The 72089-nt window shown below is 37.4% G+C and overlaps 1 protein-coding gene and 1 non-coding gene across 2 annotated transcripts; one reads left to right on the top strand and one right to left on the bottom strand.

Moving 5' to 3' along the window:
* Positions 1 to 23980: 23980 nt before the first annotated feature.
* LOC125371401 lies at positions 23981 to 28256 on the bottom strand. Its single transcript, XM_048380387.1, has 4 exons — positions 27790 to 28256; positions 27373 to 27619; positions 25064 to 25155; positions 23981 to 23996 (listed from the first exon to the last, which is right to left on the bottom strand). The coding sequence occupies exons 1-4, from the start codon at positions 28254 to 28256 to the stop codon at positions 23981 to 23983; spliced, it is 822 nt and encodes a 273-aa protein (XP_048236344.1).
* A 2601-nt stretch (positions 28257 to 30857) lies between these two features.
* LOC112535392 lies at positions 30858 to 30963 on the top strand. The gene has a single exon (XR_003079544.1). It is a non-coding gene; the product is annotated as a small nucleolar RNA R71 (small nucleolar RNA).
* Positions 30964 to 72089: the final 41126 nt, after the last annotated feature.

The raw sequence follows: 72089 nt of genomic DNA, 5'->3' as shown, positions 1-72089 counted from the left end.
GATAATAGGACTCATCGCCTACTAGAGCCTCATTCCCAATTGTAGTCCTCTTTCCTAAGTACTAGGCTTGACAGGTAGGTCCAATCAGCAGGATCCTTCTTTACTCAAGTTCAGCGGCATACAGCATGTAGGGCTCCCATTGGTTGCATTCTTTCAGCCAATCACCTCGAATCTACAAACCAGAAAAGGTAAGTGAAAATATAAATAAAGCATGAATATAATTAATGAATTGTATTTACCCTATCCTAGATTAAGCTGTTAATCCACATGCGATGTACGTGAACTTAAGACCATTCCAGAGTAACGGTCCTACTCGAGCCCTAGGGACTCAAGCGAGGAAAAGCCCATGACGTGCAAATAGGCTGTGAATCCACCAGAAGGCTAATCTCCAGAGCCTAAACTTGTAGAACTAAAAAGTCAACATGCACCATATCTAAAAAATACTAAGAAAAAAGAAGTCAGTGCCCAACTTATGTGGATCGCATGCCATAAACCGTAGATCCTCTTACTGCCTCGGATGGTAACGTCCATCTGATGGTACAAATATGCGAGAGCCATAGATCCCCAATTATAAGAAAAGACCTGGTCCAAATCCTACAGTTGTGCTAGATAGTGGAAGTTCAGAGTTCTTTGAGTCACTAAATAATGTTGTACTTAAAAGGTACACCAAAAAAGCTCAGGCCATATGGTCAACGAGTTCTTGAATGTCGGTAAGAACCCAAGCAAGTCGGTAATGAAGTACTCCCGAACGTTGGAAAACCGATGGTGGATCACATCATCAAATGGTACAGGCATGCCTGAGAAGTCGATGCCGGTGATAGCAAAAAAGAAAGGGGAGAAGGAGTTAGCTCACCAAACGGAGTGTGGAAGGTACGAGTCGTGTCCATCCACCTCTCGAGCAGGGCGTAGACAGAAGTATGATTAACCTTCCCGGTGATTGATGGATTGTGTGATAGGAAATCATCATCTTATCAACCACACACCCCAATAACTAATGAGTTATGATACATATGGAATGCAAGAAAACACCCTCCAATCAAGATGATTCCAAAACCCAAGGATCTCCTCAAGTGAAGTTAGGAAAAAAACTAGTTCCAACAATGAAACTAGCACTTGAATTCAACTCCAAACGCCACAAACCAAGTATGATTTGATAAGTTAAGAATCAAACACAAGATTTTGGTTAGAGAACGCCACAAACTAAAAATAGTTTGATAAGTTCAAAGTTCATGCAAGAACTTAAGCAAAAACACTCACAAAGAGCAAACAAAGATTATCATTCAAAATTCTATATTTACAAATGGATTTGGCTTTGATATTTATAGCCAAAACAAGACAAAGAAACCTAAATGGATGTCTTTTGAGCTTCCCCACGTTTTTCCCTTTAATTCCCCTTAAAACTTATTAAAAGTGGCTGTTTTTACATTGATGTCACTCATTTTTGTAACTCCCAAATGACAACTAATTATGTGCATCCATTTTGTAACTCCAAATTATGACTAATTATGTGCATCTATTTTATAACTCTAAAAGACAACTAATCACACCATAACTTAAGAAAAACCTAATAAAATGAAAATAAAAAAAAAGGCTTCAAATGAATCTTATTGGACCTATGAGTTCAGCCCAAACTTATTGCACTAAATTGATAATTTTGGATCCTTTTTGCAATCCTAAATCTTGGACTGAGCCTTGTTGTGTTTGAACACTCCAAATGTCTTTAATTAAGCCCAACAAAGCTTCTTGCATACTTTTGGACTTGGATCTTGTCATTGGACCTCCTTGAAAGCTTAAAGGATCATTTGTAATTCTTGTCTTTATTGCATCATTCCCTCTCTCCTCGTAAGGATTTGTCCTCGAATCAGCCTCATTGTCAACTTCATCACCTACATCAAATAAAGAAAGATCAGCAACATTAAAAGAAGCACTCACATTGCCATACTCACTTGGCAAATCTATCTTATAGGCATTGTCATTAATTCTTTCAAGAACTTGGAATGGCCCATCCCCTCTTGGCATTAATTTAGACTTCCTTTGGCTTGGAAATCTTTCCTTTCTCAAATGTACCCAAACCCAGTCACCCGGTTCAAATACAACTTTCTTTCTCCCCTTGTTGTGTTGCTTTTGATATTGTTGATTTCTTTTCTCTATTTGAGTACGCACATTCTCATGTAAGCTTTTAACAAATTCAGCTTTTTGCTTGCTTTCAAAATTAACCTTATCAATGGGTAATGGCAATAAATCCATTGGAGTTAATGGATTGAACCCATATACAATCTCAAAAGGTGAACAATTTGTTGTACCATGAATACTCCTATTGTATGCAAACTCAACATGTGGCAAACATTCTTCCCAATTCTTCAAATTTCTTTGAATTATTGCCCTCAATAGTTGTGAGAGAGTCCTATTAACCACCTCCGTTTGTCCATCCGTTTGTGGATGACAAGTTGTTGAGAATAGAAGCTTTGTTCCCATCTTGCTCCAAAGTGTCTTCCAAAAGTGGCTAAGGAACTTGACATCTCTATCACTGACAATTGTCCTTGGAACCCCATGCAATCTTATAATTTCTTTGAAGAACAACCCCGCAATATGAGTTGCATCATCTGTCTTGTGGCATGGAATGAAATGTGCCATTTTGCTAAACCTGTCAACAACAACAAAAATAGAATCTTTCCCTCCCCTTGACCTAGGTAATCCTAGAACAAAGTCCATAGAAATGTCTACCCAAGGTTCATTAGGTATGGGAAGTGGAGTATACAACCCATGAGGCATCACTTTAGATTTAGCTTGTTTACAAGTGATGCATCTCTCATATATTTTTTGAACATCTCTTTTCATTTGTGGCCAAAAGAAATGATTCTCTAAAACATCTAAAGTTTTTCTCACACCAAAGTGCCCCATCAAACCCCCACCATGTGCCTCCCTCACAAGCAACTCTCTTAAAGAAGATTGAGGCACGCATAACTTATTTTCTTTAAAAAGAAAACCATCATGTCTATAGAACTTGTCAAACCCCCCTCTCTCACATGCCCCATATACATTAGCAAAATCATGGTCTGAATTATATAATTCCTTAATGAACTCAAAACCCAATAATTTTGCATCAAGTGTAGAAATTAGAGCATACCTTCTAGATAGAGCATCGGCAACAACATTCTCTTTACCTTGTTTGTACTTGATGATGTATGGAAAGGATTCAATAAATTCCACCCATTTAGCATGCCTACGGCTTAGCTTCCCTTGTCCTTTGAGATATTTCAAAGACTCATGGTCGGTGTGTATAATGAATTCCTTATACCAAAGATAGTGCTGCCATGTCTCTAAAACTCTTACCAAAGCATAAAACTCTTTGTCATAAGTTGGGTAGTTTAGACTTGCTCCACTTAGTTTCTCACTAAAGAACGCAATTGGTCTTCCTTCTTGCATCAAGACTCCACCAATACCTATTCCACTTGCATCACACTCAACCTCAAAGGTTTTAGCAAAGTCAGGCAAAGCAAGTAAAGGTGTTGAACTAAGTTTTTCTTTTAGCAAGTTAAAAGCATCATCTTGTTCTTTTCCCCACTTGAAACCCACATTCTTTTTAATGCATTCAGTTAAAGGTGCAGTAATTGTAGAGAAATCCTTAATGAATCTCTTATAAAAGCTAGCAAGACCATGAAAACTCCTAACATCATGCACACTAGTAGGTTTTGTCCACTCTCTAATTACTTTTACTTTTTCTTGATCAACATGAATTCCCTTGTCATTAACAATATATCCAAGAAAAGTAATTTCATTAGTGCAAAAAGTGCATTTCTTAAGATTAGCATATAATGTCTCTTGCCTTAACACATCAAAAACCAGCTTTAAGTGTATTACATGCTCATCTAAAGATTTGCTATACACAAGAATATCATCAAAATAAACCACTACAAACTTTCCAATGAAAGCACGCAAAACATGATTCATCAATCGCATAAAAGTACTTGGAGCATTAGTTAAACCAAACGGCATGACTAACCACTCATATAATCCATGTTTTGTTTTGAAAGCAGTTTTCCATTCATCACCCTCACGCATTCTTATTTAATGATATCCAGATTTTAAATCCACTTTAGAAAACACACAAGCACCGTGCAATTCATCCAACATGTCATCTAGCCTAGGTATAGGATGGCGATACTTTACCGTTATTTTGTTGACGGCACGACAATCAACACACATCCTCCATGAACCATCTTTCTTAGGCACTAAAATTACAGGAACCGCACAAGGACTCATGCTTTCTCTTACGTACACTCTTATCCATAAGCTCACTCACTTGCCTTTGGATTTCTTTTGTCTCCTCGGGGTTGCATCTATATGCTGGCCTATTAGGTATGCTTGCACCCGGAATGAAATCAATTTGATGTTCAATTCCTCGAATTGGTGGTAATCCTTTAGGCACATCTTCGGAAATAGCTCTTCATATTCCTGCAAAGCTCAAGAACAACACAAGGCAAATCCTTATTAAGATTATTAGAAATCATCAAAACTTCCTTGTACATGAGTACAAGTAAGGGCTGCCTCAAGGTTAGTGTTCTCCTCACATCACTTGGCTTTGCATACACATTCATCTTTCTTTCACTCTCATCTCCCTTGTTTTCTCTCACCTTGTGTTTCCCATTACACTCACTTTTACCACTTACCTCACCTTTTTCTTTTTCACTATTTCTTGCTCCCTCCCCTGATATTCCCCATATGAAGATTCAAGCTCTTCATATTGTTGTTTAATTCTCACTTGATCATCAAAAATGGCCTTGGGAGGTAATGGTCCAAGATTGAACTTTTGTCCATCAATAGTCAAGGAATATCGATTCTTGAACCCATCATAAATCACACGCCTATCATATTGCCAAGGTCTTCCCAATAAAACATGTCCGGCATACATGGGAACCACATCACAAAGCACCTCATCCTTATATCTCCCAATGGAAAAAGAAATTAGCACTTGCTTATTTACCTTCACAACACCACTATCATTCAACCATTGCAACTTGTAAGGCCTTGGGTGTTTGGTAGTTGGTAATTTCAATTTCTCCACAAGCAAAGTACTAGCAACATTAGTACAACTTCCACTATCAACAATCATGTTACACAACTTATTAGCAATTAAACAATGAGTATGAAATAAATTCTCACGCTGCTCTCCACGTTCATCGTGTTTACATTACAAACTAAGTGTGCGTTGTACTACTAACACATCCCCTTTAGCATACTCAACATCACTAACATCCTCTAAAGTTGGCATGTCATCATTCTCATCATCATTTTCATTTTCACTTTCAGATTCAACAATTCCATCTCTAACAATCATGGTCCTCTTATTAGGGCAATCACGTGCATAATGACCATGTCCAAGACACTTAAAACACTTCAAGCTTCTAGATTGATTAGCTTGATTCTCAACTTTGTTTTTGCTGCCTATTTCATTTTTATTCTTATTCTCATCCACTTTAGGCTTAGCAAATTTATCATCCTTTTTACTCCAATTCGATTTCCAATTAGAAGAACTAGAACTCGAATTAAGTTTAGAATCAAACTTACTTACACCTTTTCGCTTGAGTTGCCTTTCAATTTTCATGGCCACATTCACCATGTCCTCAAGCTCCACATAATGTTGCAACTCCACAAGATCAGCAATATTCTTGTTTAGACCATTCAAGAATCTTGCCATGGTAGCCTCTCTATCCTCCTCCATATTTGCTTTAATCATAGCCATTTCCATTTCTTTGTGGTACTCCTCCACACTCATGGTTCCTTGCCTTAGAGTTTGCAATCGTTGATGCAAATCTCTATAGTAATAGTTAGGAATGAACCTCTTCCTCATGATGCGTTTCATCTCCATCCATGACCCTACGGGTCTTTCTCCATTTCGTCTCCTTTCCCTACACAATTGATGCCACCAAACACTAGCGTAATCACAAAACTCAACGGCAGCAAGTTTTACCTTTTTCTCCTCCGAATAGTTATGGCATTCGAAGATCATCTCCACCTTTTGCTCCCATTCCAAGTAGACATCAGGATCATTCTTTCCTTGAAAGGAAGGAATTTTCATTTTGATGCTGCCTAGGTTGCAATCTTGATGAGCATAGTTTTATACATATTTGCTTGCATATTATTGCGTATGTTCTTAGCAATTATTGTGCTTTTATTCCCAGATCACCCGTGTTTTGTGTTCTTTTGCATTTCAGGAACATTTATAGGACCATCATCGTTGTTTAAGCAATTATAGATCAATACGTGCGGAAACGGACGAGAATTCATCAAGATCGGACAAGAGCCCGCAATGCATACATTGAGCACGGCCTGGACTCTGGCCGTGCTCAACCATTGGCTTTGATTCTTGAAATTGGCACTTTGGGCACGGTTTCCGTAGCCACCACGGCCTCCAGCACGGCCCGTGGTGGCCAACACGGGGAGAAACACGGCCCGTGGTGGTTAACACGGGGAGGAACACGGCCGTGGTGAAACCCTACTTGGTGAGATCCACAGTTTCAGCACGGCCTGGACTTCGGCCGTGCTGACCAGCACGGCCTTGAACACGGCCGTGCTGAGTTAAATATATAAGAAAAAATGAGTTTTTCTTAAGAAGAAGAGAGGGAAAGAAGTGACATTGAGCCCTAGTGGCTGGTTCGGTTTCTGCACAATACTGAGTGCGAGAGAGAGTTGCAGTGAGTAAGAATCCCGGAATCGTAAGATTCCGAGTGCAAAACAGTAGTGGAGCAATTCAAGAGGCAGTTTGGGAGATTAATCAAAGTGTAGATCCAGATTTGGAGCTGTTCATCCAATTCGAGAGAAAAGGGTGTACATGTTTTATTTTCATTATTCTTTCATTGTAATTGATTTCCTAGATTGTTTTAAACATGAACATGTTTAGCTAGACTGATTTAATCCATTGGGATTTCTTTACTATGTTGGCTTGATATTACATTGTTGGATTGTTTGAGTTGGTTTTGTATTCTTCTTGTTTTCAGTATGAATAAGATTATGCATTATTCATGAGACGTTGTGAATTGTGATGTTTAGATTGCTTTATGAGATTGAGAAATCCGTTTGGCAATTGGAACTTTGAATAACAAGAACTGGTTAATAATCGCTTAGAGATAAGGATAATTAACTAGCCGGATTAAGAATTAACAAAGCTTAATAGAGGCGGATTAAAGCTTAATGCTAATTTAAGAATCAATCGTTAGGAAGAGATTCCAACTTTAGGTTATTAGGTTTAGGAATTCGGTTATCTCGAGAGAGAAACCGAATTCGGTTAAGAATTCGTCCACGGGTAGCATAATTAGACTCACTGATCCTTTATCTTTTGTTCGGATTTTAATAGAGGCGGATTAAAGCTTAATGCTAATTTAAGAATCAATCGTTAGGAAGAGATTCCAACTTTAGGTTATTAGGTTTAGGAATTCAGTTATCTCGAGAGAGAAACCGAATTCGGTTAAGAATTCGTCCACGGGTAGCATAATTAGACTCACTGATCCTTTATCTTTTGTTCGGATGCCAACTAGTTTGGATTCCCTTTGGGTTTGTCTTCTTGTCTTGATTATTTCACTTATCAATTACTCCTGCATCTCCCTTAGAACTTAGCTCGTAGTTAATAGTTAGTTTAGAATTTATTCATCATCCATTTTAGGTTAATATAATAAAGAACAAAGGAGTAACTCTGGGCTTTCGCTTTCCCGAGGAATACGACCTTGATACTCGCCATTAGTGCTAGACTGCATCGATAGGTACACTGCCTTAGATTGTAGCTAACACGAGTAGCACACACCAAGTTTTTGGCGCCGTTGCCGGGGAATTGTTTGAAAACTAGAGTGAAATTTGCTATTTGTTAATTTAGCCATTTTTTTTTCTTTCTTATTATTTTATGATTTTTATTTTTATTTGTTTATTTATTTTATTTTATTTGTACATATTTATTTAGCTTAAGTTTATGATTCATATAGTGAATGATAAGGAGGTTCAATGCTAAATTTAAAGTCTTTGTATGATACATTGGAAAATGGGATCAGGAACCAAGAGAGTGCTAAAAATTGGGATGCCCGTGCATATTTAGATGCTCGAGTGGAATCGTTTTGCAGGGCTACCGATCAACTCTCTTCTCCTATCCTTTCATCTCAAGTCTTTTGTGAATTTTGTTGTGGTTTACATGTGTGTAATGATTGTCCATTGTATAGTGATGTTGCTCATTGTTCTTATAACTGTGAACAGGTGAATTATACGGGAAGTTGGCCAAATGACTCGTATGGAAGCACCTACAATCAAGAGTGGAGCACTCATTCACCCTTTGGATGGAGCTTAGATGGCCAAGAACCACTAGGAATTCAGCAACTACATCAGCAGCCTAATGTTGCACCTTCAACTCAAGATGAAGAGTTAGTGTCGGAGGAGCTGATGATGAGGTTCATTACAAGTCTTGATGACAGATTCCAACAAACAGAGAGGATACTTGAAGATCAACAAGCCTCGATTAAGAACATAGAGCATCAAGTAGGCTTGATCTTTCAGTTACTAGCGGCAGAGCAATTGGAAACTCCATCAAACGCTACTGAATCCGAGGAGCATTTGAGCGCCATCACTTTGCGTTCAGGTGAGAATTTTTCTGGTTTATCTACTATGTTTGATGATGATGCTTCTGTGCAGGACGATCTCTTGAACATGGAGATGGAACCAGAAAAGGAAGAGGCGAACATAATTCCTCTGAAAGACTATCAACAGGAATGTACAGTTGATGATGCTGAGTTGCAGTTAGAGGAATTGTTGGTAGATTTTCCACAAGTCCCTTCGATGATGGAAGATGAGCATGAGTTATCCAATAAAGAAGTCTTGGAGGAGCTCGAGTTTCTTCTAGCAAGAGAACCAAGCCAGGGACTGAAGAAAACCATTAACACTCCTGAAGAAATTGCCCAACCGTCGATCCTTCCAATTGTTGAAACTTTAGCTTTCAAATTGGAAGAGCCCCTAGAGCATCATGACTACGTGCAATTATACGAGGAGCGAGTTTTGCCCATCATACTGGCAGCTTGCTTGACTGTCGGGAAGAGGAAGTTGACGATTATCCCTCTAAGCGGATATTTGAAGCCATTTGCTTGGAAGAAGGATGGATGGTCGTCGATCACGCCCATTTGCTTTTCACCATGAGTCCAGCTAAGAAGACTCATCACATCAAAAAGAAGCGCTTTTGGGAGGCACCCCAATTTTTATCTTTAATTTCTAATTTTTTTTTAACCTTTTTATTTTGAAACATTTTATTAGTTTTAGTTTTCATATTTTCAGTTTTGATTTTATTTCTTTATTTTATTATTTTCAGATTCTACCGAGGAGGCACTGAATTTCCACAACATCAGCCTCGATGGATGATCAGGGCAGTCCCCTAGATCTTTTTATTTTTCTGCATTTATTTACTTTATTTTTCATACATGTCATGCACTTGGATTGTATTGCCTTTGTTCTCTTAGTTGAGCATTCCATGCGGGGTATCCATAACATTTTACACTGAGGACAGTGTGTTCTTCAAGTGTGGGGTGCTTATGGGTAAACCCTAATCTCTCATATGGATTTTTAATTGCTATGGCTAGGTGTTGTGTATTTTTAGGAGATGTTAGGACATTGTGTTTTTATGCACTTGAGTATGCTAATTTTGAGCTGATTGATGACTTGATTTATAGAATTGTAGTTACTTTTCTTTGTTGTTCATTGTCCTTGGAAAACCATTTATGGTGTTTTACACATCAACCCTGCCGGGTTAAACCGGTGTTATTTAATTGTTTTTCGAATTGTCGAATTTTAACTTAGAACGTTGATAATATCATATGCATGTGTTTCTTAAATAATGATTCAATTAATGATGTTGCGAACCAACTGCACCTAATACCACACCTGAAAGTGAGATTTTGAGCCAGTTGAGCATTCATTTTGCTTATGCTCTTTATATTTCTTGTTTGAGTGTGCATTGTACTTAACTTTGCTTCTAGAACTTGCTTTGTAATGCGTGTTGAAGTTACATGAATATTGTGAATACCATGAGATGATTTGGGCGATTTAGGATTCCCCACATTTGACCAAAAGCCTACCACCTTATGTTTCCATTAGTTAGCCAATTTTTGAGCCTTCTTAACCTTTTCTTCATAATCTACACCTATACACTTTAATTATACCATTCTTTACATTTATCTTTCCTTTACCCTTATGCTGGAATTTCTTTCTGTGATATGTTCGACTTTATGTGGGATTAAAATGCTAGTTGCTATGTTGGTAAATTCACTAAATCTTTTTGATATTTTAAATGCTCCCCTTGATCCAATTTGTATTTGTTATTCTTTATGTTTATTCGAGTTGTATGCGGCGGTCGCTAATAAGCTGCTAGTTCATTTCTTTAAAAAAAAAAAAAAAAAAGAAGAAGAAGAAAAAATATAATAAACAAATTTCTTTAATTATTTATCTTTTTATTGGATTTAGAGCATTTGCGAGCGTTATTCTATGAAGTAGGGATTTTAGTGAATGATTCTTTTCGTGATCTTAGGCATTTAATCCTTTGAGCATATAATATTGTTTATCGCACGAATTCCAGCATTTTCAAACTTCTGTCCAAATCTCCGTACCTTTACCCTAGCCCCATTACAACCTTGGTAAAGACCCTTTGATTTTGGTATTTACTTATTCACAGTAGCGAAGATATGATTTATAAGCAAGCTTATGGTGAGCGGGTCTTGTGCATTTGCTTTGAGGGATTTGTTATTTACCTAATATACACTTTGAGCGACTTGAGTGATCCCTGTGAGGCATTGGTTCATGATGTTGGTGTTGAGTTGTCATTTAAGTTACTCATGCATTAATATTATTTCCATTCTTTGTTAATGATTTGTAATTTGATTTATGATTGAGTATCCTTTGAGATGTGTTGAATACTCTCTGTTGTGGACTAGGGGCATAAACTGAAAGGAATTGCTAACTGTAGTTTTATGAGGTGAGTTGTTAATTGCTTGAGGACAAGCAATAGCTTAAGTGTGGGGTAATTTGATGAGCATAGTTTTATACATATTTGCTTGCATATTATTGCGTATGTTCTTAGCAATTATTGTGCTTTTATTCCCAGATCACCCGTGTTTTGTGTTCTTTTGCATTTCAGGAACATTTATAGGACCATCATCGTTGTTTAAGCAATTATAGATCAATACGTGCGGAAACGGACGAGAATTCATCAAGATCGGACAAGAGCCCGCAATGCATACATTGAGCACAGCCTGGACTCAGGCCGTGCTCAACCATTGGCTTTGATTCTTGAAATTGGCACTTTGGGCACGGTTTCTGTAGCCACCACGGCCTCCAGCACGGCCCGTGGTGGCCAACACGGGGAGAAACACGGCCCGTGGTGGCCAACACGGGGAGGAACACGGCCGTGGTGAAACCCTACTTGGTGAGATCCACAGTTTCAGCACGGCCTGGACTTCGGCCGTGCTGACCAGCACGGCCTTGAACACGGCCGTGCTGAGTTAAATATATAAGAAAAATGAATTTTTCTTAAGAAGAAGAGAGGGAAAGAAGTGACATTGAGCCCTAGTGGCTGGTTCGGTTTCTGCACAATACTGAGTGCGAGAGAGAGTTGCAGTGAGTAAGAATCCCGGAATCGTAAGATTCCGAGTGCAAAACAGTAGTGGAGCAATTCAAGAGGCAGTTTGGGAGATTAATCAAAGTGTAGATCCAGATTTGGAGCTGTTCATCCAATTCGAGAGAAAAGGGTGTACATGTTTTATTTTCATTATTCTTTCATTGTAATTGATTTCCTAGATTGTTTTAAACATGAACATGTTTAGCTAGACTGATTTAATCCATTGGGATTTCTTTACTATGTTGGCTTGATATTATATTGTTGGATTGTTTGAGTTGGTTTTGTATTCTTCTTGTTTTCAGTATGAATAAGATTATGCATTATTCATGAGACGTTGTGAATTGTGATGTTTAGATTGCTTTATGAGATTGAGAAATCCGTTTGACAATTGGAACTTTGAATAACAAGAACTGGTTAATAATCGCTTAGAGATAAGGATAATTAACTAGCCGGATTAAGAATTAACAAAGCTTAATAGAGGCGGATTAAAGCTTAATGCTAATTTAAGAATCAATCGTTAGGAAGAGATTCCAACTTTAGGTTATTAGGTTTAGGAATTCGGTTATCTCGAGAGAGAAACCGAATTCGGTTAAGAATTCGTCCACGGGTAGCATAATTAGACTCACTGATCCTTTATCTTTTGTTCGGATGCCAACTAGTTTGGATTCCCTTTGGGTTTGTCTTCTTGTCTTGATTATTTCACTTATCAATTACTCTTGCATCTCCCTTAGAACTTAGCTCGTAGTTAATAGTTAGTTTAGAATTTATTCATCATCCATTTTAGGTTAATATAACAAAGAACAAAGGAGTAACTCTGGGCTTTCGCTTTCCCGAGGAATACGACCTTGATACTCGCCATTAGTGCTAGACTGCATCGATAGGTACACTGCCTTAGATTGTAGCTAACACGAGTAGCACACATCAGATCTACACCATCTTGCCTTGATCTCCTATTGTGTCTCCTAGGATGGTCATCTCCACCAAAAGTGGTTGCTTGGTCATCCTCCAAATCATCTTCGGCATCATAATCCTCTTGTTCAAAGGCTAGTTGCCTTTCTCTTCTAGGCTCGTTTTGAATTCTTGTAATAGTTTCACCTTGCCTTCTCACACTTTCAACAACATCATCCATTCGCCTATACATTCTTTCAAACTCTTTTTGCATTGCTTGCAAAGTTTGCTCAATGGATGCTCCAACACTACTTGAAACTTGTTCTTTTGACATTGTGTGAAAAACCTGAAAAATAAGTTAGTATAGCCTCACAAAAACACTCGCTCGCGTGTGTCTCTCAATTAAAATGTCACACCGCTCGTGTTTCACTCAAAGTTTTGGCTTTTCTCGATGCTAGTCTCACCACTATTGCCTTTTACCTCTCTTGCTTTTGCTTTAGGTTCTTAGATGAACTAATCACCTAAACAAACCAAATCAGATTATGGCAATTCAATGGAGTGAAAAGAAGAAAAAAAAGGTTGGTCTAGATTAAGTTGTTAGGTCAGGCCAAATTTAAAGTAGCTAGACATAAGAAAGCAATAAAATAAAATAAAATAATAGAATATGATTTCTATGCCGCCCAAACTTTCTCTTTTTTTTTTTTGATCTTGTGATTCTTTTTTTTTAATGATAATAACACAACTGACAAGAAATTATGAACAACATAATTTTTTTTTAGCAAGGGACAACGAAGTTTTACTTTATGCGCACAAAGGTGTAAACTTTGAAAAGAATGAGTACTTAGAAGAAAAATATTGAAACAAGAAGAATTTGGCACAAAAAAACTAAAGAAGATGAGAAACTTTAATAACACACAAAACACAAAGATAAGCAAACCTCAACTTGAAGCAAGCTCTGATACCAAATGATAGGAAATCATCATCTTAGCAACCACACACCCCAATAACTAATGAGTTATGATACATATGGAATGCAAGAAAACACCCTCCAATCAAGATGATTCCAAAACCCAAGGATCTCCTCAAGTGAAGTTAGGAAAAACTAGTTCCAACAATGAAACTAGCACTTGAATTCAACTCCAAACGCCACAAACCAAGTATGATTTGATAAGTTAAGAATCAAACACAAGATTTTGGTTAGAGAACGCCACAAACTAAAAAAATAGTTTGATAAGTTCAAAGTTCATGCAAGAACTTAAACAAAAACACTCTCAAAGAGCAAATAAATATTATCATTCATCAATTCTATATTTACAAATGAATTTGGCTTTGATATTTATAGCCAAAACAAGACAAAGAAACCTAAATGGATGTCTTTTGAGCTTCCCCACGTTTTTCCCTTTAATTCCCCTTAAAACTTATTAAAAGTGGTTGTTTTTACATTAATGTCACTCATTTTGTAACTCCCAAATGACAACTAATTATGTGCATCCATTTTGTAACTCCAAATTATGACTAATTATGTGCATCCATTTTTTTAACTCTAAATGACAACTAATCACACTATAACTTAAGAAAAAACCTAATAAAAATGAAATTAAAAAGGCTTCAAATGAATCTTATTGGACCTATGAGTTCAGCCCAAACTTATTGCACTAAATTGATGATTTTGGATCCTTTTTGCAATCCTAAATCTTGGACTGAGCCTTGTTGTGTTTGAACACTCCAAATGTCTTTAATTAAGCCCAACAAAGCTTCTTGCATACTTTTGGACTTGGATCTTGTCATTGGACCTCCTTGAAAGCTTAAAGGATCATTTGTAATTCTTGTCTTTATTGCATCATTGTGGCCATGAACCAATGGAAGTCGGTGTCTCCAATCCTGGCCTGAACTATGCTAGGAAGCTCATCGAACCACTTGCGAGCACTATAAGAATTTACGACGAATTGGATCGACACTACATCACCATAGAAGGTCAATTGTGCAGGTATTTAGACATCATGTGCATACAAAAGACCCCAAAGAGGTAAGTATATGTCTATCTATTGTTATTTTTTACAAAAAGCCCCGAAAAATATTCGTTCAGCCTCTGCATGACCTATTTGCATTGTGCAGAGCCAATTGGCTCTACAAAGAGCCAAACGGCTGTGTTCACAACCGATTGACTTTTCATACAGTTGATCGACTCTACAGGTTAGGGCGCCAAACTCTTGTTGAGTTTTTGCAAATTTTCACATATTTCAGACAAATAACGAGTATATCAAGTCTCTAAGTTGCAGAAAATAAAGTCTAAGCCAAGAAACTACCTCTCTAACGACTAAAAATGTGTGGTGGATGTTTAATTTTGCTAGAAGAGGAACCTCCTCTCCCTTCACAAGCCCAAGAGCATTGTAGCAAAAATTAGAGCATAAAACTCCCAATTCGGTGCAATCGGGGTGCGTCCAGCAAATCTAAAAGATGAGCTTTTCATTTTGGGACTGATTTTCCAAAATTTGTCAAGAATTGAGTGAGAAATCAAAGAAAAAGTGAAAAAGGGTTTTGAGAGAAAAGTAAGGAAAATGGGTAAAGTAGAAAAAGAGTGGACATTTAGGAAGGAAAAAATGTCATTTAGGTCCTCGGCCTATCAAAATCATGTTTTAATCTAAAAAGTTGATACAAGTCTGCAGAAGACACGTACAAGCCCAATTGGCACCCGAGAAAGAATTTTCTGAGAAAATTACAAGTTTGGTCCTTGACCAATTAAAATTACATTTTAGTCCCTAGATGGACCAAACACAAGTACAACTTCCAGAAAGCATCAAAATGAATCAGACTGTGCCCCGAGGTGGGAAATTTTAAACTAAGTACTTAGAAGTGAAAAATTACCAAATTGCCCTAAAGCGGCAAATTATTTTCTAGAATGGAAAATAGCCAAAGGGAAGTCTCTACAATCATCAAATCAATGGACATAGCTCCCAGTTTAATGCGTGTGGATCCCAATTCAACAAGCATAGTTCCCAAACAACAGGTAAAGTCCTCAATCTAAGCAGGTGAAGTTTTAAATCTAAATAGGCGAAGTCCTTGACTTAAACAGTCAAAGTTCTCAACCCAAGCGGGCATAGCCCCCGCATCGAATCAGCGATCGAAGTTTAAGCTTATGAGGCATGGCTTCTACAACTCACAATATCCTTTTGTTATATTATTAATGTCTATGATTTATCTCAATTTTTAACGCATTGCATGCACATAAATTACGAAAAATCGGGAATGGCTATCAACACCCCTTTTTTGGATCTAACTATTGAGGAAAATACGGAAAATCTTGTGATGAAAGTTACTACCTTTTTTGGTCTCGAGAGATGAAGGACAGGTGAATTCGAGGCTAAGGTTAAGGTTAACCAATTGGAATTACCTTTTTAAAATCAATTTGGACTCAATTATCAAGAAAAATAAAATTTGAGGGTCAAAAGGACAATTTTCACAAATTCGGAGACCAAATAATAAGGTTTTTAAACTTTCCTTGTGTAGAGCTGATCGGCTCTACATAAAGCCAATTTGGATTTTTCTAATTTGACGTTATTTTTCTCAATGATTTTATGTCCAAATATAGATTCTAAGAGGTTTTGACGATAATCATAGGTTTTTATTGATAATTATTTAAATTTAAAGAATTAAATTTGGATATTTATCAATATTATTTTTTAAAATAACTGAGATTATTGTTTCTCTTAGGGTTTTCTTTGAAATCCTACCTCTATAAATAGAAAGAGGTGATTAGGGTTAGGGTTAGCTAGCAATTGGTAACAAAAAAGAAAGAAAGACTCAACAAGAGAAAAGAAATAGTACAGACAGAGAGAAAAAGCCAAAGAAAAGAAAATTATTGTCATTCCTGAGAGAACTCAAGTCACTAAGAAAGAAGCGACTGAAGAAAGAACTGTTTTTGGAAACTTGTTTTTAAATTGATAGAAGTTTTCTCAACACCAGATCCAGCATTAGAATCCCACCCAGTCTTTAACTCAACTACTTCCTCCTCACCTGAGACTCGCAGAACTATCGATTATAGTGACAACCTGAGGGTTCCTCCAAACATGCATTAATGAGGGCTATCAGCACACGGCAAAGTGCATCGGTCGTATCAAGTAATACAATGATGAATAAGAGTATCGTTGCACTGGGGACCTAATTGTGAGTACTACCTTTAATCATATAATAATATTTAGCAATCAAAATAATGTTTGAGTGTAATAATATTTAAAAGTAAAACAATCTTGAAAAAAAGATTAAAATAATTAGTGAACTTATCAAGGAGAAAGCCTATTTAGGTAGTGAATCCCCCTAATAAGTTAAATATTTCATGAAACAAAGAGCAATTAATTCTAATCAATAGTTGAGTTGGCATTCTACCAAATTAGGTTTAAACCTTTCTCAAGTGATGATGTGCGTAAAATACACACATCTAAATGGGGTTTTTAAGATTGATTTTATGAACATTTGGATGTGAATTGGTCCCAACACTCACCCTATGTGTCTGTTTGTGTGCATTAGGTCCAAAAGAAGTCAAAGGATGATAAAGGGAAGAATTGGAGCATAATTGGACGCCGAAGCTGCCGAAACAAGCTAAGTACGAGCAAGAGGAAGCTGAACATGGCCGTGCTGGTTTCAACACTGGCCGTGTTCCCAACACGGGAATCAACACGGCCGTGTTGGTGCATCAAACATCAAAGTTTTAGGGAGCACGGCCATAGAGAGTAACACGGGCATCAACACCATCCCATGTTGGTAACACGGCCACCAACACGGTCGTGTTGGCAGCGACATGGGGAATTAGTTAAAGAAAAGAAGAGAGGAAAAAAGAAAAGAGAGCGGGGGAGAACGTCCCAAACCCTAATTTTTCTCTCCCTAAGGGTTTTCTGAGCTGAAACCAAGGGAAAAGGAGACTTGGATCAAGGTTTCAATCGGATTCCCTTGAAGGATCGAAGATTGGGCGAGGTTCGTTGATTGATTTTCAAATTGAGCAAGAGGAACAAGAATTGATTCAATTCGAGCAAAAGGATTTGGGGCTATTTACTCTCATCCAAGGGTGTAATCGGGTTTTCTCTACCTTTGCTTATTGTTGTAATTGAATTCTTGTGTATTTTGAGAATGAACATGATTAGCTAGATTGATTAAATCCATTGGGATTTCTTTACTATGTTGGCTTGATATTATATTATTGGATTGTTTGGGTTAGTTTTGTATTCTTCTTGCTTTAAGTATTAATAAGATAATCATTATTCATGAGACGTTGTGAATTGTGTGGTTAGATTGCTTTGTGTGATTGAGAAGTCCATTTGGTAATTGGAATTTTGAATAGCAAGAACTGGTTAATAATCGCTTAGAGATAAGGATAATTAACTAGCCGGATTAAGAATTAACATAGCTTAATAGAGACGGATTAAAGCTTAATGCTAATTTAAGAATCAATCGTTAGGAAGAGATTCCAACATTAGGTTATTAGGTTTAGGAATTTAGTTATCTCGAGAGAGAAATCGAATTCGGTTAAGAATTCGTCCACGGGTAGCATAATTAGATTCAACAATCCTTTATCTTTTGTTTGATTGCCAACTAGTTTAGGTTCCCTTTGGGTTTGCTCTCTTGCCTTAATTATTTTAGTTATCAATTACTCCTGCATCTCCCTTAGAATTTAGCTTGTAGCTATTAGTTAGTTTAGAAATTATTCATCACTCATTTTAGGTTAATATAACAAAGAATAGAGTAACTCTAGGCTTTCACTTTCCTGAGGAATACGACCTTGATACTCGCCATTAGTACTAGACTGCATCGATAGGTACACTGCCTTAGATTATAGCTAACACGATTTAGCCTATCAAGTGATTAAACTCCTAATGCCTAAGAGGAGGGAGAGGAACCTCTTCTCAAACCACTTAGGTCATGCAATAAGATTAAGAAACTTTTAAACCAAAGGATCTTGTAGATCTATCTTTAGTATCCTAATCAATCGTTAATCCCTAAGATATGATCAACTCATAAAAAATTATCTCTATAAGTTTATGAAAACAAATTCTAATCAATACATCGGCTTATCAATTGAAATAGATAATTAAGAAATCAGAGGAACAAAACAACTCATAGAAAATATTAGTTACATTAATTTTGAATCAGTTTATACAAAACAAATTAGGGTTCATCAAAATCCAAATAACAAGAAAATTAGGTCCTGAATATTACAATAAAGAAATAAAGATTATGAAAAGAAGATCTCAAACTATTCATGGAAGAGTAGAAATGAAACTCTTCAATCTTCAATCTTTAATCTTGGGAAATAATGAAGTAAATAATGTTCTTCCTTGAGAAATAACCAATCAAAACCCTAAATGAAAGAAAAATGAAGCTTTTCAGTATTTCTCTCTCTAGAAATGAAAATATCGCTGAACTCTCTTAAACAACCTAAAAGTTCCTCTAAATAGTGTTCTTTTACGTTCCACACAGGCGTGTGACGTCCTTAGCTTTTCGTAGCTTGAATATGTGTGTCTTTCCATTCTTTTACTTTGCGGGATATTTTAGGGCATTGTAAAAATTGTATTAGGCTTACATTCTTTATTAAAGTTGTAGATCTTGAAGAGTAGTTCATCTTAGGATTGAATTAACTCATTCAAACCTTTATAGCTCTAGATAAGGCCTAGACATTGAGACTAACCCAAATAGAAATGGACTACACAATATTTGAATTCGATCCAAGTTTTCTCATCCTTAGCAACCTAATATGGAGCTGAGCTATTCATAAGAATTATAGCTTAGGAAGTCATGTACAAAGTTGATGAAGGACACTTTTCAATTATGAACCTATAAAGATCACAAAAACTGCACTGACACTAATGTGATCAAGTTTGTGTAATGTTAAAATTCGCCTATTTCTTCCACATGGGGAGCGCATGGCCATGTGGACCCTTCATGCAATATGCCATTTTTTCCAACTCACACGGGAAGGCCACACGGCTATGTGGCTTCCCGTGTTAGACTGAACTTTGGATAAATATGCGTTTCTTTTGCCCGATTGTCATGCTTTTCAATTCCATTTGAGTCATTGACATGTATTATCCTCAAAGTGCCTAAAAGAACTGAAAATCAAGCTTGAATAAACAAAATCAAATTCAATTGAAGGTAAAATTAACATAAAATAAAGCTCAAAATTAAGTGCCTTTAGCACTTATCATGTATCCATCATCATCTTAAAATCGATTTCTTTTTTATTTTCTTTTTTATTATTTATTTTTAGAAACATGATTAGGTTTATTGTTATTATTTATAATTAGTACGATTAGATTATGGTTTTTTATGAATCTGCATATTAATTGGATTTTGAATATGATAATAAGAACTCTAGGATTTTGAATTTGATAATTTTGCCAATTAGGGTTTTGAACCCAATTAGATACATGCAATAAGATTAATGATTAGATTTATATTTCTATTGAGATTAATTAGTTAAATATATTTAATACGATTGCATGATTGATTTGCTATCTTTTTTATTACTGTACTTTTTAGTTTCTTAGGGTTTTGATTGTTCAATTGATTTCTGTTATTTTTATTTTTATTTTTCATTTTATTTTCTTTCATATCTGATTAATTTTACTCTTTGTGCATGTGAAATTCAGCTCTAGGGATGCAAAATACACTGACTAATAAATGGAAAACCTACTTAGAACCCTAGAGCTGATCGGCTCAATGCAGAGCCCATTGGCTCTGCGTTGAGCTAATCGGCTCTGTGCTTAGAGCCGATTATGCATTCTTAAATCCCAAATTTTTGGCTTTTGATTAATTTTGATGTATTTCTAATGTACTGTATTAGATTTTAGGTCTTTTTCCTTCACAATTTAGTTGTAGGCCGAATTGTAATAATTAGGTTTATTTTTTTCTGTTATTTTTTTTCTTTTGCTTACTGTATGATTATCAAATATGTGTTTATGTGACTAACTAATTAAAATGGGCCACATGGACTTAGGGTTAAAACTAGATCCAACATGAATATTGTAATCTAGTAGGCTAATTAACATTAACTAGGCCTAAAACCTAAAATTGAAGTAAACTTAGTGGGCCTTGGCATGTTTTAGTTAGGCTTGTGCTTAATTAGAATTAGGATCACAATGAACAGGCCTTACCATAATAAGTAGTCCATTAGGTCTGAAGGTTGAAAATAAAAAAAATATAATATATAATTGGGCTAGACTAGGTGGGCTACATACATAATTAACTAGTAAACTATATTAATAACTCTAATATGGGGTGGGCTTGAATAAAATAGGCTAGACTTAGGTAAATTATGTGTGTTATTTGGTATGCCTATGTATAAATTGCTTGCATTTATAGGGAATAATTTCTTAAATAATAAATTAAAGACTAATATACACAAATAAAAAAGTTAGCTTCCGGATCTATCTCTGTATTTTATGGCATAAGCTTCCCTATGGAATTTGAGAAACGCCACTCATTAGTAAAAGTGTCCCAATGATTACTCGGGTGGCGACTCCCATCTCCGCACGAGTCTCAATAACTATTTAGCGTGTTCCTAATTAGGTTGAAAAGCTTTACAATGCCATGGTTGCTAAAGACACTTGGGTGCACGCCCGAAACCGTCGGCCACATAATTCGAGGCAGCAAGAGGATCTGCAGTTTCTGACATGCGATCTAAGTAAGTTATGCACCAACTTCTTCTCCTTACTTTATTTTATAAATACAGTGAATGCTCATTATTGTTCTACAGGCTTGGGCCATTGATATTGGCCTTTTGGTGGGCTCACAGCCCATCTACACTTCGGGGGCTTTCGCTCGCTTGAGTCGATAGGGCTTGATGAGGACTGTCACCTTGGAGTGGGCTCAAGTTAACGTGCACCGCATGTGAATCAACAGCTTGACCTGGGATAGGGTAAATACGATTCATTAGTCATATTCATGCTTCATTTATATCATTATTTACCTTTTCTGGCTTGCAGATTCGACAAGATTGGCTAGAAGAGCGCAACCAGTGGGAGCCCTACATGTTATCTGAGGCTGACCTCGAGCAAAGGAGGATTCTGCTAACCGGACCCGCCTATCGAGTGTGATATTTAGGAGAGAGGATCTACGGTTGGGAGTGAAGCCCCAACAAGCATCAAGTTCTCTTATCCTCTCATCTTTCTATGTTTTGGATGACAAACCTTACCGGGGAGAAGTTAGCAAGTGTTTGAAGGGGTATGACGAGCCCGAGGATTTCATCATCTGATCCCGGTGGACGGACTATACTTCGTTCATCCTTCAGTTATTAGGGACCGTGCCTTTAGGTGATAACGTCATAGCTCAGGTATTTTCTAGATTTACTTGGAATTCGCCTTCTTTTATGTCCCATTTTCCTAATCATTTATTTGTAGTTCATCCACCATGCTCCTACTGCTCGTGAGCCTACTAAGGGGCAGTCTGCCCGACGTTCTTGGCCTTCCCACTTCACAGGCTCTTATGGTGGTGCTGCATCTGAGGCACCTCCCAAACTAACATTTGATGTGGTTACAGGGAGTGTTTCATTCCCTCTTGATCTGATGGTCTCGTATTGAAGCCCATACGATGTGATGGAGCACCATCTTGCCATGGAGCAATGCCTTCCTTCAGAGTTCACTATGAGTACTTGCACTCATGTAAGTTACTTTTCTCTTTTGTGTTTTTAGATATTCTTTTATTGAAAAGCTAATGATATATTTATGCACATATAGGTTTAAAGGGATTAATTCGAGCACGTACATCAGCCGGTCAGTGCTACAAGGAGGCAATTCTTTATCCTCGGCAAGGACTAGTGGGTAAGAAAATAATTTATGCAATATGTAGTATATGTGCATGTATGAAATGCACTAATTAATCTTCTTTTGGGTTTTCATCAGAAGGACCATGAGAGCTTGCAAGGCAAGTGGATGATCGGTAGCGTCAAATCAAAGCTCAACAATATCGGATTAACACGTTGACATTTCAGCTACCGGCCTTGCAAACCTAGAGGATGGACACTGACTCGGATGATGAGATGTGGGTTTGAGAAAGAATCTTGGCTTCTGATCTTGCTTGCACTTTCTCTTTGCTTGTAGAATTTAAAACTCTTGTAAACTCTTGACTTTTTAAAGATATAAAATCATGATTTTGTCTTTCTAAATCATGTCTATTTTACTCATTTTCCTTTGTTATTATGTCCTCATGAGTTTATATGCGATGAAAACTAATTGAGCATCGAAAAACTGTCGAAATTCGCCAAAAATCACATCGAAAGGCCATATAGCTAATTGACTATATGCTTAGCTTATTCAACTCTGCCTACAGCCGATCGGTTGTACATAGTGTTGATCAGCTCTGTAGTTGTAAAGTCCAAATTGAACATTGATTTGAGGCCTATATATATCCCTAAGCCTCATCACTTCCTCATATACAATTTTCACACATTAAAAGCCAAAAAATATATCTCAAAAAAGCGCTAAAAGCTGACAAACCCTTCTCAAAACCCTAACTAGTGATGATTAGATTAAACTTGGGAAATTCCATCTTTCATCTTTCAAGGCCATGCAACACACTAAACTTGATTATGGATTTCTCCATTCCGTTGTCAATTTTTGGTGTGCAAGGGTCCATGTCTTTAGATTCAATGGATAAGTGTTATGCCCCATGATTGAAGAATTTTATACTATTCTTGGCGTTCCTATGGATTCTACACATCCTGTTGCCCTACTAAAACTCAATGAGCCTTTTCCTAGCAAACTAGTGGAGTTATTCGACATGCCTCTAGCTGAGGTACTTTCCCATGCTGTTAGGAGTATATTACCCTTAGTTCATTGATCTTTTGCTGTGAAAAGAAAGAGAAGGGCATGCCTTCTTAGATCCAGATGTTGATCTTTTGCCTTTATGCCTAATTTCTGTTGATTTCTCCTTAAGGAAAGGGAGATATCAGAATTGCTGGCATTATTCACCAGGTGGAGAATGGAGTAGATCCAATTCTAGTAATCTTGCCTGAAATCGTCATTGGGTTAGATATGTACAAAACTCATCAATGGTTTGGTGGCAGCCTCGTTCTTTTACAGTTACATAGCTAAATCTCTTTTTTTTTTACCTTTTCTCTTTTGCCTTAATTTTTGCCTAAGCTGCCTTTTTCAGGTTTTCAACTTAGCATATCTTATTTTTGCCTAAGCCACCTTTTCGGGTTTTCAACTTAGCTTCCTTTTTCTTCCTTTTTTTCTTTTTGCAAATTTGGTTGTGGGAGAAGTACGAACCGAAGCACATTGATGATCTAATAATGCAGCTACAATCAAGACAGTGAACCTATCGATGCAGACTAGCACTAATGGCAAGTATCAAAGTTGTATTCTCGGGAAAGGGTGAGCCTAGAACTACTCCAGCCTCTTATGTTATCTAACCTTAAACTAATAGTAAAGAAGTTACTAATCTATGACTAGGTGCAAGCTAAATGATTAACTAAATGCCAAGCAATCTGCAAAGGTTTCATGAAACAATCAAGGAAAGAAAGCAAACCTAAGCGGGACCTAAGCTAGTTGGATTTTAACAAAAGTAGATATTAGATTGATTACCAATTATGATTACCCATGAGCAGATTCTAAATTGAATTCAAGTTCCCTCTCGGGAACACCGAATTCCTAAGCCTAAGAACCTAAACGACGGAATCTCTTCCTAATGGTTGATTTTAGGTTAGCCTTAAGATTAATCCACTACTATTAAGAGTTGTTAATTCTTAAACCGGCTAGTTAATTACCCTTATCTCTAAGTGATTATTAACCAGTTCTTGCTATTCAAAATTCCAATTACATAATAAATTTCTCAATTACAGAAAGCAATCTAAAGAACACAATTCACAACGTCTCATGAATAATACGATATCTTACTAATAGTGAAAGCAAGAAGAATACAAGAATTGATAATCAAAATCTCATAAACATGAAGTACAATTCAACAAACAAAGGAATCCCAATGGGTTCAGCAACTCTAGCTACTAATGCTAATGAATAACACAAAATAAAGAACAGATACAAAAGAGAAAATTGGAAACATGTACACTCCTCTTCTTCAAATCAGATGAACAGTCTTTAATCTCCAAGTCTGAATAATGAACCTCGAATTACTCTTGAATGCCTCAAAATCCACTCTTAATCTTCAATGTGACGCTTGAACCATTGAAATCTGTCCTTCAATGCATGAAATGTTCTCCTAAAGTCAAGCGTCGAAGTCTGGAAAGAGATGGCTCGCATGCGTACATGAGTTCCCAGTTCAGGAATGCGAAACTCCTCAAAAGCGAAAAAGTCTATATAATTAATTCAGCACGGCCATGGTCAAGCCCGTGCTGAGCCTCCGAGTCCAGAATTAACCCCCCGCTCCCTAACCGTGCCCTCGCCGGTGTTGAGCCACCACGGGCCATGCTGGAGGCCGTGGTGGCCTAAAAAGCCTTGCCAAAAATCCAAATTTGAAGATCAAAGGCCAATGGTTCAGCACGGACAGAGTCCAGGCCTTGCTGATTAGCACTGCTTTGACCTAGGCCGTGCTCACCTTGAAATGCGAGCCTTTGTCAATTTTGATAAATTCCAGTTCGTTTTCGCACGTATCACCCTCAAACACTGATAATGTTCATCAATGATCACCTGAAACATGAAAAGAACCAAAACACAAGTGATTCTGGCATAAAATAAGATAAATATGCACAAAAACGCAAGTAAATAGGCATAGAAACATATGTAAAACAATACATATCAAATTACTCCATACTTAAGCTTTGCTTTTCTTCAAGCAATCAATAACTCAATACACATACAAGCGATAATCACCCCTCAAAATCCATGCTAAGGTTCACAACTTAACCTTATTCAACATATCAAGAATGAAACTCAAGTAGCTAAACAAATCATACACCTTCAAAGAAGAACTGTGATAATACCGTCTCAAAGTACAACTTATATAACAACTCAACATTAAAGACTAGGAACCATTGCCTCACAGGGATCTCTCAAATCACTCAAAGTGTTTATAGGTAAAATAAAAAGATTCCCTCAATGCAGCTGCACAAAACCTGTTTACCATAAGCTTGCTCATAAATTCCATCTTTCGCTACTGTGAAAAAATGAATACCAAAATCAAAGGATCTTTACAAAGGTTGTAATGTGGCTAAGGTAAAGGTAAGAACATTTGGATAGAAGTGTAAAGTATAATGGAAAATCATGTAATTATTTAGAATGAATGCTCAAGGAACTGAATGCCAAATCAACAAAAGTACTCACTGGGCCTTATTTGAAGTAAATGATGCTCAAAGAATTAAATCCAAAAGAGAAATGACTAAGAAAGAAACATAATAAACACTTAATTAATTTTTTTTTTTCAAATGCCACAACAGCTTACACAGGGGCTGCATGGTTAATGAAACAAACAAAGAGAATGATTATACAATTCGGATTGAAGGGAGCATCAAAGAATGATTAAAAAAGACTAAGTGAATTTATAATAAAATTAGGCACTATAATTCCATAAAAGAAAAGGCATATCACATAATTATCCAGCGGGATAGGGTGAAAGAAGAGACAAATGTAGAGAATGGTATAAATGTAGTGTATAAGTGTAAATCATGAAGAAAATGTTAAGGCTCAAAACTGGCTGATTAATGGAAATAAAGGGTAAGCTTTTGGCTAAATGTGGTGAATCCTAAGTTGCCCAAATCATTTAATGGTATTCAAAAATTCATGTAACCTCAATAGGCATTACAGTGCAAGTTCTAGAAACAAAATTAAGTTCAGCACACACTCAAACAAAAATTCATGTAACCTCAACAAGCATTATAGAGCAAGTTCTATAAACAAAATTTAGTACAGCACACACTTAAACAAGAAAAATCATGAGCATAATTGCAATGGATGCTCAAATTTTGGTTCAAAAACTCATGTTTGAAGTGGCTAAAATTTGCAATTGGTTCTCAAACTTATCAATTAAATCATCACATAAATGGTATAAGAAATTGATATAATCAAAGTTCAAAGATAAAGGCTAGAAGTTTGCAAAGAACTCAAGCATTACCAGTTTAATCCGGCCAAAGTGACATATTGAACAAAGTGAAATTGCTTTCCAAGAATAAAAATCGAGAGGGATAATCAATTACAAGTATGTGAATTAAACCATTAATTACAAAAGGATAAACTAAGCTTAAGCGACATGAAGAACATAGGTCCTAACATCCTAACAATATACAACACTAGTAATAGCAATTTCAAACACATCCAAAAGTCATAGGAAATAGAAGAGAACATAGGTTTACCCATACCCACCCCATACTTGAAGAACACACTATTCTCAGTGTAAAACAAAGTAGGTACCCCGCATGGGATGTACAAATACAGAAAGCAAAATCAATAATATCTAGGTACATGACATGTATGAAAAATAAATTAAATCAATGTAAAAAATTAAAAAAAATAAAAAGAAGATCTAGGGGGACTGCCCTAATCATCCGCCGAGGCTGGTGGAGTGGAAATTCGGTAGGTCCTCGGCAGGAGCTGAAATTGAAAAATACAGAAATAACAGAAATTGAAAACAAAGATTTAATAAAATATGAAAACTAAAACTATGAAAATGTTCCAAAACTAAAGATCTAGGTATAAAAAAAACATAAAATAAAAGTTGGGGTGCCTCCTAAAAGCGCTTCTTTTTTTTGTTTTCTCGAGTCATTTAGCTGGACTCGGTGACAACTCCCTGCATGTGCGGGTTTACATGTGCTGTGATCGAACTACTAATTTATCAATCCTTAGAATGTCAGTAATCCTCCAAGCAACTGCTTTTTGGTACTTCCTTAGAGAGGGCAATGTCATTTCCCTCACCTCGAGTGTCAAGTCTGCTATTGAAATGACAGGCAGCCCGTTATCCTCATCCATATGCGCATAGTCAAGACACCGTGAAAGCTCTTTCAAATCAAGAACCGATGGTTCCTCAAGTGAGAGCCTCAACTTCTGCACACCTATCATGTCAATCACAGCAAACTCATCAGTATTGTTGCTTGGCTCGTCTACTAACAAAAACTCAAGCTGCTCAAACACTTCCTCATTTGACAGCTCATGCTCATTTCCCCTTGGCAAAGTGACTTATAAGAGTCTTCAACTAATACGTCATGCAACTGTATCTCAATAGCATCGTCAAATACATTAATAACATACACAACATTATTATGATCTAAAGACTAGCTTATGGAATTATGCAAGTCAAAGGTGACAGTCTCATCCCCTACCCTAAGTTTTAACTTTCCATCACAAACATCTATCATTGCCCTAGATGTTACAAGAAAAGGTCTACCTAGAATTAAGGGTACACTACTCTCACTGTCCATATCCAAGATCATAAAATCAACAGGAAATATAAATTTGTTTACTTTTACTAGCACATTCTCTACAGTACCCCTAGGATACTTAACAGATCTATCAGCTAACTGTATACTCATCCTAGTGGGTTTGGTCTCTCTTAGCCCCAACTTTGCAAACAGACTGTATGACATTATATTAATGCTAGCCCCTAAATTAGTTAAAGCATCATTAACAGATAAGTTACCTATAACACAAGAAATAGTAAAACTCCCTAGATCATGTTGCTTTTCTGATAACTTGTTCTGAAAAATTGCCGAACATTCCTCGTTTGGTGTCACACACGCCAAGTCCTCAAACTTCCTTCTGTTGCTAAGAATCTCCTTTAAGAACTTCGCATACATAGGCATCTCCAAAATAGCTTCAACAAAAGGTAAGTTTATATGCAGTTGTTTAAATATATCTAGGAATTTACCAAACTGCTGCTCGACTTGCGCCTGCTTCAATCTAACAGGGTACGGAATCTTGGGTTAATATTCCCTCAGTGGAATCTCCTTTACCTCTTCCTTCTCTAGTTTCTTTGCCTTGGTATCTTCAACTTCCCTGCTTGAATCTACTTGCGCATCAACATTATTGTTAGAAATAGAAGAAGGACCAAGAACATACTTACCTTACCGGAACATGATTGCATTCACATGCTCCATCGGGTTGGACTCTGTAGTGCTAGGCAGAGTCCCTGGCTACTTGATATGCATAGTTTTACACATATTTGCTTGCATATTATTGCGTATTTTCTTAGCAATTATTGTGCTTTTACTCCAAGATCACCCGTGTTTTGTGTTCTTTTGCATTTCAAGAGAATTTATAGGACCATCATCAATATTTGAACAATTATAGATCAATACATGCGAAAATGGATGGGAATTCATCAAGATCGGACAAGAGCACACAGTGCATACATTGAGCACAACCTAGGTCAAGGCCATGCTGATCACCACGACTTGGACTCTAGCCGTGACCAACCATGAGCTTTTGATCCTTGAAATTGGCACTTTGGGCATGGTTTCTGTAGCCACCACGGCCTCCAGCATGGCCCACGGTGGCTCAGCACTGGCAGGGGCACGACCATGAGGAAACCCGAATCTGTGAGATCCGAATGTTCAGCACGGCCTGGACTCCGGCCGTGCTAACCAGCACAGCCTTGACCACGGCCGTGCTAAAACAAATATATAAGGAAACTGAATTTTTTATGGTTAGAAAAGCAAGAAGTTAGAGAGAGCCCTGGCGGTTGGTTCGATTTTTGCATAGTGCTGAGTGCGGGAGAGAGTTGCAGAGAGGAAGAACCTCGGAATCACAAGGTTCTGAGTGCAAAACAATAGTGAAGCAATCCAAGAGGCAATTGGGGAGATTAATCATAGTGTAGATCCAGATTTGGAGCTATTCATCCAATTCGAGAGAAAAGGGTGTACATGTTTCATTTTCATTATTCTTCCATTGTAATTGATGTCCTAGTTGTTTTAAACATGAACATGTTTAGCTAGATTGATTAAATCCATTGGGATTTCTTTACTATGTTGGCTTAATATTATATTGTTGGATTGTTTGAGTTAGTTTTGTATTCTTCTTGCTTTCAGTATTAATAAGATAATGCATTATTCATGAGACGTTGTGAATTATGGTGTTTAGATTGTTTTATATGATTGAGAAGTCCATTTGGCAATTTGAATTTTGAATAGCAAGAACTGGTTAATAATCACTTAGAGATAAGGATAATTAACTAGTCGGGTTAAGAATTAAGAAAGCTTAATAGAGGCAGATTAAGGCTTAATGCTAATTTAAGAATCAATCGTTAGGAAGAGATTCCAACTTTAGGTTATTAGGTTTAGAAATTCGGTTATCTCGAGAGAGAAACCGAATTCAGTTAAGAACTCGTCCATGGGTAGCATAATTAGACTCATCAATCCTTTATCTTTTGTTTGATTGCCAACTAGTTTAGGTTCCCTTTGGGTTTGCCTTCTTGTCTTGGTTATTTCATTTATCCATTCATTCCTGCATCTCCCTTAGAACTTAGCTTGTAGCTATTAGTTAGTTTAGAAATTATTCATCATTCATTTTAGGTTAATATAACAGAGAACAAAGGAGTAACTCTAGGCTTTCACTTTCCCGAGGAATACGACCTTGATACTCGCCATTAGTGCTAGATTGCATCGATAGGTTCATTGCCTTAGATTGTAGCTGCATAAGTAGCCTATCACTGCCTCTCAGCCAACATCTTAGAAATCTGGCCTATTTGAGTCTCCAAATTCTGAATGGAGGCATGCTAATTCCTAAGTGCACTATTCGTCTACTAGAACCTATTGTTAGTAGAGGACATAAACTTCATCACCAACTCATCAAGATTGGGCTTCTTCTCCTAAGGTGGAGGTAGTTGGGATGGACCAGCCTGCTGCTGGGGCTGTTGCTGATGCAATCTTTGAAAAACTAGTGGTCCCTGGGCATTATTATTCCTCCAACCGAAGTTGGGATGATTGTGCCAACCTGGGTTGTATGTGTTGCTATAGGGATTATTCTACTGTCTAGGTGCATTACCCATATAGTCTACATGTTCAAGGTTAGTGGAAACGATAGAAGATGGAAAAGGAAAAGAAGTGGAAGGTGAAGCAAACATACCTCCCTTATTACAGTTTGCACTGTAGTGCGGGCCACCATAAAACTCACAGTCAATCTATGCTGCATGAATCGGCATCTAGAGCTGGTCTATTTTCTTGGCCAAAAGCTCCACCTAAGCTGCCAAGGCTACTGTAGAATCTAATTGGTTGACCACTCCCTGCTTAACTGGCCGACTCCTAAAGGATTGCTATTAATAGTTGTTCATGGCCATCTCCTCTATCAGATTTTGCACTTGCTCCGGCGTCTTACTATTCAGGGCCCCATCTGCTGCAGCATCTACCATCTGCCTAGTAGCAAGGTTCAAACCACTATAGAAAGTCTAAACCTACATCCATACTGGTAATCTGTGGTGCAGGCAACATCGAAGCAAATCCTTGTACCTCTCCCAGGCATCATACTACTCTCATTATCGAACTGCACAAAAGAAGATATGTCATTTCTCAATCTACCAGTTTTAGCAGGAGGAAAGTATTTATATAAGAACTTCTCAGCCAAAGAACTTCATGTCGTAATAGTGTTGGCTAGGAGTTACTGCAACCATCTCTTCGCTCGATCCCTGAAAGAAAATGGAAACAGCCTCAACCGAATGGCATCATCAGTCGTTCCATTTATCTTGATGGTATTATAGATCTCTAAGAAATTGGCTATATAAGCATTTGGGTCCTTGCTCGGCAATCCCCTAAATTGCACACTATTATGGACCATTTGTATCACTTTTGGCTTTATCTTGAAGTTATTGACTACCACAGGTGGTCGCAATATACTTATTCATGTCCCCTCAAGAGAAGGTCTAGCAAACTCGTACATTGTCCTATTTTCATCCGCAGTCTGGTTGTTGTTGTCTCCCATCTCTGCTGGTCTATTCACAAGGGCTTCAATCTCTATCCGCGCCTCCTCTTCTTCTTGCTGACGCTTTCTCAAAAGATGGAGGGATCGCTCTAGTTCAACAAGAGGGTCTACAGGAGTAGGATTAGAGCTCGTAGTCATAAACTACCTAAAATTAAAAGGCAGCAACCAAAGAACACAGAAATGAATAAAAGAATAAAGAATCAAAAGACAAAAAACAAAAATGGCTAGAGTAACAAAAACATAAATTCACTCTAATTCACATAAAGAGTTACCGGCAACGGCACCAAAAACTTGATGAGCTAATGATGTAGCTACAATCTAAGGCCGTGAACCTATCGATGCAGACTAGCACTAATGGCGAGTATCAAGGTCATATTCTCGGGAAAGGGTGAGCATAGAACTACTCCAACGTCTTATGTTATCTAACCTTAAACTAATAGTAAAGAAGTTACTAATCTATGACTAAGTGCAAGCTAAATGATTAACTAAATGCCAAGCAATCTGTAAAGGTTTAATGAAACAATCAAGGAAAGAAAGCAAACCCAATGGGGACTTAAGCTAGTTGGATTTTAACAAAGGTAGAAATTAAATTGATTACCAATTATGATTACCCGTGAGCGGATTTAGAATTCGAGTTCCCTATCGAGAACACTGAATTCCTAAGCCTAAGAACCTAAACGACGGAATCTCTTCCTAATGATTGATTTTAGGTTAGCCTTAAGATTAATCCACTGCTATTAAAAGTTGTTAATTCTTAATCCGGCTAGTTAATTACCCTTATCTCTAAGTGATATTAAAATTCCAATTACTTAATGAATTTCTCAATTACAGAAAGCAATCTAAAGAACACAATTCACAACATCTCATGAATAACGCGATATCTTATTAATGCTAAAAGCAAGAAGAATACAAGAATTAATAATCAAAATCTCATAAACATGAAGTATAATTCAACAAACAAAGGAACTCTAACGGGTTCAGTAGCTCTAGCTACTCATGTTAATGAATAAAATAAATTAAATAACAGATACAGAAAAGAAAATTGGAAACATGTACACCCTTCTTCTTCAAATCAGATGAACAATCTTCAATCTCCAAGTCTGAATAATAAACCTCGAATTGCCTCTTGAATGCCTCAAAATCCACTCTTGATCTTCAATGCAATGCTTGAACCATTGAAATCCATCCTTCAAGGCGTGAAATGGTCTCCCAAAGTCAAGCATCAAAGTCTGGAAAGAGATGGCTCGCATGCGTACATGAGTTCCCAAGTCAGGAATGCGGAACTCCTCAACACAAAGCGAGAAAACCTATATAATTAATTTAGCATGACCCTGGTTAAGCCTGTGCAGAGTCTAGGCTATGTTGAGCCTCCGAGTCCAAAATCAACCCCTCGTTCCTGACCGTGCCCTCGCCGGTGCTGAGCCACCACAAGCCGTGCTGGAGGCCGTGGTGGCCTCGAAAATCATGCCAAAAAGCCAAATTTCAAGATCAAAGGCTAATGGTTCAGCACAGCTAAAGTCCAAGTCGTGTTGATCAGCACTACCTTAACCTAGGTCATGCTCAACCTTGAAATGTGAGCCTTTGTCCAATTTTGATGAATTCCAGTCTGTTTTCGCACGTATCACCCTCAAACACTGATAATGTTCATCAATGATCACTTGAAACGTGAAAGGAAACAAAACACTAGTGATTCTAGCATAAAACAAGACAAATATGCACAAAAATGCAAGTAATTAGGCATAGAAACATGTGTAAAACAATGCACATCACACGTGCAGACCCTATCTATTATTACCCCATGGGGTTATGATGGCTGGATTTCTTGGATGAAAGGCGAACACACTCATTCATTGGACCTGCCCTCGGTAGAGAATCAAGCATGTTACATTCATGATGTATGATAATTGCATACCTTTACTCAGACTACGAGCATCCACTTTTTACACACCTTCGAGACTTGGTCATCAGTACGGGCAAAAGCAATGAGTCTTAGAGTTCCCACCCAAATTCAGAGGCTTTCCACTTTCACAGGACTTCCATGACAAGATCAAGAGACTATGGCCTTGTTGGAACATAGAGCTAAACCTTAATTTTAAGGGCGATTTGACCACCAATGACAACTTCAAGGATTGGGTTGAGCTTCAGATTTGCATTTCTCCTAGCTTTACGCGATTCAAGAGGACTCGAGAACTAGCTGCTCTATCTAAGGATGTAGATGCAGATGTGAAGAGGACTAGAAGATAGAAATTTAGAACTCACTTATTTTGCTTAGGATTTTTAGTTTTGTTTTTCTTTTAATTAGTGTGTATAATGGTAAATAGATATACATATATTTGATAACAATTCTAACAATTTATTCATTTAGTAAAAGCCTAGATGTGTACATTTGGATTTCTCACGATATAATTCCTATCATCAGCTAGTCTTTTTAAATTTTCTAGCTAATTATTTTCTCTCTTTTGCTTTGACTTTTACATGACCAGCCTTTTCAGGTTTTTTTATCAGCAGGCTATTTTTTCTTATTATTTATTTATTTTTATACATAGTATTTCTTAAGATGATCTAAGTTAATTGGTTCGGTGAACTCATTCCCCTCCAAGTTTGAGATCTCAGCAGCACCTTTAGACAAGCTCTTCTTTACCAAGTATGGGCCTTCCTAGTTTGACTTGAACTTCCCTCTCGGGTCGAATGCAACAGGTCTTGTATGCTTCAAAACTAGATCACCAGCTCTGATCTTTCTTGGCTTTACTCTTTTGTTGAATGCCCTAGCTATCCTTTCTTGATACAACTACATATGGTCTAGGGCTTTCATCCTTTTCTCATCAACTGAAGCTAATTATTGGTATCTTTGTTCAATCCACTAGTACTCCAGTATTTCAGCCTCTAATATAACTCTCAAAGACTTCAATCCTAACTCAACCAACAAAACTGCTTCAATCCCGTAAATAATAGAGTATGGTGTTTGCCCAATCGATGTTCGCTCGATTGTCTAATATTCCAAAAGTGCAAAGGGTAATCGAAACAATCAATCCTTATGATTCCACACCATCGAAATTATTTTCTTCAAATTCTTGTTGGCTGCTTCTACCACTCCATTCTCCTGAGGTCTATACAGAGAAGACCCGTGATGTTTAATCTTGTATTATGCTAGTAGGTCTATTATCTCACCCATAAATTGTACCTTGTTATTCGTGACGACATGATGTGGGACTCCATATACATATCGGGTTCCTTTCTATGAATCTGTCCATCTGTCTTGCCCCCACGGTAGTGAATGACCCAGCTTTGACCCATTTCGAGAAGTAATCAATTACTATGACTATGAACCTATGCCATTCGAGGGAATTTTTATTTCATCGATAATGTTGATCCCCATTCGCCTGAGGTCTATGCAGAGAAGACCTGTGATGTTTAATCTTATATTATGCTAGTAGGTCTGCTATCTCACCTATAAACTGTACCTTGTTATTTATGACGACATAATGTGGGACTCCATCTACAGATCAGGTTCCTTTCTATGAATCTGGCCATCTGTCTTGGCCCCACGGTAGTGAATGACTCGGCTTTGACCCATTTCGAAAAGTAGTCAATTACTATGACTATGAACCTATGACCATTCGAGGGAATTTGTATTTCACTGATACTGTTGATTCCCATTCACCTGAGGTCTATACAGAGAAGACCTATAATGTTTAATCTTGTATTATGCTAGTAGGTCTGCAATCTCACCCATAAATTGTACCTTGTTATTCGTGACGACATGATGTGGGACTCCATCTACAGATCAGGTTCTTTCTATCAATCTGGCCATCTGTCTTGCCCCCATAGTAGTGAATGACTCGGCTTCGACCCATTTCAAGAAGTAGTCAACTACTATGATTATGAACCTATGACCATTCGAGGGAAGTTTTATTTCACCAATAATGTTGATCCCTGAAGCTGCAAAAGGCCAATGAGACGTTAAATTGTGCAGCTTGGTTAGAGGTACGTGACTCAAGTTACTGTACAGCTAGCATTCACGGTATTTCCTCACCAATGCTATACAATCCTTTTCCATTTGTTAACCAATAATGACCCTGCCACATGATCTTCCTAACTAACAGTACACAGTTCATATGAGGCCTGCATACCCCTTTATGTAATTCCTCCATCACTATTTAAGCTTCCGCTTTAGTCATACATCGGAGCTGTACACCCGAAACCATTCTATTATACAAGAGTCCCTCATGGCTGACGTAATTCCTAGCTTGAATCCGTAGTGCATATCTTTCCTTCGGAGTCGCTTCTTTTAGATATTCTCTACTTTCTATGAACCTCTTCAGATCGTAGAACTATGGCTTCTCTTTTGGACCCATCTAAACTTGCATTATCTGATCCCCTTGATACCAAGGCGCACCTGATTTCACAATCACTAAAGGCTTTATCGGAAGCTGCGAGTGATTGACCCAGATAGATGACAGGGTAGCCAGTGCATTCGCCATCTGATTCTCATCTCAAGGAAAGTGTAAAAAGGAACACTTAGAGAAGTTGCACATTAATATGAGATAGTTGACATACGACTTCAATCTCCCTTCTTTTACTTCTCATTCCTCGAGGGCTTATTGGATTACTAATATGGAGTCCCTTTAGACCATCAAATGCTTAGCTATGCCTACCACGACCGCTTCCAATCCAAATAAACATCCTTCATACTCTGCCATGTTATTGGCCACTTTAAGCTCCAATCTCTTGGCTATTAGTATCATCTCCCCTTCGAGCATGATCAGAACTACTCCCAAGCCTGCCCCTCTAGCGTTTATGACTTCATCGAAGTATATCTTCTACTACTGAATCTTGATTGCCCCTAGATTCTCATCAAAAAATCTTAGATTCTAAAGAGGTAGAGGTGTTGATAGGCTATTTGTGTAGCTAAAATCTAAGGCAGTGAACCTATCGATGCAGATTAGCACAAATGGTGAGTATCAAGGTCGTATTCTCAGGAAAGGGTGATCTTAGACCTACTGCAGCGTCTTATGTTATCCAACCTTAACAAAATTAATGAAGTATTATGCTATGATTAATTATGAACAAACGAATAACTAAGTGTCAAATAATCTGAAAGGATATGTAGAAAAACTCTCAAAGGAAAAAGCAAACTCTAGGGGACCTAAGCTAGTTGGATTTTAATGAAGATAGAGATTATATTGATTATCAATTGCAATTACCCGTGGACGAATTCTTAACTGAATTCAGTCTCCCTCTCGAGATAACCGAATTCCTAAACCTAATAACCTAAAGTTGGAATCTCTTCCTAACGATCGATTATTCGATTAGCATTAAGGTTTAACCTGCCTCTATTAAGCTTTGTTAATTCTTAATCCGGCTAGTCAATTACCCTTATCTCTATGTGATTATTAACCACTTCTTGCTATTCAAATTTTTAATTACTAAATGAATTTCTCAATTACATGAAGCAATCTGAATACAACAACTTACAACTTCTCATGAATAAAGTGATTTCTCATTAATAATGAAAGCAAGAAGAAACAAGCATTGACAATCAGAATCTCATAACCATTAAAATCAATCCAACAGCATAGGAACCCCAATAGGTTTGACAAATTTAGCTACTCATATTAATAAGCAACACAAAGTAAAGAATAGATTCAGAAAAGTAAATTAAAGGCATGTATACCCTTCTTCTTTAAGTTGGATGAGAAACCCTAAATTCCTAATTCAGAATAGTAAACCCTAATTTGCCTCTTGAATGCTCCTAAATCTTGTCTTGATCTTCAATTTGATGTTAAGTGTAATCCTTCCTCTAATAGATGAAATGATCTTTTAAGGTCAAGTATTGAAGTCTGGAAGAAGATGGTTTAATCTTGTACAATGGAAATCAAGTCAGAAAATTGAACCTTAATTCAGCAAATCATTTTTTGCCTATATAATTCCTTCAGCATAGCCGTGGTCAAGCCCGTGTTGATCAGCATGGGCGAAGTTCAGGCCGTGTTGGACCTCCACATTCCGCAACTCGCAATTTCATCCAGGCTGTGCCCTCGCCAGTGCTGAGCCACCAAGGGCCGTGGTGGAGGCCGTGGTGGCTTTAAAAACCGTGCCAAAATGGTACTCTTGAAGGGCAACTATTTGGTGGTTCAGCACGGTCGGAGTCCAAGCCGTGCTCAACCTTGGAATGCTAGTCCTTGCTCAATTTGATGGATTCTGGTCCGTAATTGCACGTATTTCCCTCGATTATTGATAATATCCCTCGATAATGACCTGAAACGTGAAAGGAACCAAAAGACAGGTGATTTTGGCATGAAACGAGATGACTATGCACAAAAATATAAACAATTGGGCATGTAAATATGTATAATATGATGCATATCAATCTTCTACTCCTGAATCTCGATTGCCCCTAGATTCTCATCAGAAAATTTTAGATTCCAAGGGTCATCTCCTTCTATCACATTTTGAGCTAGAAACTCAGCTACAACTCTCCCCTTGAATACTTTCTTAGTGATGTACTCGATGTCGAATTCAGTTAGGAGCACTAACCATCTTTCCAGCTTTCGTAAGAGATGGAGCTTCAAATGAGTACTTCATAGGGTCTGTTTTAAAATTACATGCACCTTGTAAGATTAAAAGTAGTGCCTCACTTTTTTATAACCCATTTCATGGCTAAGCATGTCATTTCCATGAGGTTATACTTTGACTCATAGGGCGCAACTTCTTACTGAGATAATAGACCATATACTCTACATCGTTGGGTCTGAACTATGCTACCATTGCCCCTATGGCTTCCTCCTCTAAGGACAAGTATATGGTCAGCAACTCGCCATCTTCCGACGGCTTGTGTACTGACGACTTCATAAGATATTCTTTCATTCTATCGAAGGCTTTCTGACAATGTTCATCCCACACAAAGTCTGATGCTTCCTCAAAAGCTTAAAGATAGGATCACAAACTATTGTAAGCTTGGAAATGAACCTGCTAATGTATTACAAGTGTCCTAGGAAACCTCTGACTTCTTTTTCCATCTTTGGTGTTGGCATCTCTTAAATAGCCTTCACCTTATTCAGATGATCTCTATGCTCCGTTGACTCACTATGTGCCCTAACAGTTTTCCTGATGTAACTCCAAATACACACTTCTTTAGGTTAAGCCTTAGGTTATACCATTTCACTCGTCTTAAAAACTTATTAAGAGCTTGGAAGTGCCCTTCCCTTATTTCAAACTACACTATCATGTCATCAGCGATACTTCTACCTCCTTGTGCATCATGTCGTGAAACAAGGTAGTGGCTGCTCTCTAATAAGTAGCCTCCGTGTTCTTTAGTTCAAAAGGCATAACCTTGTAGCAGTAAATTCTCATTCAGTGATAAACAACATTTTCAACTTGTCTACCACTGCCATCATAATCTGATTATACCTAGAGAAGTCGTACGTAAAATAGTATATTGCATTCGAGGCGGCACTATCAAATATTACATCTATTTGGGGAAGAGGAAAGTCTTCCTTAGGGCATGCTTTGTTCAAAATCTCGGTAACCCACACACATTCGGACCTTACCATCCTTCTTTAGGACTGGGACAATGTTTGCTAACCATTTGGGGTAATCGACCACGTTGAGAAAATTGGCTTTATAGCGACCTCTTCTCGTATCTTCCCTGCCCATTTTCGCCTCAGTCTCCTCGTCTTTTGTTTGACCGACTTAATATGCGGATGAGTAGGGATATAATGCTGGCTATTTTTCTATCTAGACCTGGCATGTCATCATAGGACCAAGAAAATACTACTTTTCTCTTTTCTATTATTTTCTTGAATTCTCTTATCTGTTCAGGAGTTATATCGTGAGCTATCAAAATATTTCATGGATTTGTATCTGTCTAAATTAAATAAATCAATTTCTATGTAATTAATGTCAAACATGCACATGTCATGATTATCAAAATGCACACTACCATCAAGAAAAACATCACACAAGTAAGTAAAATTGTTCATATCGATAACCTTGGAAAGGAAAGCAACATTATCCTTATAAATGTTGGACGTTATTACATTATCATCATAAAAAGATATTAATAATATTATTTTAATAAGAGCACCTAGCTCCTTTTGCCTTATTTTCTCTAGTTGAGTGATGAACTCTTCTAGCTTCAGCTCTTCCATCTTAGTGGTGACTTTCTATCGGACTTCTAGATACTCAACTCGACCATCCTGTCGATAATCAGGTTCTTGAAAATCTTGAATCCTGGTACCTCATTCCCAGCTACATTAATAGGTTCAGGCTCCCCAGAATAATGCTTGTACTCCTGGATGAACATGTCTTTTAGAGTCTTACCCTTTGGTTTGCCCTCGTCTTCCTTTTCGGAATAATCTACTCCTCATTGAGTCTTCTGAACTTTAGAGTTCGGCAACTCCGCAATGCCTTATTGATTCTTTCCCAATCCCATTCTAGGCATGAAGTTCATTCTTTTAAACATGCTAGCTACTTTAGGATCCATGTAGTCCTCACAGAGAATAGCCACTTAGAATCTAGTAGGGGCATCCACCTCCTAGACGGCTTCTTGGATGGTTAAGACAACTTTACTACCTTTGGCGTTGATGGTAATGATCTCGCCTTTATGAGGAAATTTTATCTTTTGATGTACTTTGAAAGGGACTCCTTGATAGGCTAAATTGTGTTAGCTACAATCTAAGGCAGTGTACCTATCGATGCAGTCTAGCACTAATGGTGAGTATCAAGGTCGTATTCCTCGAGAAAGTGAAAGCCCAGAGTTACTCCTTTGTTCTTTATTATATTAACCTAAAATGAGTGATGAATACTTTCTAAACTAACTAATAGCTACAATCTAAGTTCTAAGGGAGATGCAGGAGTAATTGATAACTAAAATAACCAAGACAAGAAAGCAAACCCAAAGGGAACCTAAACTAGTTGGCAATCAAACAAAAGATAAAGGATTGGTGAGTCTAATTATGGTACCCGTGGACGAATTCTTAACCAAATTTGGTTTCTCTCTCGAGATAACCGAATTCCTAAATCTAATAACCTAAAGTTGGAATCTCTTCCTAACGATTGATTTTTAAATTAGCATTAAGCTTTAATCCGCCTCTACTAAGCTTTGTTAATTCTTAATCCGGCTAGTTAATTATCCTTATCTCTAAGCGATTATTAACCAGTTCTTGCTATTCAAAATTCCAATTGCCAAATGGACTTCTCAATCACACAAAGCAATCTAAACACATAATTCACAACATCTCATGAATAATGCATTATCTTATTAATACTGAAAGCAAGAAGAATACAAAACTAATCCAAACAATCCAACAATATAATACTAAGCCAACATAGTAAAGAAATCCCAATGGATTTAATCAATCTAGCTAATTATGTTCATTATCAAAATACACAAGAATTCAATTACAACAAAGAGTAAAGGTAAAGAAACCCGATTACACCATTGGATGAGGGTAAACAGCCCCAATTCCTCTTGCTTGAATTGAATCGATTCTTGTTCCTCTTGCTCGATTTGAAAACCAATCAACGAACCTCGCCCAATCTTCAATCTTTGAAGGGAATCCAATTGAAACCTTGATCCAAGTCTCCTTTTCCCTTGGTTCTAGCTCAGAAAACCCTTAGAGAGAGAAATATTAGGGTTTGGGACGTTCTCCCCCGCTCTCCTCTTTTTTCTTTCCTCTTTTCGTTCTTTTAATTGATTCCCCCTGTCGCCTCCAACATGGCCATGTTCCTGGCCGTGTTGGGAACACGGTTTGGTGTTCGTGGCCGTGTTACTCTCTTTGGCCGTGCTCCGTAAGAACTTATTTTTCTTTGATGTTTGATGACACCCAACACGGCTGTGTTGGTGCCCGTGTTGGGATCACGGCCAGTGTTGAAACCAACACGGCCATGTTCAGCTTCCTCATGCTCGTACTTAGCTTGTTTCGGCAGCTTCGGCGTCCAATTATGCTCAAATTCTTTCCTTTATCATCCTTTGACTTCTTCTGGACCTAATGCACACAAATAGACGCATAGGGTGAGTGTTAGGACCAATTCACATCCAAATGTCCATAAAATCAATCTTAAAAACCCCATTTAGATGTGTGTATTTTACGCACATCAAATAACCCCACACTTAGCTCATTGCTTGTCCTCAAGCAATCAAAAGTAAAAGAAGGAAAATAAACCACTAAGGAGCAACACTTAAACTGACAGACAAGCTAGAGAGCTCCTGCACATATCCTTAACAAGCGTAAGTCAAATAAAAAGAAACGAAGCAATCAATTCAAGGATCACAACCAAGATACCAATAATTCACAAAATACTGTCTCAACAAAATTATTCAGAACCAATTCCTCACCAGATTCACTCTAAATCACTCAAAGTGTTTAAAGGGTAGTGTTTAATCGCTTAATGCATCAACTACTGCCTTACTTACTATATGCTTACTCTTAAATCCTACTCCTACCACTTATAGAGAGTCAACAACAATGTCAAGAGGTCTTTATAAGGGTTGTAATGGGGATTAGGTAGGGGTAGGTAAATTTGGTAAGAGTTGAACCTATGGTGTTCTGCAATGAAATACATGACCTGCACACAAGCCACAATGATCACAAAGGGTAAACAATGGACAGTAGTCCAAGGTGGGAAATAGGAAGTCAAAATGTTTAGCTCACTTACTTTCTTTCTTTTCATCACCTTTCCCTCTTATTCTTCTATTTATTTTTTTTTCTTTTTTTTTGTTTTCTTTTTTTTCATAAGGGAAGAAAATTCACATAATAGAGTGATTTCTTTTAGATTGAAGAAAGCTGCTATAAGATTCCACACTATTCCCGAGATAAAAATTTCCAATAAAAACAACTCATGTGCAGAATCATAACTCAAAGCAGAATAAAAATAAGTGGCAATGAAATATGATTAAAAAAATGGTGAAAGAGAGGGTTATCTACAGAATCAATAAACGAATGAAGGCTATTTGGCTAGAATGAAAAACCTAAGTGCCTCTATCATACCAAAATGTTAAACTCTCCTTGTGGCCCTCATAAGCATTACCGAGCAAGTTCTAAAAGTAAAGACAATAATTGGCACTCTCAACAAGAAATAAATACAAGCATATAAAGTGTATGCTTACAATTTAGGCTCAATTTCTTACAAGTATGCTTTTGAGTAGGTTCCAAACAAAAATCATCAAAACAGAATTAAATAAACTAAAGCAACTTAGTGCAAAACTCAAACTAATTATCTTACATTCTTCCGCAAAACTCAACACTATCGGTTTTTCCCGATCACATGGACATAAACAGGATTTCAAAAGCAAGTCAACAGTAAGAGCATAGAAACAAAGTGAAAGATTTTCAAAATTTTACAAAAAATTGCACAAAGAATAAAAAAATAACTAAGATGGGATAAATATCACCCACTCCACACTTGAAGGACACACTGTCCCTAGTGTATAAAATATAAGAAATGAAAAAGGAATGAAAGCTAATACAGCCCTGACTATGGCTCCGGAGTGAAAAGAGGTGCATCGTCAGGGATATCAGGGCGTTGGCTAGTCTGTGGTAGAGGAGTGGCTGCAAATAATAAAATGAAGAATTAAAATCGAAACTGAAACAAAAATTAAATAAAATATGAAAACTAAAACTAATAAAATGTTTCAAAATAAAAGGTTAAAATATTAGAGATTAAAGATAAAAATTGGGGTGCCTCCCAACAGCGCTTCTTTTTTATGTGATAGGTCTTCTTAGCTGGACTCATGGTGAAAAGCCAACGGGCGTGATCAACGACCATCCATCCTTCTTCCAAGCAAATGGCTTCAAGTATCCGCTTAGAGGGATAATCGTCAATTTCCTCTTCCCGACTATCAAGCAAGCTGCCAGTATGATGGGCAGAACTCGCTCCTCATATATTTACACATAGTCATGATGCTCTAGGGGCTCTTCCAATTTGAAAGCTGGAGTTTCACCAATTGGAAGGATCGACGGTTGGGCAATTTCTTCAGGAATGTCGATGGTTTTCTCTAGTCCTTGGCTTGGTTCACTTGCTAGAAGAAACTCGAGCTCCTCCAAGACTTCTTCATTTGATAACTTGTGCTCATCTTCCATTATCGAAGGGACTTGTGGAAAATCCACTAAAAATTCCTCTAACTGTAACTCAGCATCATCAACTGTACGTTCCTGTTGGTAGTCTTTCAGAGGGATCATGTTTGCCTCTTCCTTTTCTGGTTCTATCTCCATGTTCAAAGAGTCGTCCTGCACAGAAGCATCATCATCAAACATAATAGATAACCCAGAAAAATTCTCACCTGAACGCAAAGTGACGGCGCTCCAGTATTCCTCGGATTCAGTAGCGTTTGATGGAGTTCCCAATTGCTCTTCAGCTAGTAACTTGAAAATTAAGCCTACTTGATGCTCTATGTTGTTAATCGAGACTTGTTGATCTTCAAGTATCCTCTCTATTTGTTGGAATCTATCCTCAAGACTTGCAATAAACCTCGTCCTCAGCTCCTCTAACACTAACTCTTCACCTTGAGTTGATGGTGCAAGATTAGGCTGTTGAAATTCTGGTGGTTCTTGGCCATCTAAGCTCCATCCAAAGGGTGAATGAGTGCTCAACTCTTGATTGTAGGTGCTTCTATACGAGTCATTTTGCCAACTTCCCGTGTAATTCACCTGTTCATAGTTATAAGAACAATGGGCGACATCACTATATAATGGACAATCATTACTCAAATGTAAACCACAACAAAATTCATAAAAAACTTGAGATGAAAGGATAGGAGTGGAGAGTTGATCGGTAGCCCTGCAAAATGATTCCACTGGAGCTTCTAAAGATGCACAGGTATCCCAATTTTTAGCACTCTCTTGGTTCCCAATCCCATTTTCCAACGTGGCATACAAAGAGTTTAGCATTGAACCTCCTTATCATCCACTATCTGAATCATAAACTTAACTAAATAAATATGTACAAACAAAATAAAAATAAATATAAATAAAAAATGGCTAAATTAACAAATAGCAAATTTCACTCTAGTTTTCAAACATTCCCCGGCAACGGCGCCAAAAACTTGATGTGTGCTATCTATGCAGTTACAATCTAAGGTAGTGTACCTATCGATGCAGTCTAGTACTAATAGCGAGTATCAAGGTCGTATTCCTCGGGAAAGTGAAAGCCTAGACTTACTCCTTTGTTCTTTATTATATTAACCTAAAATGAGTGATGAATACTTTCTAAACTAACTAATAGCTACAATCTAAGTTCTAAGGGAGATGCAGGAGTAATTGATAACTAAAATAACCAAGACAAGAAAGCAAACCTAAAGGGAACCTAAACTAGTTGGCAATCAAACAAAAGATAAAGGATTGGTGAGTCTAATTATGGTACCCGTGGACGAATTCTTAACCGAATTCGGTTTCTCTCTCGAGATAACTGAATTTCTAAATCTAATAACCTAAAGTTGGAATCTCTTCCTAACGATTGATTCTTAAATTAGCATTAAGCTTTAATCTGCCTCTATTAAGCTTTGTAAATTCTTAATCCAGCTAGTTAATTATCCTTATCTCTAAGCGATTATTAACCAGTTCTTGCTATTCAAAGTTCCAATTGCCAAATGGACTTCTCAATCACACAAAGCAATCTAAACACACAATTCCCAATGTCTCATGAATAATGCATTATCATATTAATACTGAAAGCAAGAAGAATACAAAACTAATCCAAACAATCCAACAATATAATACTAAGCCAACATAGTAAAGAAATCCCAATGGATTTAATCAATCTAGCTAATTATGTTCATTATCAAAATACACAAGAATTCAATTACAACAAAGAGTAAAGGTAGAGAAACCCGATTACACCCTTGGATGAGGGTAAACAGCCCCAATTCCTCTTGCTCGATTTGAAAACCAATCAACGAACCTTGCCCAATCTTCAATCTTTGAAGGGAATCCGATTGAAACCTTGATCCAAGTCTCCTTTTCTCTTGGTTCCAGCTCAGAAAACCCTTAGAGAGAGAAATATTAGGGTTTGGGACGTTCTCCCCCGCTCTCCTCTTTTTTCTTTCCTCTCTTCGTTCTTTTAATTAATTCCCCTTGTCGCCTCTAACACGGCTGTGTCCCTGGCCGTGTTAGGAACACGGTTTGGTGTTCCTGGCCGTGTTACTTTCTGTGGTCGTGCTCCCTAAGAACTTATTTTTCTTTGATGTTTGATGATACCCAAAACGGCCGTGTTGGTGCCCGTGTTAGGAACACGGCCAGTGTTGAAACCAACACGGCCCTGTTCAGCTTCCTCATGCTCGTACTTAGCTTGTTTCGATAGCTTCAACGTCCAATTATGCTCAAATTCTTTCCTTTATCATCCTTTGACTTCTTTTGGACCTAATGCACACAAACAGACGCATAGGGTGAGTGTTGGGACCAATTCACATCCAAATGTCCATAAAATCAATCTTAAAAACCCCATTTAGATGTGTGTATTTTACGCACATCACTCCTCCTAGGACATGGAACCATGGCCTTTCCAATAATAGTACAAAAGTTACTATGATGTTCAGGATAGTGAACTTGATGTGTTGCTAATCGTGTTAGCTACAATCTAAGGCAGTGTACCTATCGATGCAGTCTAGCACTAATGGCGAGTATCAAGGTCGTATTCCTCGGGAAAGCGAAAGCCCAGAGTTACTTCTTTGTTCTTTGTTATATTAACCTAAAATGGATGATGATAATTTCTAAACTAACTATTAACTACAAGCTAAGTTCTGAGGGAGATGCAGGAGTAATTGATAAGTGAAATAATCAAGACAAGAAGACAAACCTAAAGGGAATCTAAACTAGTTGGCAACCGAACAAAAGATAAAGGATCGGTGAGTCTAATTATGCTACCCGTGGATGAATTCTTAACCAAATTTGGTTTCTCTCTCGAGATAACCGAATTCCTAAACCTAATAACCTAAAGTTAGAATCTCTTCCTAACGATTGATTCTTAAATTAGCATTAAGCTTTAATCCGCCTATATTAAGCTTTGTTAATTCTTAATCCGGCTAGTTAATTATCCTTATCTCTAAGCGATTATTAACCAGTTCTTGTTATTCAAAATTCCAATTGCCAAATGGATTTCTCAATCTCATAAAGCAATCTAAACATCACAATTCACAATGTCTCATGAATAATGCATAATCTTATTAATACTGAAAACAAGAAGAATACAAAACCAACTCAAACAATCCAACAATATAATATCAAGCCAACATAGTAAAGAAATCCCAATGGATTAAATCAGTCTAGCTAAACATGTTCATGTTTAAAACAATCTAGGAAATCAATTACAATGAAAGAATAATGAAAATAAAACATGTACACCCTTTTCTCTCGAATTGGATGAACAGCTCCAAATCTGAATCTACACTTTGATTAATCTCCCAAACTGCCTCTTGAATTGCTTCCACTATGGTTTTGCACTCAGAACCTTGTGATTTCGGGATTCTTACTCCTCGCAACTCTCTCTCGCACTCAATACTGTGCAGAAACCGAACCAGCCGCCAGGGCTCTATGTCACTCTTTTCCTCTCTTTCTTTTCTAAGAAAAATTCATTTTTCTTATATATTTAACTCAGCACGGCCGTGTTCAAGGCCGTGCTGGTCTTTGGTGCTGGCCGAAGTCAGGCCGTCTTTGAAACTATGGATCTCACCAAGTAGGGTTTCACCACGGCCGTGTTGCTCCCCGTGTTGGCCACCACGGGCCGTGCTGAAGGCCGTGGTGGCTATGGAAACCGTGCCCAAAGTGCAAAATTCAAGAATCAAAACCAATGGTTGAGCACGGCCAGAGTCCAGGCCGTGCTCAATGTATGCATTGCGGGCTCTTGTCCGATATTGATAAATTCTCGTCCGTTTCCGCACGTATTGATCTATAATTGCTTAAACATCGATGATGGTCCTATAAATGTTCCTGAAATGCAAAAGAACACAAAACACGGGTGATCTGGGAATAAAAGCACAATAATTGCTAAGAACATACGCAATAATATGCAAGTAAATATGTGTAAAACTATGCTCATTAGAACTCCATCTAGGATTCAATAGGATCTGTCTTGACCAATGTTGAAAATGTTCCTTCCACATCTCTTTTTGTCTCATCATAGGCCCTTATAACCATGTCTGATGGTCTTAGGTCTTTCGCAATCATCTCAAGCTTAGAGAGTATGCGAGAAGGACACACGTTGATGGTTGGCCCGTCATCCGCCATCACGCATGGGTTCTCTTTTCTTTTACTTCTGCTGCTATGTAGAGAGTCTTATTGTGGTCTCTTCCCTCAAATGGTAGATCTTCATCTAAGAAGGTGATCATCCCGGTGATCTTGTTAGTTACCGTTTTGACCATCTCCTCAAGGATAGTTGTTGTGCTAACACTTATATTAGACAAGGCCTGAATTAAAGCCTTTCTATGGTCCGATGAATGCATCAGCAGTTCTTAGACATCGGTTGTATTCTTCTCTTTCTTCCATCATTTTAATAATGCGGCATCCCCATCTTCAGGTGCTTGCTTATCTTGCTTCAACTCTTGTACCTCGGCTTCCTTACCCTTACCCGCTAGCTCAGTTCCAAAATTATTATTTGCCCAAATGTCCTTAGCCTCAGCGTCTTGGACTTCACACTCATCCCTAGAGATATACCAAATGTCAATAGTCATGACCGACTTCTTTTCCCCTTCTTTCCAAACATCCAATGGATAAGGCTCACAAGCGGCTTGATTATTGTTTGATACCAACCACTTGGCATAATCTCCTCAATTTAAATGTCAGCCAAATGAGGCCTCGAATATTGAACTGGGAATTCAAATTTGCCTAAGGGCTGCCCTAGCATGTCTTTACACTCATACCGAGGAAGTTGCCCAACCTCCCATTCTCTAAAGTCAATTAAGTCTTGAATTTCATGCTTGAGATGGTTGCATTAGTCCATTACATGCTTGAAGACCTAGTGATACTCACAATATTGGCTATTGTGAGGCTTAACTATCTTTTGGTGATTGAAGCTCAAGCTTTCCGCTCCATTTTAAATGTGGAACACTACGATAAATAGTGCCCCCAGCTCGGTGAAGGTTCTTTGTCAGCTATCTAGTTTGGCTTCTAGCTCGGTTTGGGATATGTCTATGAAAGAGTTCATGATATCCTCTTCGCTGAAGTTAGGGTTAAGTATGGACACATGGTTTGGGGGTGGTGTGTTGTTGTAGTTTGACAAGGGGTTTCTTCTGGTGCTGGGTTGGTCAGGGTCAGTGAGTTTTTCGATATCGATAAGGTCTTGGATTTTGTGCTTGAGCCAGATTCAGTTATCAATGTGGTGGCTAGGTGCTTGATGGAATTGACAATAGGTGTTGGGTTTATATCCGTGTGCATTAGGGTTTGGTGGGTTCTTGAGGGTAGTAGATTGGAGCATGCCATTCTCTACAAATCTCTCAAAGATCTTAGAGAGAGGTTGTTTAAAATTGGAGAACTTCCTCGGTTGTTGCACAACATTCATATCCAGGGTCCTACTCCTTCCAGCTTGGTAGTTTGCCCTTCCACTAGTTATTACAATCTTTCTTTTATCGTTCTTGATTTCCTCGACCTATAGCCTATCCTCGTATAAGTCTGTGAAAGTTTTCGAGTTCATCATCTACAACCTTTCAACCATCCTAGAAGAATATTTCGGACCATCATACAAACTTGGTCCTTCTTAGAAGGCTTGTTCTTATCAATCATGCCTTATTCCTCCATCTGGTCAGAAAATAAAAAAAGGACTCATTTGACTTCTACTTGGGGGATTCGAGATCCATGCTTGACACCTCCAAATGAGTATTATAGTCATATTACTTGATAAAAAGAATTACATAAATCGCGTCATTCAGCTTTGGCAGATTATTCAGACTTTGACAGTGGGTCCTTAATATGAAATGTGTTACACATGTTTATATGCCCAATTACTTACATTTTTGTGCATATTTATCTTGTTCTATGCTAGAATCACCTATGTTTTGGTTCCTCTCATGTTTCAGGGGATCATCGATGACCATTATCAGTGTTTGAGGGTGATAAGTGTGACTACGGACTGGAATTCATCAAAATTGGACAAAGGCTTGCATTTCAAGGTTGAGCACGACCTGGACTCTGGCCATGCTGAACCATTAGCCTTTGATCTTCAAATATGGCTTTTTGGCACGGTTTCCGAGGCCACCATAGTCTTCAGCACGACTTGTGGTGGCTCAGCACCAGCGAGGGCACGGTCAGGGAGCAAGGGATTGATTTTTGGACTCGGAGGTTGAGCACGGCCTAGACTCGGCCCGTGCTGATCAGCACGGGCTTGACCACGACTGTGCTGAGATAATTATATGGGCTATTTCACTTTGTTTTGAAGGGTTCAGCATTTTTGACCTTAGATCTTATATACGCACACGAGCCATCTCTTTCCAGACTTCGATGCTCGACTTTAGGAGACCATTTCACACATTGAAGGACGAATTTCAATGGTTCAAGCATCACATTGAAGATCAAGAGTGGATTTTAAGGCATTCAAGAGGCAATTTGAGGTTCATTATTCAGATTTGGAGATTAAAGATTGTTCATCTGTTTTGAAGAAGAAGGGTGTACATGTTTCCAATTTTCTCTTCTGCATTTGTTCTTTATTTTGTCTTATTCATTAGCATGAGTAGTTAGAGCTGCTGAACCCATTAGGGTTCCTTTGTTTGTTAGATTGCACTTCATGTTTATGAGATATTTTGATTATCAATTCTTGTATTCTTCTTGCTTTCAGTATTAATAAGATATCGCATTATTCATGAGACCTTGTAAATTGTGTTCTTTAGATTGATTTCTATAATTAAGAAATTCATTCAGTAATTGGAATTTTGAATAGCAAGAACTAGTTAATAATCACTTAGAGATAAGGGTAATTAACTAGCCGGATTAAGAATTAACAACTCTTAATAGCAATGGATTAATCTTAAGGCTAACCTAAAATCAATAGTTAGGAAGAGATTTCGTCGTTTAGGTTCTTAGGCTTAGGAATTCGGTGTTCTCTAGAGGGAACTCGAATTCTAAATCCGCTCATAGGTAATCATAATTGGTAATCATAATTGGTAATCAATTTATTTTCTACCTTCTTTAAAAATCCAACTAGCTTAGGTCCCCCTTGGGTTTGCTTTTTTTCCTTGATTGTTTCATTAAACCTTTGCAGATTGCTTGGCATTTAGTTAATAATTTAGCTTGCACCTAGTCATAGATTAGTAACTTCTTTACTATTAGTTTAAGGTTAGATAATATAAGACGCTGGAGTAGTTATAGGCTCACCCTTTCCCAAGAATACGACCTTGATACTCGCCATTAGTGCTAGTCTGCATCGATAGATTCATTACCTTAAATTGTAGCTGCATAAATAGCTCATCAGTCCTTCAAGAGATAGCATAACCACCTTGACAATCTAGGTCCTATTCACCTTAGTAGTTCTTATGATAGTTACATACTGCTTCAGATTAACCTTTAGGTCACCACTCTTATTAAATTTATTCATCTCGGGCATTCTAAACTTTGTAGGCAGCTTGTCTTCTCCCATCAAAACTAGCTCTTCAAAATCATAGGTAGATTCCAAACTTTTGATTTCCAGCATACCTTGCATTTTGTCAAGCTAGGTGCTCAAGCCACTTGCAGCTTCATTAGTAGCAAGGGGGTTATCGGCACCCTTTTTTTAGATCTAGATATCGAGGGAAATACAAAAAATTCTATGATGAAAGTTACTACCTTCTCGAGTCTCAGGAGATGAAAGACATTTGATTCAAGGCTAGGGTTGAGATTAATCCAGCTAGAATTATGATAAGCATAGTTTTACACGTATTTGCTTGCATATTATTGCGTATGTTCTTAGCAATTATTGTGCTTTTATTCCCAGATCACCCGTGTTTTATGTTCTTTTGCATTTCAGGAACATTTATAGGACCATCATTGGTGTTTAAGCAATTATAGATCAATACGTGCGGAAACGGACGAGAATTCATCAAGATCGGACAAGAGCCCGCGTTGCACACATTGAGCACGGCCTGAGTCAAGGCCGTGCTGACCATCACGGCCTAGACTCTGGCCGTGACCAACCATCAAAACTTGGTCTTCAAAACAATAGTTTGGGCACGGTTTCTGTAGCCACCACGGCCTTCAGCACGGCCCGTGGTAGCCAGCACGGGGAGAAACACGGCCGTGGTGAAACCCTACTTGGTGAGATCCACAATTTCAGCACGGCATGGACTCTGGCCGTGCTGAGTTAAATATATAAGAAAAATTCATTTTTTCTTAGAGGGAGGGGGAAAAAGTGTGGCATTCAGCCCTAGTGGCTAGTTCAGTTTCTGCACAATACTGAGTGCGAGAGAGAGTTGCAGTGAGTAAGAATCCCGGAATCGTAAGATTCCGAGTGCCAAACAGTAGTGGAGCAATTCAAGAGGCAGTTTGGGAGATTAATCAAAGTGTAGATCCAGATTTGGAGCTGTTCATCCAATTCGAGAGAAAAGGGTGTACATGTTTTATTTTCATTATTCTTTCATTGTAATTGATTTCCTAGATTGCTTTAAACATGAACATGTTTAGCTAGACTGATTTAATCCATTGGGATTTCTTTACTACGTTGGCTTGATATTATATTGTTGGATTGTTTGAGTTGGTTTTGTATTCTTCTTGTTTTCAGTATTAATAAAATAATGCATTATTCATGAGACGTTGTGAATTGTGATGTTTAGATTGCTTTATGAGATTGAGAAATCCGTTTGGCAATTGGAACTTTGAATAACAAGAACTGGTTAATAATCGCTTAGAGATAAGGATAATTAACTAGCCGGATTAAGAATTAACAAAGCTTAATAGAGGCGGATTAAAGCTTAATGCTAATTTAAGAATCAATCGTTAGGAAGAGATTCCAACTTTAGGTTATTAGGTTTAGGAATTCGGTTATCTCGAGAGAGAAACCGAATTCGGTTAAGAATTCGTCTACGGGTAGCATAATTAGACTCACTGATCCTTTATCTTTTGTTCGGATGCCAACTAGTTTAGATTCCCTTTGGGTTTGTCTACTTGTCTTGATTATTTCACTTATCAATTACTCCTGCATCTCCCTTAGAACTTAGCTCGTAGTTAATAGTTAGTTTAGAATTTATTCATCATCCATTTTAGGTTAATATAACAAAGAACAAAGAAGTAACTCTGGGCTTTCACTTTCCCGAGGAATACGACCTTGATACTCGCCATTAGTGCTAGACTGCATCGATAGGTACACTGCCTTAGATTGTAGCTAACACGAGTAGCACACATCAAATTACCTTTTTAAAATTAATTTGGACTTAATTATCAAGAAAAATAAAGTTCAAGGGTCAAAATGCCAGTTTTCATAAATTTAGGAACCTAAATACAAAAAGTTTTCAAACTTCCTCTACATAGAGCCAATTGGCTCTACATAGAACGGATTGGGTTTTTGTAATTCGATGTTGTTTTTTTCAATAATTTTACATTCAAATACAAATTATAGAAGGTTTTCTTGACGATAATTATGATTTTTATTGATAATTATTTAAATTTAAAGAATTTAAATTGGATATTTATCATATTATTTAGCAATCTATCGTCACACTTAGGGTTTTCTTTAAAATTCTACCTCTATAAATAAAAAGAAGTGATTAGGGTTAGGGAAAACAATGAAGAACTTAGATTTGGCAACAAGTGACATTGACACTTGAAAAACACTGAGAAGAAAACACATAGAGAAAAACCAGAGAGAAAAGAAAGAAAAAGACTGTCGTTCTTATTTAACAACAGAAGACTCAAGCCATTAAAAAAGAATAATTTTTGAAAACATGCCACTGAAGAAAGAATCATTTTTGAAAACCTGTTTCTAAATCGATAGAAGATTTCTCTACACCATATCCAGTATTGGATTCCTACTCGGTCTTTAACTCAACTGCATCCTCATTACTTGAGACTCGCAGATCTATCAACTACGGTGACAACATGAGGGTTCCTTCAATCATGCATCCATCATCATCCTAGAAATTGGTTCCTTCGTTCCTTTTTTTTACTTCTTTTGTTATTTGCTTTTAGAAACATGATTAGGATTATGATTTATGATTAGTATGATTAGATTAGGGTTTTTGTGTTGTATACTTTTTAGGTCTTTTTCTTTCACAATCGTAGTTGTAGGCCGAGTTATAATAATTAGGTTTTACTTTCTCCTTTTATTTTGTTTATTCTTGCTTATTGCATGGTTAATTAAATATGTGTTATATTGATTAATTAAAAATGGGTCATATAGACTTAGGTTAAAAAACTAGATCCAACATAAATATTATAGTCTAATAGGCTAACCAACATTAACTAGACCTAAAACCCTAAAACCTAAGTAGACTTAGCGGGCTTTTGCATGCTTTAGTTAGGACTTGGGCTTAATTAGAATTAGGATCACGATAAACGAGCCTTATCATAATAAGTAGTCCATTAGGTCTAAAGGCTAGAAATCAAAAGCATAACATATAATTGAGCTAGACTAAGTGAGTTACATGCATAATTGACTAGTAAACTAGGCTAATAACTCTAACATAGGTTGGACTTTGAATAAAATGGGCTAGATTTAGGTGAATCATGTTTGTTATTTTGGCATACCTATGTATAAATTGCTTACATTTATATGGAATAATTTGTTAAATAATAAAATTAAAGACTAATCTATATAAATAAGGAAGTTGGCTTCCGGATCCATCTCTAGATTTATGGCATAAGCTTCCTTATGGAATCTGAGAAACACCCCTCATTAGTAAAAGTGTCCTGGTGATTACCTAGGTGGCAACTCCTATCTCCCTGCTAGTTTAAATCATTAGTTAGCATATTCCCGATTAGGTTAGAAAGTATTATAATGCCATAGTTGCTAAAGACACTTAGGTGCGTGCCCGAAACCGTCGCCCACAGTAGTTTACCTCTTATCTTGGTCTAGCATGAACTCATCAAAATCCCAAAAATTCAGGGTCACTCCCTTTCCAACTGGGTCTTCAGAATTAGCATTGGTTGCGGCAGTAGTAGCAGTACCAGTGGTAGCAGTAGTCTCAACAGCAACCACAGCCGGGTCAATAGCAATAAGGGGATTAGCCAGTGCAATAAGAGCAGCAAGTGGGGCATGGTTCCTAGCTAGTAGTTGTTGGAGCTCTTTCCAAATCGCACCCCTCAAATCGTCGATGACAGCATTCTTAAGGATCTCAACGTCCTACTCATTAGCTCTCTCGTTGGCCATCTCTTCGGTAGCTTGGCATCTTGGTCTTTCAAGGTTCTTTAATATAGCTTGGATTCTTGGATAAATAGGTACCCTTTCCAATCTCCCACTGTCTTGCCTTTTCCAACCCATAAGAAAATCTATATGGCTAAAAAACAAAGGTTAGTATGATACATGTGACGCGTGAGATGCATGATACACGTGCAATGCATAAAAATAGGAAAAAAGAAGAGGTTAGCACACATAATAATATACAATTCATCCTTCCAACCTTATTATTCTCGCACATAGTTCATGGTGAGTCTTTCTTCCTTAGGATTTTCGGTTCTTATCAATAAGGGATAGTAGGCCCGACGTGCATGCCATAAACTCTCAAAAGCATATTTAAAACAAATAAGACAATGTTTTTCAGTATAAAGCCTGCATATTTTAGGCCTAAGACCTGATTCCATATGTCTTTTGGGTTAAGGCTTTCCAATACTTGGGCTTTAGATACTTATAAGGAAAAACATTTCATCTAGCAAGTAACAGGGTTCCTAAGGGAGATTACTACAGTCATTACCATGAGCTGAGTCTTGGATAAGGATAAAAGGCTCCCATAAGTAAAAAGTGTTATTCCTTAGCTTGTCTCCCTGCTCAAGGGTCCATATGATAAAGGAAACTCACTCATTACTTATGAGTGATGGTTAGCCAGTGTTGTAATTCTAAGGTTTGAGTGGAACTAAAGAACCACTAACCAATGACCTCAAGGCTGTAGGGACCAAAGTGCATAATGTTTGAAAAATGATGTACTGATGCAAGAATAATCTGTTAATAATAAAATTAAGAACAAACATACACTGGAATTAGCTTCTCTTATCCCTAGTGGAGTCACTACTGTGGGCGAAGTTTCGAGCGCGCACCTAAGTGTCTTTAGCGAGTACGGCACTATAAGGCTTTTTAACCTAATTGGGAACATGCTAACTAGTCACTAAGACTATTGCGGAGATGGGAGTCGCCACTCAGGTAATCACGAGGGCAATTTTACTAATGAGTGGCATTTTTCAGATTCCATAAGGAAGCTTACGCCACAAATCTAGAGATGGATCTGAAAGCCAACTTCCTTATTAGTCTTCAATTTTATTGTTTAATAAATTATTCCCTATAAACACAAGTAGTTCATATACATACATGCCCAATAATACACAAAGTTTACCTAGGTCTGCCTATTTTATTCAAGCTCAGCCCATATTAGAGTTGTTAGTCTAATTTACTAATTAATTGTGTATATAGCCCACTTAATCTAGTCCAATTACACATTATTCTTTTAATATCCAACCTTTAGGCCTAATGGACTACTTATTATGACAAGGCTAGTTTTGTGTGAATCAAATTCTAATAAAGCCTAATTCTAACTAAAACATACCAAGGCCCACTAAGTCTTCTTCAATTTTAGAGTTTAAGCCCGATTAATGTGGATTAGCCTATTGGAGTACAATATTCATGTTGGGTCTAATTTTAGCCCTAAGTCTATGTAGCCCATTTATAGTTAATCAATCACACAACACATATTTAATCATATAGTAAAAAATAAGCAAAATAAGATGCAGCAAATAAATCTATCTATTACAACTCGGCCTATAACTAAAATTGCAAGAAAAAAGCCTTAAAATCTAATACAATACACAAAATTGATGCAAATACATGAAAACTCGGCAAAAATCCAAAAATTGGGACAAAATGCATATAGCCGATCGACATTGGACATAGAGCCAATCGACTCAACATAGAGCCAATTGGCTCTACATTGAGCCGATAAGCTCTAGAGTGTTTAGGCAGGCTTTTCTGATTTTTAATGTATTGCTCGCTTTCTTAGACTCGATTTTCACATACACAAAGGGTAAAAATTGATTAGATGTGAAAGAAATAAAATAAAAATAAAATAAAAATAAAATAGAATAATAAATAACAGTCGATCTGAGCCTGAAGCCTTGAAAAACTATGCAAACCCTAAAGAATTGAATATATAGTAAAGAAAGGTGGTAGTTTAATCATACAATTCTAATGAACGGATTTAAATACTGAATTATAATGAAAATATAAATCTAATCCTTAATCCTATGCATGTGTCTAATCAGATTCGAAACCCTAATATTCGCAAAATTATTAGATTCAAAATGCTAGTGTCCTTATTATCAGATTTCAAGACACAATAACATGCAGACCCATAAGAAACCCTTAATCTAATCATAAAAAATCAACCCTAATCATCTATCTAAAAAGAATAAATAAGAAAAACATAAAAAAATAAAGAAATCAGTTTAGGGTGATGAAAAATGTATGTTTGGAGGAATCCTCAAGTTATTACCATAATTGATGGTTCTACGAGTCTCAAGCGATGAAGATGTAGTTGAATCAAAGACTATCAAGAAATCTAGTGTTGAAGTGATGTTGCGAAAAGTGGGGTTTCAAAAAACAGTTCTTTCTTCAGTAGCCTTCTTTCTTAGTGACCTAGATTTTCTACCTAATGATGAACGATAAATTTTTCTCTTAAATTAGCTTATGTTTTTTCTCTCTATTAATTTTTTTTATCTCTGAGTGTCTTCTTTAAACACTAGATGCCTCTTTCTATTTATATTGGTAGGGTTTCAAAGGAAACCTTAAAGAAAATAATAATCTCTATTATTTTAAAAAAATAGGTTGATAAATATCTAAATTTAATTCTTTAAGTTTAAATAATTATCATTAAAAATCCCTGATTATCGTCAAAAACCTTCTAGAATCTCTATCTGGATGTAAAAATCGTCAATAAAAATGAAAGTTGAAGTGAAAAAGCCCCAATCGGCACAGTGTAGAGTTGATTGACTCTGCACGTAGCTAATTGGCTCTACATAGAGGAAGTTTAAAAATTTACAATTAGATTTTTAAATTTGTGAAATCTCTTGTTTTGACCCTCAAACTTTATTTTTCTTGAAATTGGGTACAAATTGATTTTAGAAAAGGTAATTTTAGTTGCATTAACCTTCATCCTAGCTTGGATTCGCCCGTCCTTTGTCTCCCAAGACTCGAGAATGCACTAACTTTCATCACAAGATTTTTCATAATTCCTTCGATATCTAGATCTTGAAAAGGGGGTGCTGATAGGTAGAAATCTAGAGTGTTTAATGGATTTGTGTTTACTTTTGGAAATCACATTACATATGCCAAAATTTTGGCAATCACTCTATACTCAGTTGCCAACCATTAAGCCTAGGGTTTCCTTTTCTATTTATAGGAGAAGGTTTAAGGAAACCCTAGAGACTGAGATATACATTCTAATTTATTTGATAAATTTCTATAATTAAAAAACTTAGTCTTTAAACTTATCAAAATGTTTAATGATAATTATCGATAAATATTGAAAATATTATGAAACCATTAGAAACTCGAATAATTATCAATAAACCAATATAGAAGATGTATTTTGATTTATTTTATCGTTTTAAAGTGAAAAATAATAGAAAATGATGCAAAAATATGATTTTTGGACCAATCGGCACTGCACGGAGCCGATTTGGCTCTATGCTAAGCCAATCGACTTTAGGTACAATCGATTTGATCGTACGCAGAGCCAATTAGCTAGGGTATAAAAAGTTTTGCAGTTTTTTACGATTTTGTCTCTAAACTTATAAAAACTATCGTTCAACTCTCAAACTTAATTTTTTCCACCAATTAGGTCTAAATTGATTCTAGAAAAGCAATTTGGTTTAATTATTCTCAACCCCTAACTTGGATTTGCCCATCCTCAACCTCTTGAGACTCGAGAAAGGTAGAAATTTTCATCATCGAATTTTCTATAATTCTCTTGATATCTAAATTCGAAAAGTGTCAAAAACTTTCATCATCGTATTTTCTGTAATTCTCTCGATATCTAAATTCAAAAAGTGGATGCTGACAGTTGCCCTCGATTTGTCAATATTTTTGAACACAAATGTGATAAAATAAATTGAGACAAATCATAAATATCAAGGACATGGTGAAAGGACCACACCTGATTGAGTCGAGGACTATGCCCACTTAAGTTGAGGACTACGCCTGCTTGAATTAAGGACTACACCTGCTTGAGCTGCGAACTTTGCCTACTTGAGTTGAGGACTTTGCTTACTTGAGTTTTAAGGATTACGCCTGGTGATTTCGGAACCACGCCCGATGATTTTAGGAACCACACCCGATGATTTAGGTACCACTCCCGTTGATTTAGGGAACCACGCTCGATGATTTAGGGACCACACCCATTGATTTTGGGAACCATGCCTACTGATTTAGAAACTACACCCGTTGATTTTAAGAACCTCTTTGATTTAGGAACCACGCTCGATGATTTAGGAACCACGCCTGTATGATTTGGGAACCACACCCAATGACTTATACTTGTAGAGACTTCCCTCTAGCTTCTTGACCACTTTCTGCTTCGGGATACAATTACGTTGTAATTTCCACTTTAGGTTGTGATTTGGTAAAATTCTCCAACTTCTGGGTGTCAAATTGATAACTTCCGCTTTGGGATGAAGAATAGTGATTTTTCCACTCTGGGATCTTCTACTTTAAGAAGTAAATTGGTTATCCACTTCAGGATCTTCTACTTTGAGAAGTACACTTGTTCTTTAAAACTTGAACGAATTATCTACTTCAGGGAATAGGCTTGTGGTCTTCCACTTCGGGATGTATGATGATATTCCACTTTAGAAGGTAAACTGGTGATCTTCCACTTTGGAAAGTAAACTAATTTTCTACTTCGAGGAATAAGTTAATCATCTTCCACTTCGGGATATAAACTTGTGAGCTTTCACTTCTAGATTTTTATTCAAACTTTTCTTTATTTTTTTATTACAAGTTAGTGGTACATATACAAGTGTACAAATATTTAAGTAGAAGAAATAATGAGGCTGCGTGATATGCATGTTATGAATGATATGTAATGCATTTCTAAAAATCACTTTAGTTTGGACAAAGGCATTATAGTGCCCATCAACATCAATACTTCGAGAGTTCAATCACTTGCTCTTCGAGCACATGGCATAAAGCTAGAGGGTCGATGTTGTAATTAATTCATATTAAAGATCTGAAAGTCATAGTGACTACAAGAAGTGCAGATCTAGAGATAACTCAAGCATGCGAAAACTGAATAATTTTGCCTAGGGCTGTACCGATACTTGTGCAATGATAATTAGCTTTGACACAATTTCATGCAGATAACAACCAACTCTTTTTCTTTTCTTACTTTTAGGCTTTAACTTTTGCCTAAGCTGCCCTTTTGGGTTTTCAACTTAGTAGGCTAATGTCTTTACTTTTGCCTAGGCTGCCCTTTTAGGTTTTCAACTTAGCATACTCTATCTTTTTTGAAGCCGCCCTTTCGGATTTTCAACTTAGCATTTTTTTTTCTTTATACTTTTCTTTTCTTTTCTCTTTTTATAAATTCTGTTGCTTGAGAAGTGTGAACTAATGCACTGAAAGTCCCTTTTATGAAGCTTACAAATGATTATACTGATTTTCAAGACTTCTCGTGAGACAAGATTGAAAGACTCTAGTTCTGCTGATTTGTTGGTCGTGCTATCAAGATTGATGGAGACCTGAGTGTTACAACTTCTTAGGTTTTCTTGCGAGTTTCAGTACCCATTTTCTAAATTTAGGTATCGAAGAAATTATGAAAAATCCGATGATAAAAGTTGTTATTTTTCCTGCGTCTCACGGAGTTGGAGAAGGTCAAAATCTTGGTTAGAGTTATAATGAATTGAGCTAAAAATTGCATTTAGAAATCAAATTAGGCTCAATTGAAAAAAAATTAAATTTTAGGGTAAAAATCAGTCAAATGGCCAAGTTTGGTGACTAAATTGCAAATTTTTGTGAGTCTGCCAACGTTTAGAGCCAATTTGTAATACCCGAAATTTTTATTTTAATAATAATATTAGTAATAATAAATAAACGAGTTTTTATTTAAATTAATATTACTTTATTTTTTTAATTAGTTAATTGGGATGAATTAAATAGAATTTTAATACTAGACAAAATAAGAGAGTTATTTTCTATATCTAATTAGTTTGATTTTTAAGAAATTAATTAAGTAAATTCTTTAGGAAATAAATTATATTTTTGGTCATTTAATTTTTTCCAATATGAATATATGAATTAATTTCTATATTTGAGAGTCATAAAAAGAATAGTAAATAATATTTTTATAAAGAGTTTATTGGGGAATGATAAATTTTAATTAGCAAATGGTGTTGATTTTAATTAGAAAATATTGAGCAAATTGATTAATTTAATCAATTAAGTGTTAGAATTAAATTGATAATTAATTTTAGAATAAGGATTAAAAATATAATTTTATTATTATGGGGTTTTAATGAAAATTTGTATGGTTAGTATTTTTATAATTAAGTGTGTCGGTAAGGGTATTTTGATAATTTTGCATTTAAAAGCAAGGGTAAATAAGTAATTCTCTATTTTCAATAATTGTAATTTGGCCCAAATTAAATAGTTAGGGGCTTAATCGAAAAGCTAAAAAAAAGTTTAAGGGTTAATCGGAAATTTTACAAGGCAAAATTGTTAGTAATTAAAAAAGTTGAAGGACTAAATGGTAAAGAAGAAAAGTTCAGGGACTAAAAGTCGATGTGGAGAAGAAGAAAAGGAGAAGAGCATAGGGGAAGAGGGAGAGGAAGGAGAGGTGGCGTCGGTTGCGTCGCCCAACCGGTGGTGGTCGACTTGTCAGGGCACGCGAAGCTGGTTGAAGGCGCAGCAGAGGCCGGCGAGTGCGGCGGCAGTGGCTCCAACAGGCAGCGACGGTGGAAATCGCGAGGAGGAAGGCAGCGACTTTCCAGCGCCATTCCAAGCGTTCCTAGGGGCCAACGGCGGCAATTTTGGCTCAAAATGACTAGTAAGTTTAGGGCTTCCTTTTGGGAGTAGCAGCGTCGGCTTTGGTGCCAGAGGAAGGAGTTCCAGCAAGGTGATGGCAACCGAGTTTTTAGGCTTTTCCGGCGAGCTCCGGTAAGCTTTGGCTGATCGGAGGATATATCTGGACTCCTCTCAGCTCAAGCTTTCCAATGGCACCGGTTTCGCGGTGACTCCATTTGAAAATCGATAGCCAAGATCGTCCGTAAATCTCTCCAGATGATCCGAATCGGAAGCTGGGATCGTCATCAGTGCGTCGTCTCGAGTCTGCAGACGCGCTCGGATCGTCGATCGGACTCCAGTGGTTGGAAGCAAGTCGACCGAGTGATCAAGCGTCTCAGTAAATTTCTAGCCCGTAGATTTTAGAGTTCATTGATAAAGGGTTATGTATTTAATTATTGTGTTGAATATTAGAAAAATTATATGAGGTTTATTAGTTAAAATAAATAGTTTGTTGGACCATCTGCCAATAATCGTGATTTGTCTTGTGTGGCGGAGTCAGGAAATATAATGTAGTGTGGTGGCCCGACTCTCGTTAAATAAATTGTTGGAATATTTGAAGTATTTTTCTGGTAGGTCCTGGACCCATAATACGGGGGGTAGACGTTTGTGTTTAGGGGAGCTTTTGTCAGATTTTCGATAGAATTTACCCAAGTCGACAAGTTTTTAGACAGTCAGTCCTAGGAGTCTAGGCCTAGGGTTAATTGTCAAATATTTTACTTTTTCTGATTTAATTTTTCTCGTGATTAGATAAATCCGTCAGTTCGACTCGCTCCACTCGAGGCATCAGAGCAGAGCTAGGAGGTCGTCAAAGCTGTGAGTTAAAATCATATATCTGTTTACATGTGTCATGCTGAGATTTTATGAAATAATTCTGATTTCATGATTTAATATTTTATTATTTATTTAATCACTATTTATATATGTTTCATTTTCTACATTATGATTTTATTGATTGCGAGTTGACTTGGGATGGGGCGGCAGTAGAACATGCCACTTGATGGATTGCATCAGGACCGCGTGCGCACCGGTAGGAATCTGAGACAAATAGTAAAAAGGATAAATTTAAAAAGGTAAATTTAGGACTTGCCCTGGTTGAGCATTGCTCTCTAGGCGCTGACTTATTTGGAAACCTAAGTGACCTGACTCGAGTTAAGGACCCTGGTCGAGCTTTGCTCTCTTGGCGCCAGTCTTATTGGAGTAAGAGAGCCGAAAGGCTAAGACTGATAGTGATAATTAAGTGACCGGACTGGAGTTAAGGACCCTAGTCGAGCTTTGCTCTCTAGGCGCCAGTTCTGTTGGAATGAGAGAGTCGAGATGTTAGTGTTGGGATTAGGATTCTACTGAGGTACTCCGTCCTGTGGTATGAAATAAAAATTTATTTTATTTTATTTTGCAGAAGCATAGCACATGTATTTTTATTTTAAATTAAGCAAATATTTTATTGAAGTCTTTATATTCGTTTTTGGGATATATAATTTTAACTTACTCTCGAAATTGACAGTCTCAATTTTACTGTTTTTCAAGTGATTGTTAGTCTTCCCGCAGTTCTTATCTAGCAGCCCGACTCCTTCATCATCGGGTTGATGTAATTGATTTTGGTATGTTTGACTTGTAAAGTTTTAGATGCTCCGCAGTAGAGATTTTAGACTTATCAGTTTGTAATTTTATATAAATTCAAGTCTCGCCTAATTATACTAGCAGACCGAATTTAATTTATAGTACCTGTTGATTTAAGATTAATTGTGAAAAAAGTGCTTTGGATGGAGTCCTGATTTCAATTTGATTGAGTTAGTGAATAGTCAGGCTTACTACGGGATTTGGTGGCCTTAAGCCTACCCATTCCCTAATGCCAGTCACGGGCCCATAGATCGGGTCGTGACACGATCGACTTTGTGTACAGCAAATTGGCTATAACTAGAGCCAAATCGGCTCTATACAGCCCCGGTTGGCTCGAAACTCGATTTTTATGGTCGTTTTTTTATGTATTTCCAATTTTAAACACCCATAACCATCAAAATCAACTTTTTAGAAGGGATTTTATCAATAATTATCTAATGTTTTATTATTCTTATGATTGGATGGATATTTATCAATATTATCCCAAGTTATTAAAAAATCAGTATTTATCGATTAGGAACAGATTTTGATAAAGCCATTTTTATTTTTAATTCTTAGAATTATCAATAATTAAATGGAGAGTATATCTAAGTCTCTAGGGTTACCCTAATCCTTCCCTATAAATAGAAAAAAAAAACCCAAGGTTGATACATTTTCTATTTCACACTTTCTAATTAAGTTTTGTTCATTTAATAAGGGCATAAATTGATACATTTTCTATTTCACATAACAACTACTCTGTTATCAGATTTTCTAGTCCAATATTTTCTCCTCACTTTATTTCCTCAATTGTTGCTCGACTAGGCTATATAGGTCTTCTAATTAGTAGGACTCATTTTTCAATTTTTGTCCTGTTGTTCTTGCTTTTTTTTCAAAACATAGTATCTGAAATAGTATAAATTGACTTGTGAACTTATTGCCCCCGAGATTTGAACTCCTTTCAGCATCTTCAAGCTTAATCTTTTCTTTCTTTGGATGTAGAAGTTTCTAATTCGATCCAAATTTTCTTAGAGTAAAATGCATTAGCTCTTATATATTTCAAGATTATAACACTAAACTTTAATCTCTTCTTCAGAGTTCCTTATTATTCTCAAGGTTGTAATTTATGAGGGGATGAACTCGACCTTCTTGCTTTGCCCCTAGTCTAGTGAATAATTCTGCTACCTTGAGTTTAATCTTGTGTATCAAATACTATCTCTTTCTTTTTTCTTTTTTCTTATTCTCTCTCACTTTTTTCTCTCTTCAAGAGTTACATTATATGCAGTAGAAATGTACCTAGGATTATCATTTGTTTCTAGATCAAACAAACCAACTCGAATAGAATTAATGTAAACATACTCGAATTGAAACCAATCGACAATCCTCGCCAATCTTTGATCTTCGAAGAGAATCCAAGTGAAACCTTGATCCAAGTCTCCTTTTCTCTTAGTTTCAACTCAGAAAACCCTTTGACATAGAAAAAGATGAGTTTTGGACGTTCTAACCCTAGTTGCCTCCCTTTTTTTCTTTTCTTTCTTTTTAAATGAATTTGACCAGCTGCCATGAACATGGCCGTGTCGATGCCCGTGTTCCCAACACGTTATGGTGTTGATGCCCGTGTTACTCTTTGTGGCCGTGCTCCCTAAAAACTTTTTTTTCTTTGATGTTTGTTGCATCCAACACGGCCGTGTTGGTGGCTATGTTGGGAACACGGCCAGTGTTGAATCCAACATGGTCGTGTTAACCTTCCTCATGGGCATACTTAGCTTGTTTCGGCAGCTTTAACGTCCAATTATGCTCCAATTCTTCCCTTTATCATACTTTGACTTCTTTTGGACCTAATGCACACAAACAGACACATAGGGTGAGTGTTGGGACCAATTCACATCCAAATATATATAAAATCAATCTTAAAAACCCCATTTAGATGTATGTATTTTACACACATCAAATAACCCCACACTTAGCTCATTGCTTGTCCTCAAGCAATCAAAAATAAAATAAGGAAAATAAACCACTAAGGAACAACACTTGAACTGACAAATAAGCTAGGGAACTCCTGCACATATCCTTAAAAGTGCAAGTCAAACAAAAAGAAATGAAGCAATCAATTCAAGTATCACAACCAAGATGCCAATAATTCGTAAAACACTGTCTCAATAAGATTATTCAGAACCAACTCCTCACCAAATTCACTCTAAATCACTCAAAGTGTTTAAAGGGTAGTGTTTAATCGCTCAATGCATCAAGTACTGCCTTACTTACTATATGCTTGCTCTTAAATCCTACTCCTACCACTTATGGAGAGTCAACAACCATATCAAGAGGTCTTTATAAAGGTTGTAATGAGGATTAGGTAGGGGTAGGTAAATTTGGTTAAAGTTGAACCTATGGTGTTCTGCAATGAAATACATGACCTGCACACAAGCCACAATGATCACAAGGGGTAAACAATGGACAGTAATCTAAGGTGGGAAATAGGAATCAAGTCAAAATGTAAACTCTGAGAAGCAATTAAACAATTAGCTTACTTACTTTCTTTCTTTTCATCACCCTTCCCTCTTATTCTTCTTATTATATTTTTTTCTTCTTCTTTTTTTTTCGTCTCTTTTTCTTTTCTTTTTCATAAGGGAAGAACATGTTCTTTTGGATTGAAGTAAGCTACTACAAGATTCCAACACTATTCCCAAGAAAAATATTCCCAACAAAAACAACTCATGTGCAGAATCATAACCCAAAGCAGAATAAAACTAAGTGGCAATGAAATATGATAAAAAAATGGTGAAAAAGGGGGTTATCTACAAAATTAATAAATGAATGAAGGTATTTGGCTAGAATGAAAAACCTAAGTGCCTCTATCATACCAAAGTGTTAAACTCTCCTTGTGGCCCTCACAAGCATTACCGAGCAAGTTTTAAAAGTAAAGACAGTGATTGGCACTCTCAACAAGAAATAAATACAAGCATATAAAGTGTATGCTTACAATTTAGGCTCAATTTCTCACAAGTGTGCTTTTGAGTAGGTTCCAAACAAAAATCATCAAAACGGAATTAGATAAACCAAAGCAACTTAGTACAAAACTCAAACTAATTATCTTACATTCTTCCACAGACTCAACACTATCGATTTTATCGGATCACATGGACATAAACAGGATTTTCAAAAGCAAGTCAACAGTAAAAGCATCGAAACAAAGTGAAAAATTTTCAAAATTTTTACAAAAAGTTGCACAAAGAATAAATAAATAACTGAGATGGGATAATTGAAATGGATCTGAATTTCATATACAAGACAATAAAACATGAAAGCAAGTGTATATTAATATCACCACCCCACACTTAAAGGACACACTGTCCTCAGTGTACAAAATATAAGAAATGCAAAAGGAAAAAGAAATAATACTGCCCTGACTATAGCTCCGGGGTGGTGAAAAGAGGTACATCATCAAGTATATCAGGATGCTGGCTGGTCTGTGGTGGAGGAGTGGCTGCTCTTTGAGGATCAGAAGTAGTGTCATATGCAAGAGCAAAAACCAACTGTAAAATCTAATCACCTAAGTTCACATAATTCAAACAAAAATTAATACCCAAAATGGAAAGAAAAAAATGAAAACTAAAGAATTAAAATGAAAATAAAAGAAACAAGCTTTTTTAAAGTCATAAGCTGGACTTTATTCTTTTATTTGACTCAGAAATGGAGCGCCCAATTCACACGCTCCTCCATATCTAGTGACCCTCCAAGGTAATGCTTCAACCTCTGCCCATTAACCTTGAAATTTTCCTTTTCCGGATGATGCACTTCATCCGCACCATAAGGGAAGATTTGCGTCACTGTAAATGGCCTCGACTAACGACTTTTCAGCTTCCCTGGAAATAAATGGAGACGAGAGTTAAATAACAACACACTATCTCCTACGTTAAATTCCTTCAAATTTTTCAATCGCTTGTCATGCCATTGTTTGGTCTTCGCATTGTAGATTGTTGAATTTTCATAGGCTTGTTGACGCCACTCCTGTAGCTTATTTATTTGCCACTACCTTTGTCTACCTGCGCTATCCAAATCAAAGTTAAACGATTTAAGTGCCCATAATGCTTTATGTTCTAGCTCCACAGGTAAATGACAACCTTTTCCATACACAAGCCTAAAGGGAGTGAACCATGTAGAAGTCCTATAGGCAGTTCTAAATGCCCATAAAGCATCATCTAGCTTTGTAGTCCAATCTTTCCTACTAGCTCCTACAATCTTCTCTAAAATGCGCTTAAGCCCCCTATTAGTAACCTCTACTTGCCCACTCGTTTGTGGGTGATAAGGCGTGGAGAATCATTGAGATACTCCATATCTTTTAAGCACTTTCTCAAGTTGAGAATTACAGAAATGGGTTCCCCTATCACTAATTAATGCTCGAGGTGTTCCAAACCTAGAGAATGGTCTCTTAAGGAACCTCACAACTACCCTAGCATCATTAGTAGGCAAGGCTTGTGCCTCAGGCCATTTAGAAAAATATTCAACAACCACCATTATATACTTGCATCCATACAAAGAAGGAAAAGGACCCATAAAATCAATGCCCCAAACATCAAAAATTTCCAACACTTGTATACTATGTTGGGGCATTTCATCTCGGGCAGAAATATTACCTAACCGTTGGCATGCATCACAAACCTGGACATATGCTCGTGCATCTTGGAAGATAGTCGGCCAATAAAAACCAGCATCCATAACCTTCCTAGCCGTATGGTTTGCGGCTTAGTGTCCACCAACTGATCCCTCATGACAATGCTTGAGAATTTGAATGATCTCCTCCCCATATACACACCTCATGATAATTTGATCTGCACAAATTCTAAACAAGAAGTTGTCATCCCAAAGGTAATACTTCAAGTCAGCAAAGAATTTCTTCTTTTGCTGGCCCATCATACCCTTTAGGAGTACCCTTGCAGCCAAATAATTTGCATAATCAGAAAACCAAGGAATAGCATTTGCCACCTGCATTGAGCATAGGTGCTCATCCGGAAAGAAGTCATCGATCTCTTTCTCATTAAGCTCCTCTAAGTGCGGGTTCTCTAATCGAGAAAGATGGTCTGCTGCAAGATTTTAAGCTCCTCATTTGTCCTTAATTTCCAAGTCAAATTCCTGTAACAGAAGAACCCAACGAATCAATCTTGGCTTAGAATCATGCTTTAAAAATAAATACCTTAAAGCAGAATGATCCGTGTAAATAATTGTCTTTGACAGCACAAGGTAGGAACAGGATTTGTCAAAAGTGAACACGACAGCTAGGAGCTCCTTCTCTGTGGTTGTATAGTCTTCTTGGGCATCCATAAGTGTCTTGCTAGCGTAGTAAATAGGCTGGAATTTCTTCTCCTTGTGCTGGCCTAAAACAGCTCCAACTGCAAAATCACTAACATCGCACATAAGCTCAAAGGGCAGCTCCCAATCAGGAGAAACCATGATGGGAGTCATGGTTAGTTTTTCCTTTAATAACTCAAAAGCTTTTAAGCAATCATCATCAAATTCAAAAGGTATATCTTTTACTAGCAATTGAGTTAAAGGCCTAGCAATCTTAGAAAAGTCTTTAATGAACCTTCTATAGAACCCTGCATGCCCTAAGAAACTTCTAACAGCCCTAATCGAAGTAGGGGGAGGTAGTTTACTTATAACTTCTACTTTAGCTCTATCTACTTCCAACCCTGCATGTGACACTTTATGTCCTAAGACTATACCTTTTTGGACCATAAAATGACATTTTTCCCAATTCAACATAAGGTTAGCTTCAATACACCTAGCTAACATCCTTTCCAAACTTTGCAAACAATGGGAAAAAGAGTTACCGAATACAGAGAAGTCATCCATGAAGACCTCCATCAACTCCTCTATCATGTCATAGAAAATGGCCATCATACACCGCTGAAAGGTCGCAGGCACATTACACAAGCCAAACAGCATCCTCCTATAGGCAAAAGTGCCATAAGGACAAGTGAATGTCGTCTCTCTTGGTCTTCCGGTGCTATGGAATCAAAATAACTAGAAAACCGCCAAGGAAACAATAATACTTATGGCCCCGAAAGCCTCTCAAGCATTTGATCGATAAAAGGAAGGGAAAAGTGGTCCTTCGTCAAGGCCATTCAAGCGCTTTAGTCTATGCAAACCCGAAAGCCCGCTACAGCTCGTAGGGATCAGCTCCTCCTTTCATTTTTCACCACCGTCATGCCCCCTTTCTAGGGAACCACCGCAGGACTCACCCAAGCACTCGGAAATAGGGTAAATTAAACCTACATCAAGAAGTTTAATTACCCTTTTTAACCACCTCTTTCATATGAGGTTCAACCGCCTGTGGCTGCACCACCGGTTTGAACTCATCCTCCATCAAAATCTTATGAAGGCGTGAACTCCGGTTTATTCCTGGTATGTCAGCTGTCTTATACGCAAATGCCTTTGCATACCTTCTCAAAATACACAGCACCATCTCCTTCTCCTTAGGTATGAGATGAGCGAAAATAATAACTGGTAAGTGCTTTGCTTCATCTAGGTAGGCATACATTAAGTGCACTGGCAACTCTTTCAACTCAAGAACGGGCGGCTCCTCCAAAGAAGGCTTCAGCTTCATTACTCCTGACCTGTCAAGATCAATAAAACCATCAGCCTTTTCATCATCAACATCAGCAGTTAATAAGTGCTCTAGCTGCTCCAACACTTGTTCATTGGATAAATTATCCTTATTTTCTTGCATTGCCACTTGCAAAGGATCATCAATCATTATTTCCTGCAATTGAGGTTCCACAATATCATTGATAAAATCAATCGAACAAACAGTACCATCATGTTCATATGGGTATCTCAAGGATTTAGTCAAATCAAATGTAATGCTCTCATCATCTACCCTAAGTTCCAACTTTCTGCTACTAACATCTATCAAAGCTTTAGATGTAGCTAAAAATGGTCTACCTAGGATCAATGGGACATCACTCTCACTATTCATATCCATGACAACAAAATCCACAGGAAATATAAATTTGTTAACTTTAACTAGCACATCCTATATAATCCCTTTCGGGTACTTAGCAGTTCTATCTGCTAGGTTGTATACTCATCCTGGTAGGAGTTAGCTTAGAAGTGCTTAGTCCTAACTCCTCAAACAATGAACTAGGCATCAAATTGATGCTAGCTCCCAAATCAGCTAATGCTAGCAATTTCAATTTATCCCCAATCAAACAAGGTATAGTAAAACTCCCTAGATCGCTGCTTGACCGGAATCTTGCTCAAACATCACGAGCATTCTGCATTCAAGGTCACCAATCCCAAATCCTCTAACTTCCTCTTGTTTCTTAGAATTTCTTTTAAAAACTTCGCATACTTTGGCATTTGCGAAATAGCTTCAACAAAAGGCAAGTTAATCCGCAATTGCTTAAAAAGATCTAAAAATTTACCGAATTGCTGATCAACTTTATCCTGCTTGAGTTTTGCAGGATATGGAATGGGAGGTTGGTATGGCCTCGAGGGGATCTTCTTCAAATCCTCCTTCTCTTCAACTCGCTCCCTTTCTTTCTCCTCGGGCTTGTCTTTCTTTTTCGACTCATCCACCTGCACATCAGAATCATCATTAGTGAAAGGCTTAGATGGACTAGGAAGTTCCTTACCTGATCTCAAAGTAATTGCTTTGGCATGCTCCCTTGGATTAGACTCTATGTTACTTGGAAGCGTGCCTGGCTGCCTCTCAGCCATCATCCTAGACAACTGCCCAATTTGAGTTTCTAAGTTTTGAATTGAAGATTGTTGATTCCGAATGGCAGTGTCCGTTTGTTGATATCTGTTCTCTGAAGTTGCAATGAACTTCGTCATCAACTCTTCCAAGTTAGGTTTCTTCTCTTGACTACCTTCTGGTTGATGGGGACCAGAATGCATAGGTTGCTGCGGATGCAACCTCTGATATCCTGGTGGACCTTGGTTATTGGAATTCCTCCATCCAAAATTAGGATGATTCCTCCACCCTGGGTTGTATGTATTGCTGTAGGGATCATTCTGCTACCTACCTGAATAACCAACATGCTCAACGTTAGAAATATTAGTAGGCATAGAAGATGCAAACATACCTCCCACTTTACAATTAGCACTGTAATGCGGTCCACCACAGAATTCACATCCGGGCTGAACTGCTTGGACCGGCATCTGAAGTTGTTCTATCTTTTTGGAAAGTAGCTCTACTTGTGCCGCCAAGGCTGCTGTAGGATCTACCTCAGCCCAACGGGCTTTGGACCTCTAGTCCGTGGAGTTTTCCACTGATAAGTGTTGGTGGCCATCTCTTCTATCAAATTTGGGCTTGCTCAGGTGTTTTGCTATTGATAGCTCCCCCTGCAGCTGCATCTACCATTTGTCTAGTGGTTGTATTCATGCCACTATAGAATGTCTGCACTTGCATCCGGAGAGGGAAGACCATGGTGTGGGCAACACCTTAACAAGTCCTCAAGCGCCCCGTGCTTCGACATCAATTCTCCTTCACCCTGCACAAAAGAAGATATGTTATTTCGCATTTGAGCGGTTTTAGCGAAGGAAAATACTTATTCAAAAACTTTTCAGCCCAAAGAAGTCCAGGGTAGTGATCGCTTTCGATGGCAAGGATCGCAGCCATCTTTCGCTTTATCCCTCAAGGAAAAGGAAACAGCCTCAACCGTATGGCATCATCAGTTGTTCCATTAATCTTAAAGGTATCACATATTTCCAAAAGTTGGCGATATGCTCGCTCGGATCTTCGCTCGCCAATCCTCCAAATTGCACCGTATTCGGATCATCTAGATTACATTCGGCTTTATTTCAAAATTATTGGCCGCCACGGAGGCCTCACTATCCCGGGCTTGCATCCCTGCTAGAGAGCCTAGCAAACTCGTACATGGTCCTTTCATCATTACCTCCATTTGCATTGTGGTTCTCCATCTCACTAGTTTCACGAACAGAATCTCTCGCTTCAATCTTCTCCCACTCGCATGCATACA

This window comes from Ricinus communis, chromosome 10, assembly GCF_019578655.1.
Source record: "Ricinus communis isolate WT05 ecotype wild-type chromosome 10, ASM1957865v1, whole genome shotgun sequence".
In the NCBI taxonomy this organism is placed as follows: Eukaryota; Viridiplantae; Streptophyta; class Magnoliopsida; order Malpighiales; family Euphorbiaceae; genus Ricinus; species Ricinus communis.
Note: the sequence above shows the minus strand (reverse complement) of the source record. Positions and strands in the feature narration are given on the sequence as shown.

Bases quoted from the DNA above. Each gene is read 5' to 3' on its own strand.
- LOC125371401 (XM_048380387.1), bottom strand. From the start codon at position 28,256: ATGCCTATGTATGCGAAGTTCTTAAAGGAGATTCTTAGCAACAGAAGG. The intron at 27,620-27,789 runs GTTAAAACTTAG...CACTTTGCCAAG, and splicing joins ATAGATGTTTGTGATGGAAA to GGGAAATGAGCATGAGCTGT. The intron at 25,156-27,372 runs GTGAGGGAAATG...TTCATGTTTCAG, and splicing joins TAGCAGACTTGACACTCGAG to GTGATCATTGATGAACATTA.